The following is a 72,089-nucleotide window of genomic DNA, read 5'->3' on the forward strand; positions in this document are numbered from 1 at the left end:
TTGTGCCACATCTTTTGGTGGAGAAGGCGGCGGGCGGGTTTTACTTAGAATTATTCTATTTTAACCTTAAGGTCCCGCATGATTAAAGAAAAGTTATTTTGAAATAAGTAAATTTCCCTTGCAGGTATTTTTCTGAGAGGTATTTTGAGCTTGTGTACATGCGTGTGCATGGTGTGAATAAAGGATTTGTTTGGAAATGCGTTGCCAGGTGTACAGGGTGGACGGCATTTGATTTGGGCTTGTTGCAGGCCTGTCCGAAATAGGGTTCGATGCAGGTGGTTTCAGCTGTTCAGTCATCTTCAAGTGTGTGGGCGTCCTAGAAATACAATGGCATTGTGGGTGGTAATTGAGGTGTATGGAGTATGGGCAATTGGGAAAGAGGGGCCAAGGTTGCCTTGTAGATGTGTGAAAAGGAAAAGGGCAATCACTGGATGATTTTGTGCAGGTATTTACATGTTTGTGGAGTAAGTGGTGTATGACATTAAAGCAGGAAGTTCCTCCTATGTTTCTGAAGAAGAGCTTGTTTATTGATGGTCTGTTACCTCATTTAAAGGTCAGGTTTGAGTTGAAGAATCCCAGGTTATTTGATGATGCAGTTAGCATTGCTAGGGGAAAGGAAGGCAAGGTTTTGAAGCAGATGGAGATGGGTATTTATCCGTATGAAGGTATTGTGTTTGCAAGGGATATGCATGTGAATTTGGTTGAGGTGGATAAGAGTCCTATGCAAAGTTTGATTAGACAGGAGCCTCAAAGGCCGATACAGGTGCAAAGGGGAATGTTTTATGTGCCTTCTGATTTCTTTCCAAAGTCTTTTAAGCATGTGCAGGTGGATGAAAAGTAGGTGAAGGAACAAAGTGCAGATGAGGAGTTGCCTGTGGATTCTTCTTTGGATGGGAACGTCATGGGGCTGTACATGACGGTGATCTGGAAGATATGCATGTTGGCAAGCCGAATGAAGATTTAGGATCACAGGCTGAGTCTTTTGCAGGTGAAGAGTTGTTAAGGGACTCTCCTTTGGTAATGGTTGTCATGGCTACGAAAGGTAGCGATGTGGAAAGCTTGGTTGATGATCCTTCAAATGTTGAGAGTGATAGGTACATGAAAGTGAAGACTTGGATGATACTTTGGAATTTGCAGATGATGAGTGGGAAGATGAGCCGGACACAAAAAGTCCTGAAGATAATTCTAGCAGGGAGGAGGATGGGGTAGAGATTGCTAGTAAGATTGTTATTGAGAATGTTGGTGATGTGGATGTTCAAAACAGGGAGGACGACCTTGTTATCATTGATTTTCTTGGGCAATTGGATGATGATCCAGTACCTGTGATAGAAAAGGTGGATGTTCTGTCATGGGATGCTTCATGTGAAGAGGAGTCTTTGGACAGCAGTGACACCTGGGGGGTTGGCGATGCCGTAGAAGGCTATCAGCTAGAAGAGCGTGAAGATGAGAGTTCGATCGATAATGATGCGAAGCTCGATGCTGTCCTAGATGGTGTACTCCAAGACCTGGTATGCTTGGGGGAATTGGAAGCTAAGCAAGTGAGTGGGTGTTCTGGGAGTTTGAAGGTTGATGAAACTGTGGAGAAATTAGCTTGCGAGCTTGGAATTCCCTGTATGGATGCAGACATGGTTGTGAGTGTATCAAAGGCTTCTATGCATATGGCTCAGATGTTGAAGACAAAGGCCATGGTTGAAAAAGATGTTGAAAAGATTGAATTGGAGGATGATGTTGTGATGCCTGTCTTGGAGAGCACTGAGGCACCTTTGGATGCTCCGGTGGTGGAGAATGATGATATGCTTGTGTGTGAAAATGTAAAAGTTGAGACTTGGGCCTCTCAAATGTTGTTGAATTGGATGTTAGCTGTTATGATGCCGCAAGTGTTGAGAACTAAAATGTATATTGTAGGAGAAATGCTATATCAAGGTCTGTCTCGAGAGCAGGCACCTATGGATGAGGATGTATGGAGAGAGACTATGGACGCTTATGAAGAGATGGATGAAAGTGATTTTGAAGCACATGTGGTTGTGGTGTGCTTTGATGCCACTTTTTTGGAAGAATGTTATGAAGGTGGATGATGGATTGAAGCAGTTTCCTTTTGATCCAGGTGGCTGAGTTTTTTGACAGCGATTTGGAGTTTTGTACATAAGGTTGTACATATTTGGCGATGAGTGTAGATGCTTTTTGCTGCTGAGCATGAATGCTCTAGCGGGCTGGGGGGTTGGCAAAGTATGTCAGGCATTTTTCTGAGAGGTATTCTGAGCTTGTGTACATGCGTGTGCATGGTGTGAATAAAGGATTTGTTTGGGAATGCGTTGCCAGGTGTACAGGGTGGACGGCATTTGATTTGGGCTTGTTTTGCAGGCCTGTCCAAAACAGGGTTCGATGCAGGTGGTTTCAGCTGTTCGGTCGTCTTGAAGTGTGTGGGCGTCCTAGAAATACAATGGCATCGTTGGTGGTAATTGAGGTGTATGGAGTATGGGCAATTGGGAAAGAGGGGCCAAGGTTGCCTTGTAGATGTGTGAAAAGGAAAGTGATGTGGATGTAGCTTAGAGCATTTAGTGTGAAAGCATATGGTGGCCATCCATTAGGCTTTAGGCAAAATAAAAAAATAATAATAATATTTGAGTGGCAAAAAAAAAGCAAAGAGGACATGGACGTTTATGGAGTTGGCCAGCACATCTTCTAGAAGCTGGCAAAGAAGTAAAAGGCAGTCGCCTTGCGGATTACAGGGGAGTCATTCTGAGAAGAGCCGCCTGATGGAGAGCAGCAAAAAGGGGCCGTGCAGATGCAACCAGAAGCCCTGGAGAGCGGACAAAGCCGACGCAGTGGGTATACGAAGGCGACGGACTGGCGTGTGGAGCTGCTGGTGGCAAAAAGAAGCCGATGGGCTGGTGAAGTGCAGGTGCGAGAGGAGCCACCTTTGACTGATGTGTTCGTGGCCGAAGGAAGCAGTGGCGGACTGAGAGGAGAGCAGCCGACGTGATTGAGGGGGGGCCCTTGGTGGCTGCAGCACAGCTGCGAACAGAGAAGAGCTATAGAGAAAAAGCTGACAAGGAGTTGTGACGACGGGCTGGTGAAGAATAAAGAAAGCATGGTGATGCACAGCTATTTATGTTAAAGAGCTGCAGGTTCTGGAGCGCAGTTGTTGCAGGCTTATGAAAGAAGGTGCAGCCGTGTGTGGGGAGAAGGAGCCGCTAGGAGGTGCTGCAGTGGCTGGGTACGTCAGTTACAGAGGGCGCCGTCTGTGGTAGCAAAGGCAACTGTGGGTAGAACAAACGTTGGATGCACAGAAGAGAAGTGGGTAGCGCAGCTGACTGACACGGGGAGAGCTGCCAGAGGACAAGAGGCTTTTGTGTATGGCTGCTGGCGAGTACTAAGGGGCTAGGCGACGGTAGAGAGGACATGTAAGTGGGTGGCCTGGCGTAGAGCTACTGGGAGGCCTTGCAGGTGATGTGGAAGTTGTGGCTGAAGACGGTGGACAGCATGTGGCTGTGGACAAGTGATGGGCTGGTGTGGGCCACGTAGGTGAAGCCGACAGAGGACAGAGAGTGGGTGCCGAGTGAAGAGAAGAGAAGGACGGTGTTGCTGCTTGGTGGTGGGCCGGTAGCAGGGCAGATAAGCTGCTTGGGTTTGTTGCGAGGCTGATGACAGAGGATCAGCACAGAGAGTGAGAGAGAGATGATGGTATAGCTGCTGTGCTGACGACACATGCAGAAGTGATGGGTCGCAGAGAGATGAAGGTTAGCTGGTGGGGCGCCTTCTGAAGAGAGAGTGGCCGGGTTCATTTTGGTGTTATTGGCACAGCAGGCAGGCGAGTGGATCATGTGGTGATTGGGGATGTGGTGTATCCTCGGCAGTGAACAGGTCTGAGTAAGTGTTGTGGGATTGTGTGAGTAAGGCTTCTGTGTCGGGAGAAGCTTGTATATGTTTTAACTGGAAATATATTGCTGGGTCTTTGCTTTGTCTATGGTGCCCCTGTTTTGTGATGTTTGTTTGGCGTGGGTTGGGTGGTGAAGTGTGAGAAGTTTCCAGCCGGTGGCGGCTGGTGGTGCCCCCGTTCGTGTGTGTTATTCCAAGTTTGGGAGGTGGAAGAGCTTTAGAGGCAGGGTTTTCTTTCTTTTTTTCACCTCACAACGTCAATCACACCTTCTCCTGCAAATCAACACACACAGGATACCAACACACAACCATAGCCACATACATCACCAGTATCATCCATCTTTGAATTCACAACCAACACTTCATACAAGCTTTTTCCGACACAGAAGCTTTTACTCACACAACCATCTCACATGCACCTTCACATCAACACACAAGATGAATACTCCCAAGGCTGTCCCTGCTCATCTTGGTTAATCCCTCTCTCACCTCTTCTCAGAACTTCATCACCTTAGCCCTGAAGCTAGCCTCAGATACCAGCCCGCAACAACCAACAAAACACACACTTGAACAACGATCATCCTTCAGATTGAGCCATCACATGTACTCTTTTAGCTGCACCTCAAAGGGATAACCATCTAGCGCGCTACCAGCAAAGCAGCACCAAACACCCAAAAGCGACCACCAATGACAAAGCCTTAGCAAAGCAACCACTCTTCAAAAAGACTCTCTGCATACCAGAGGCGGCAACCAACAAAGTACTCACTCTCTCTGTCGCCTTCCACTAAGAACTGGCGGCTCTCTCCACAAGTTGACACCACCAACTCCTCTCTTCTTCACACCAGTCACAACGCCTTCTTCTCCTTCACTCTACTCTCTTTCACACCAGTCAACGCCTTCTTCTCCTTCACTCTACTCTCTCTCTTCACTACCAGCCATCGCCACCTTGTTTCTCTCTGCCGTCTTGACAGCATACCCGGCGACACCTTCAACAGTTAGTGCAACCCGAGGCTGCCCTCTCTACCTCGACTCCTCCTCCCACGTTGCCCACAGTCGGCCTCCTCTTTTACATCCCCCAGTCGCTGCCACCTCCCTCTTTCTTTTTTGTTGATGCCCTCTTACCCAAATGTCCCCGTCTCACTGCGATTGACGTCCCCTTTTTTCTTTTTTGCTTCTCTGCAACAACTGACCCCTCCGTTATCCCAGGTGGCCACCCTCCACAACGAGCTCTTCCCTTTCTTACTGTCTCGGCCTCTACCTTCTTCACTCTAGCCACCGTCCAATAGCAACCCTCCTCACTTTTTCCTCTTCTTTACTGCCCCGGTGGCTCCCCAACCAATCGGCAGCCCCACAGTCGACTCCTTTTTTTTTTGGAAGAATCTGCCACCTGCCCAATTTGGCATCTTCCCTTCTCGAATCCCCTGCACCACCTCTCTCCTTGCCATCCACACGTCCATCATCACCTTCCTTTTCTAGACCTTAAAGATCTAGCTCATGCACACATTACATTGGCATCCCAATAATTAATTGCCCACATGTTCTTGCACTCCTTCGAATTCAACCTACAAGTGTCCACTTATTTTTGGGACGTGCATGCATACAAAGCAACCAAACGATTGATACCATCTCCAACAGACCACGCTCCGGACAAGCTTGTACTAGCCCACTACCAAACCATCCACTCTGTACACCTGCCAGGGCATTCAGGCAAAGTCTTTTTGCATGCCATGCATCCCATATGTACACAAGTCCAAAACACCTTTCAAAATTTTGCCTGACAAATGGCAATGACACAAAATGCTCAATTGAGGAGGCTTCATTCATCTCTTTGAAAGGGAGAGGAGGGCTCCTTTTATAGGTGGAGAATCACCCTCTCTTCCATTGTTACAAATTACAACATAAGAATCTTTACCCTTCAGTGACATAAGGGTAGATGTCACCGTCAATTGTCCTCTTAGGCTGTCTTCTATTGATTATTAAATTGAAGACTTTTTGACTTTGAAAGTGTGATGAGATAATAGCCAAGTCTAAGTGGCATGTAGGTGGAGATCCCACTTACACATGGCAGAATTCTCCTCTTCCATGTAGGCAAGAATCTTTCCCAATTATGCACCTACACACACTCCTCCACATGCCTTCCACACTTGTAGCCTTATGGTGAATACTATATTACTAATACACTTAAAATCCATGTGAGTATAAAGGCCCACTTTTATTTTCCACATCACTAGCCTATCTACCATACCAAAGTATTTATCAAGCATACTTGTGGCATTTACAATGTGTGCACCCTAAATCAAGTAAAACCATTATATTTGAAGATAGAATGTTGTTATCAGGGTAGCCACCAAGCCATCGCATCACCATGCCGTTATTCCATTGTGGTGGACGCCGCAATCTTCTTGGGCAAGCTTCCACCTTATTACCATTGAGAAACTATCAAAATATGTACAAAATTGAAAATGAAAGATATCAATTTTTCATGTCACATCTTCCCCCCCAGCAGATCCTCCATGCTTATCTTGGAGGTCTGCTGGCCATGGTGCTTGAGGGTAAAATATCTTTAGCCGGTCATTGGCACGTCCAGGAACCTCCTAGCTAGTTGTATCCTCTAGAAGATAGGTGTTATTTTTGAACTTTTTCTTTATCCCTGAATGGGCCTTCCCAGCATCGAAGAAGCTTCTTATCTAGCTGTTTCTCCACACGCCATCATACCTCATGACTAAGCTTCCTTGCTTAAGTTCTGGCTTCTTCTTCTTCTTCCGGAGAGTGTCATGCCTTGCCTTGTGCCGTTGTTGTGGAGCCTCCAAATTTTGAAGTGCCTGAAGTTGCCTCTCATCCAAGGTCTCCAGTTGTACTAGGCGTTGGACATGTGTTTCTTCTTTATTATTCAAGCGTGCAAAAGATGTGCCAAGGCTTGTGATTTCCAATTCTATTGGCAAAATAGCCTCCATTCCATAAACTTACTGAGAAGGTGTGAAACCAAGAGAGAGTTTGTGAGTTGTCCTATAGGCCCATAGGACCTCTGGCAAATGCAGAACCCACTTTCTCTTCATAGTATCCACTAGCTTAGACAAAGATCCACAAAGCAGTCCATCAGTTTTTTCTACTAAACCATTACATTGGGGATAATAGGGAGTTGACATAGCATGCTTTATTTTTAATTTCTGCACTAAAGCTTCAATCACGTCATTCCTAAAAGACCTCCCCCCATCCGTAAGGATTTCTAATGGACACCCAAATCGGGCACATAGGTATTCCTCCGTGAGAAAGGAAGCCACACTGTTTTATTATTGACCATGGCCTTTGCTTCTGCCCACCTCGATGGCCACCAATATGTAATACTTCCCATGTGAGGAACGAGGAAGTGGCCCCACAAAATCTAATCCCCACCTTTCAAATGGACCATATGCTGGGATAGGGTTTAAGGGTCCGAGAACCAATTGCTTATGCCCATATGCTTGGCACACTTCACAGCTTCTCCACCACTCATAGACATCTTCGCTGAGTCGAGGCCAATAATAACCTGTGTTAAGGATCCTCTGAGTTGTGTTGGCTCAGGCAAAGTGACCTAAACATTCATGAAATAATTCCATAATCCTTTTAAATTCTTCCAGGCTCACTACCCTCCTAAGAATCTTATCCTTACCTTGCTTGTAAAAAAAGAACATCCCCTAGAATTGTGTAAGGATGAGCTTTCCTTGTAAGCCTTTGCTTCTGTTAAGGATTCAATCTAGGAGGGAAGTATCCTGTATCTAACGTCGCGGAGCTCAAGTGGAGCTCGGGCCAACCTATATCCATTAATGCAAGATTAGCTACTTTGAAAGAAGCCAAAGTTTTAGTAGCCAATTCATCAGCCTTTTAATTATCCTTCTTGTTATTATGCACAAATTTACAAAACTCAAAAGCTTCTTTTAACTCCATTACCCTTTTATACAATTCTTGGAGATGAGGACTCCTTACCTTATATTCTCTATTACCCTTTTATACAATTCTTGGAGATGAGGACTCCTTACCTTATATTCTCCTTTCATTTGTCGAATGACCAATTGCGAATCCCCTTTAACCTCTACCTCTTTAATTCCATCTTTTATGCAATCTTCTAATCCCTAAATTAATGCAGTGTACTCAACCACATTATTTGATATAGCCTTTGGAAATTCCCTACCCTTGGACCATACCTCTTTTCCTTCTCGATCAAATAAAACTATCCCCCTAGCCCCACATTGCCTGGAAGGACTAAAGGGTCCATCAAAATGCATAATGAAAGCAGTTGGTGGTGTCTCCAAATCTTCATATACTTCTTCCTTTGTTCCTGTTCCTTCTTCCTCTTCCTTCCTTGTAATCAAATCTGCAAGAGAGGCCCTAGTGGTATTTTCTGTAATAAAAGTGAAAGAGAATTCTTGAAGCTCACAAATCCACTTTGCAAACTTCCCTCCTATAGGATTGGGTTTGCGGACCAAGAATTGTAAAGAACGTTGAGATGTGAGAGGAAGAAAAAAGGGCGAGGTAACAAGTATGACCTGAACTTGTTTACTGCAAAAACAAGAGACAAACCACCTTTATCCATTTCACCATACCTCTCCTCGGCATCAGTGACTTGCATAATACACTGGTTGCATACGCCCTTGCTCTCCCTTTTGTAAGAGTATAGCACCCACTGAATGTGATGAGACACTTGCATTCATATAAAAGTCCTACCCCCACCTAGGAGGCTACACAATTATACTTTGACTCATGCATTCCTTAAGCAAACAAAAAGATTAAATTTGATCAGGCCCCCATTGGAAATAAACATTCTTCTTTGTCAACAGATTTATAGGATACATCTTCTCAGAGAACATGTCAATAAAGCGTTGGTAATACTTTGTTTTTCCCAAAATCCTCCTTACCTCCCTTACATTGGTAGGTGGTGGGAGGGCCACAACTGCTTGCACCTTCTCAGGATCCATCTCTATGCCTTCTTCTAAGATAACATGTCCCAAGAGAACCACCTTCCTTTGTGCTGCCAAGCGGCATTTTCCAGGATTAAGACACCCTTTGCAAGGCCAATCTCAACTTTTCCAAGTAATCCATGCGGCTTGAATAAATGCAAAAATCATCCAAAAAGACCCTTATAAACTTTCCCAAAGTAAGGTGCAAATACCTAACTCATGAAGCGTTGAAAAGTTGTTGGTGCATTGGTCAAGCCAAATGGCATCACCCTATAGACTTACACTCCCCAAGGGGTGATAAATGAGGTTTTCCTTTGATCTTCTTCACAAATCCGGATTTGAAAGTATCCAAAGTATCCATCACACACTGAATACCACTCATGACCTACAACTTGATCCAAAATCTCATCCTCCCCTGAAAGTGTAGAGGATAATAATCCCTCTTTGTGCATGCATTCAGAGTGCACACATGCCATTTTCCACCCTTTTTGGGAGTGACTACAACTGGGGAAATCCACTCTAAATTCTCTACTGGAAAAATAAATCCAGCTTCAAGTAAATTAGTTACCTCATTCTTAAGCACCTCCGCTTGTGCTTAAGATCAATCTTATGCTCTATTAGGGTAACTTAACATACTTGTGAGTAGTTGTTTGCAAAAAGGTTAGGAAATCCATCCAACATTTTTAACAATAGTTTGGTACCAAAACAGGACACTTAAGTGTCCTTTTTTGGGGGTTGCGAAAAAAATCAAACTCCTAATGTAGGCTTTAAAAACCAAAATGCTTCATTGGGCATGTAGAACATAACCCTATGCTTATGTAAAAAAATGCTAAACATATAAAATGCCTTTTTATTTGGAAGTACATAAGCAACAAAGTAGCATATGTCTTGAAAATGAACATTTTTCAGGATTTTTTCAAATATGCAAGCATCATTCTCTCAAAAAAAATCCAATGATATCAATAGCATTTTTTCCAAGATATTTTGATAGCATACATCAGTCCAAGGAGGTAGAAGTTCACCAAAAAAATCATTTTGCTTTCCTAGAATTTTTTCCAAAAAAGTTGCATAAAATCAGCAAAAGTAATGCGTATTATCAAAACTCAATCACGCCACTAAAAAATAATGTAGCCCTATCAATGAGAATGTTGATTATTGGTTTTCATGTTTGAGATGAGATAAATAAGCCATAATTTGATGTGTATGACACTAACTTAGCCTCCACTTAAGTAGGTTCTTACCGCCTAGTTCTAAAAAAATTGTAAAAAATAAAAATGTAAAATTTGATCATCTTTTATCAAAAACTAATCATAACTATGCTTGCACAAGTGGTCTACACCTATAGTTACAACAAATAATGCACTTACATAACTTTTTTCTTTGATGAAAATCAAAATTAGGCTCATAATTAGATATTTTATGTATTAAAAACAGGTTACGCAAAAGGCCATGTATGAGAAGAGGCCCAAAAAGTGGCTCTAAAGTTTTGGAAAATTCAAAACAAAGTAGTATTTACCCTATATAACATGGGTGCACCTCAAGTTTTACATTATTAGCTTGCATATGGAAGGAGAAAAATTCATGCTCCACCTGTATAAAAAAACGTCATTTCAATATTAACGAGTCAAAAATTTATCCAATAATTAACGTTTGATGATTCCAGGATTTAGTTTACATCATGGGCTTTCCATCAAGCCAAGTTTCATGATCAAACTATGTCCCTTCTAAAAGTTATGTCCAAATTACTACTATTTTGAAAACAGCAAAAATCATTCATTTTATCAGCATGTGTCTAAGAAAATTAAAATATTGCCTTGCAAAAGCTAAAAAAAGTGTAATTTCAAAAATCTCAAGGATTTTTTAGGTCTTGAGGAACATCTGTGGATGTTAAGCATTTCAAAACTCTTAATAGATTGCCCACAAAAATTCAAGAACTTTTCAGGACACTTTAGTGTCTCAGGATACTTAAGTGTCCAATTATAGAACTAGTGTTAATTAAGTAATTCTCCCTTTCAGCACCTACTATGGACTCATCAAGAAGAATTTCATTCTGTTGGTGAAGACTAGTGAGGTCCACATCTCCATTCTTGAACATGGTTGAAGAAGCTTCCCCTTCCAAGGCTCCATTGTCTTCAGCATCCCCTCGATCCCTTCCCACGTAAAGATCAAATGCAACTCCCTCCACCTCCCCTTTTGAGATGGAATCCTCGAAGCTACCACTTGTCTCCTCTTCATCGGATGACTCTGATTCTGAACTTTCGAAAATTGATAGTTCACCTCTTACCACTTTCTTGCGGCGACGACTCTTGATGTTGTAGTGGACCTTCTTATTCTCACCTTGTAGAATAAGATCACCTGTCTCCCACTTTTGAATTGCCTTCACTTGGCGAAGCCATGGCCTACCCAATATCAATGGGTAAGCCCTAGAATCAGGCTTTATAGGAATGACCTGGAAAGTTGTAGGCATAGAAATACCACATACATTCTCCACTCCCAAATTCCTGACAATTCCTAAGGTTTTCACCCTAGTATTATCAGCAAGTTTGATGCGATAGGGAGAGTTAGTAGAAGAGAACTTTAAATCGGCATCTTTTATTATTTTTTCACTCATGACATTGATTGACGCACCTCCATCAATGTATGCATTGGAAATTCTTTTTCCCTCAATGATGACATCAATCAATCACAGGCACATCATCTCCTACATCAATCAATCACAGGCACATCATCTCCTACATCAATATCAACCTTTTGATCCATAGGATTCCCATTATCCCTCTTCTTTTTTTCTTAGATTCCCTTGTGCTAGCCAGATTACCCCATTCCTTTCTAAGCTTTGGAGAGAGTGCCAAATATTGCCCAAATGTGATTTGTGCCGTTTTCTCCTAAGATCTGTTAAGAGGTCATAACTAAGAGATCCTTGTCCAAGAGGAAAGTCAAATTGTCCAATTTTTCTCCTAGACGACTTCTTCTTCTTATTATTTTTCTCCTCTTCTTCATATTTATCTTCTTGTTATTCTTCTTCTTGGCTCCTAGTTTTACGACCCCTTTTTGCCAGTAATGGCATCAATGTTTCCTCTTCTTCTTCTAACGATGTTTCCTCTAAAAGTGCTAAACTTTTATCCTCTCTTTTCCTCAATTTTGGGCACTCAGTGCGATAGTGCCCCTTCTCTTGACATTCATAGCATGTGTTCTATCCCTAGGTTTATCCTCAACTCGAGGAACCCTAGGTGGTCTTGCGTTGACTAAGTGTAACTTCAAATCAGCAAATTCTGCCATAAGTTGTGCAATTTTATGATCCAAGGATGGAGCTTGTACTACCTGAGATACTGAGGCTATCTCTACTCGTGGTGGGGTCGGCACACTCGGAGAAGATTAGAATGTGGACTCAATATGAAGAGTGGCCTCCTTCTTTAAAGCAATACGAAGAGCCTCTTTAAAATTAGTGGGATCTTTGCTAAGAACTTTTCCATGCAACCGGGAATCCAAAGCTATGATAAACTTGCTCATCTTAAGGTGCTCCATTGCTAAAGAACTCTTTGAATCTCCCAAAGAAGGTGAAAAAGAAGAAGCAACAACATGTAAAGCAGCTTGTTGATATTTGATGAACAAGGCTTCATACCTCACTGAAAAGGCAGAAACTGACTCTCCTTCCTTTTGGAAAATCTGATCCAATTGCAATAGTAAAGCATTTGGTGACTCCCATGTCCCAAATCTCTCCTTCATTGCTTTGGTCAACCTTTCCCAATCATTCTTGGACTCCTCTGGCAAAGCCTCGTGCCAAGTTAAGACCACACCCTCCAAGAAATCTGGAAGTGTTTCTGTCCTCTCCTTCATAGACCAACCCGTCAAGCGGCATGCTCGGTTAAACTCACGGACATAACTCCCCGGGTCTTCTCTTTTCGATGCTTGGAACACCGGAATGTTGACATCTTGCACCAAAAGATGAGTAGCAACAAGGGAAATTTACTTATTTCAAATTAACTTTTCTTTAATCATGTGGGACCTTGAGGTTAAAATAGATTAATTCTAAGTAAAACTTGCCCGCCGTCTCCACCAAAAGATGTGACACAAAGTTGGGGTTTTGACTTCGGTCACTTCTTAGAATTAAAACACACTTGTATGCACATTTACTCTCCTTCGCATAAAGCGTGTGCTGTCTCATCACCTCAAACACTTGTTTCACACGAGATAAGTGCTCTCCCTTGCTCTTGCTACTATAAATCAAGATATCGTCAAAGAACACTAACACAAAATTGAATAGGAAGAGAGCCAATATCCTATTCATCAAAGCTTGGAAAGTATTCAGGGCATGTATAAGGCCAAAGGGCATAACCATAAAGTGGAACAATCCCCTTTTGGTCCCAAATGCCATCTTTTCCTCATCATCCTCCTCCTTCATTCATATTTAATGGTAACCCAATATTAAATCAATCTTAGTGAAACACTTTGCACCTTTGAGCTCATCAAGAAGATCATCAATGCCAGAAATTGGGCACCTATTCTTGATAGCGACTTTGTTCAAGTCACGGTAATCAATGCACATATACGAAAGGACCCATCCTTCTTCTTCACCAATAGAACGGGTGATGCAAATGGAGATTGTGAGTGTTGGATAAGACCCATGGTAAGAAATTCTTGTACTTTCTTTGCCACTTCCTCTCTTTCCACCTTGGGCAAATAGTACGAAGGCTTGTTCACAAACTTTGCATTTGATTCAAGCATAATAGCATGGCCAATCTCCTTCTTGGGTGTGGTAAACTCTTTGGCATTTGAAAAATGTCCTCATACTCTTTGAGAAGAGTCACCATATCTTTGTCTATGTATTGTCCACCATCAATACTATCCATCCCCTCTTAAACAATATGCAACACATAAATAGTACCAAGAGTCTTAAGATCCTTCTTGAGCCGCTTTGGAGTGATTAAAGAGAGCCCTTTTGATGCATTTCTAGCCAATACCACTTAATGTCCACCATGTGAAAATCTCATAACACCTTGTTGAAGGTTCATGTGGAAATCACCAAGAGAAGCTAACCAAGCACACCCCATAATCACATCAATGGGACCCATGTCCAATACCACCAAATAACCTTTCCAAGTGTATGAAGAAGATAATGTCACTTGTGTAGAAGGGAAAAAATGTAGCTTTCTCATTTTTCCCATTTGCCACTTGCACTTGGGTAGCTCCATTGGAGATAACTTGAGAGACTTGATGGATTTAGAGTTAATGAATCTATGTGTACTCCCAGAATTTGCTAAAATGTGTGCAACTCTCCCATTAATGGTTCCCACTAATCTCAAAGTATTCGGCTCTTGCATATCCTGCCAAAAGCTCTTGAGAAATAGAACATACGCAAGCTACATTTTCTACACTTTTGGATGTATCATCACTCAAAATACTTGTATAACTTTTCCCACCAAGGTCAAATGGAAACTCATCCTTTTTATGGATGAAAGAGTGATCCTGCAAAGTATCATCATGTGCCTATTCAATGCTATCTTCATATTCCTCCACCTCATGAGATTTCTTTGAATCATCCTCTTCATCCATAAGAATCATAGTGGCCATCATCTTCTTTGACTTAACAAACATGCCCGGGTGACCACTTTTCTTTGCATTTGAAGCACAAACCCTTGCTCCTCAACTCTTAAATCTTAAGATCATCCATATTTTGTGTCCTCTTGAAGGGTTGAAAATTCTTCTTGACAAAACCATTGCCTTTATTAGCATCATCTTGAACTACACTTTTGGGTTGTCCACCTCCAAATGATGATGAAAACCTAGAGGTAAAAGTGGGTGTTGTGGAAGGAAAGCTTTTTCCAACATTTGAAGAAGTATTGGATGGTTTTTGAGAGGGTATAAGGAGCTAAGGTTTTCTGTACTTTGGCTCTCATAGATCTCCACCAACCTCATAGCCTCTTTGATGGTGCTAGGTCGTTGTCCCGATACATCCTCCTTGATGTAGGAATCTAGTCCATGCACGAACTTCTTCATCTTCATGTCCTCATTGAGTCCATCCACAAACATAGAGAGCTGTATAAATTTTTTAATGCACTCTCTAACCAATGTTCCCCTTTGTGAGAGTTCATACCATTCTTCATGGTATCAGTCAAGAACCAAAGGCGAAACAAATGCCATATTCATCTCTCTCTTCAATTCCTCCCAAGTATGTGGTGTAGTCCCTTCTTTGACCAAATGCCTCCACCATTGATGGCCATAATCTTCCAATTGTAAGGATGCAAGCTGCACTTTATTCCTCTCATTCTTCGGATATAGCTAAAAAAATGTCTCCATTTTGTTCATCCATTCCTCCAGTTGATCCTTCACCCTTGAATTTGAGGATTGAAACCTTATTCTTAACATCCTTGGAAGTGGTAGATGATGCATTCTCATAATGATGATTAAAGGGTTTGTACCTTTGCATTTGCACATATGATCCCAAGAATTGTGCAAAATCCTTGAATTTCCTCTTGAGAAAGTTAGGCATTTCCATCCATGCATCATGAGCTTCCCTTTGCCTTTCGGTGAATGACATATGTTCCCAATCATGCTCAACCACATCACCATCAACATATAACTCCTCTTCAAACATAGAAGATTGATTTCCCTTGGGAAGTGAAGATACTCTTTTAGGTTATCCAAGGGTTGGTTCCAAATGTGTAGACCAAGGTGTATGTTGCTTCCCATGTAGTTGAGAGGGACCAGCTTGGAAGGATGTAGACTTCATTTCCCTCCTGAGAGGTCTTCTAGCCTCCGCCATAAATCCACTTGATGCATTCTTTATAGAATTCTCATAGGCAATCCTTGTAAAAGCCTCTTACATAGTTTACTTGCCTTCCTTGTGACCACCATGACAAGCCTCTTGCATAGCTTGCTTGCCTTCCTTATGACCACCATGAGAAGCCTCATGCATAGGCTACTTGCTCCCGTGCATATCACCAATTCTACCATCAATAGCATCTTCATGGTGTTGCTCCAATTTGTCTTCAATAGCCCCAATCTTGGTAGTCATGAATTCAAACCTCATATTCAAGGTATGGTTGATGACATCCAACCTCTCCATAAGTGGCTTGAAATCGAGTCTTTCCACAAGTAATTGTAAGAGGGCATCGTTTGAAATGGCTTGTGCACCTTTTAAGATGTATGCTTATGAGTGCCTCCCATATTTTTTCCCTCTTCAATTTTCTTTGAAGCTTGCCCCATTGATGGAGAAGTGCTTTTATGTGTGCTTGTCACAATCAATTGCTCTTCCAACTCCACCATTGCATCAATTGAAGCTTGCCCCATTGATGTGGAGAATTGTTTTTATGAGTGCTTTTCACAATCAATTGCTCTTCCAACTCCACCATTCCATCAATGTTTCCATGCTCCACTAACTCCTCCCTTTTCATGTCTTTTGTGAACAATGATAGCTTTCGGGGACAACCTTTGAGAAAACTGCCGGCGGCGGTGACCATAATGGACTGTTTTGAGAAAACTGCCAAAAAGTGGAGCGAGAGTTATTCGATTTGAACAAACTAAGGCTCTTAGACTATGTAAAGGTAATGAGATGAAGAATAAGACTATGTGATTAGTTTAGGTTCAATCCGGGCCCTAATACTCCCTGTTTTGGATTTTTATGAAATAATCTTTTACCAAAAATGGGTCATAACTCCCTACTCAAGAGTCCAATTTGGGCATTCTTTAGCTTGTTAGGATCCTTTTGAGGAGTACTACACACCCATCAAGTTCAGTCCATAAGATCACTTTTGATTTACAAACTACCAAAACAGGACAGCCCCATGAAAAACAGGTATAACCGCTCACCAATAGCTCCAAATGGTATGCCGTTTGGCTTGTTTGGAAGGTGTCAGAATGGGGAATGAAGTGTAGGTGTCCAATTTGGATCAGTCCAAAAGCTCTTGGACTGAATTGCACTTTTGCAAAATCTACAGATTATGCCCAAATGTTAACCGCAAGCATCCCCTTTGCATACCCTTGCACAAATGCACTCTCGCATACGCAAAGCATCATGTCACATCCAATTAGCATCCTTTCAATGCATCTTGACTCACTATTGAAAAAAATTTGTCATAACTTTGTTGCATTTGGAAGCAAATCTCAATCAGTGCAAACCTAATCCAATGCAACCAAAAAAGATCAACTATGTGGATTTGAGGAAAATTGGTATAGAGCTTTTGATGTAAGTTAGTGTATAGCTTTTGCCGATCTCCTGGCCAAGCCTTCTCACCCTCTTACCAAAGTTTAAAATCCAATGTGGCAAGAGTTGAGGCCATGTCTTCACTTCATGTACATAATCCTCCAATGTACCACTTTTCCAAGGCACTCATGGCACATCAGATTCAAGACATTCTCCCCTTGGCCTCTCCACCAATTGCCAAGGGTATCCTCACCACATAACTAGCTTTCTAATAGTGCAAGAATCAATAGAAAGCATAGAAATAGATAAGAGCATAGGAGACATACCAATGGCATTTATAGAATATTGACAATCATTACAACTCATAGATCCAATAGCCTTTTTGCTTGTCCCAAATGATTCCAATTCAAGGCCCCTCACCGTGGGCTCAAGAGTACAAAGAAAGGCATCCACATTGAGCATAAGCATGAACCAATTCCATTACAATGCAATACCCTTTTTCAATATGCACTCAATCAGGCCAATTCCAATGGCCATAATGTGGCTTCCATGACTTTCTTGGCAAGTTGATTAACATGTAATCAAGGCTTAATTCATGAGATTAAGGTTTCTTCAAAGAAATTCTTAATTATGGATTCAAGCACTTAAGAAATCTACCAATTAATGCAAGAAAATGTGTAACAATTGATCAATGATTACCAAGAAGCCTCCACCTTGTGTGTTGATGAAGAAAAGTGTCTTCCTTGTGTAGATTTGTGAAGCATATTCTCTATTTTGGTCCTCTTTTCAAGAAAGCTCCAAGAACTCCAAAATCTCCATAAAAATCATCAAGAATGTCTTCTTTAAGGTCCCAATACTATTGCTAAGCTATGGGAGCCTTCAAACCATGCACCAAGTGTTGATTGGGAACAAAAAAGACTCTTTCTCATGCAAAAATCGCTGCCAGCTTCAATGAAACTTAGGAGATGCAAATCACACAGACTTTGCTCAAGACAAGGCTCTAATACTAGTATGTGGTGAGTATCATGGATCTTGAACCCTATGAAAGCTTGAGAATGCCATTTCTAGAGTTTCTTTACTCATGGGAAGAGCAAGAAAAATCAAGAATTCCAAGCAACTTCAATGAAACTTAGGAGATGCAAATCGCACAGACTTTGCTCAAGTCAAGGCTCTAATACTAGTATGTGGTGAGTATGATGGATCTTGAACCCTATGAAAGCTTGAGAATGCCATTTCTAATATTAAATAAATCTTTATATTAAATTTATACCAATATATTATAATATCATGTTATATATTTATATATAATATAAAAAATAAATTAATTAACTAAAGATATATATAGTAAATATATATATAATAATGATATAATTTAATATATAAATATCAAAATTAAAAAATCAAAAATAAACATATTACATATATAATAATAGAATATATTACTGATTTATAAATAAATAAACTTATAATACATATATAGTAATGTTATATTAATACTATTATATATAAACACATCCACATATTCACATACACATACACATTTACGTGTGGAGAAGGTGCGTGTGTGTGTGTGTGAGAGAGAGAGAGTGCGTGTGTGTGTGTGTGTGAGAGAGAGAAGTATTAACGTCAGTAGAATGCAACACAAGGGCATATGCGACCAACGGTGGGACTTGAACTCGGGTGGATCATGGCCTTTACAAGGGCCCTCGCACTAGCCAATCTACCCCACTTGTGGGTGGCAAAAATGTAGTGAGAATTTCTATGTGTACTCGAGTATATGCAAGACAAGTGTGAGAATGAAATGTGCATATATGAGAACAACAAGATAGAGCGAATGCATATGAGTGACAGATATGCATCTATGTGAGTCGCACACACAAGCACACTGCACACTTCCACAAATATACACGTGCACAGAAACACACAAGCGTATACACACACATACACACTCATGTGTACAAGCACAAATGCACTCATGCACACAAACGCACACTTCGCATATGCACATGTGTACAGGCAGAAACTGTATGCTGCAACAATGCACGGGTCATTTACTTGTCATCATGAACTAAGAGATTTGTGAATGAAAGAGTTGCTTTATCTACTGTCTTATAATGCAAAAACATTCAGGTAGACAGTTGGTTTCTGGTGGAAAAAAAACCTACTGCTTGCTTTAGGAATTAAGTTGACTTTGATTCCAAGGCTATTGGATTGTTGCATTTCAATGCTAGACGCAGAGTTTTCATCGTTGATTAATCTCCATAAAATATGTTAGCACAAGGCAAGCAAGTACTTTATCAGCAAGAGCATTACCAACATGCATGTGAGCTGTCTTAGGGATGCAGGCGGCAGATCTTAAAAATATAATAGCAGCTTGGTGGGTGGTTGAGGGGCAAAACACTAGCAAAAAAACAATGACAGGAATCATCCAAGTTATGAGGCAGACACACCCATGTACATGCACTCGTGTATGACGTACACACCAATGTGAGGGTCATCTTTTTTTCCAGCAGTTACAAAAACCAAAGGGACTGAAAGAAAACGAAAAAGAGATGGAGAGGTAACATAAAAGGCAGAAACAGATTAAGGTAGGAACAAAGGAGAAATCACATGGGGGGAGAAGTAACAGACGAAGGACGCTGAAGGGAGGACTTCCAAACAGAAAGGAATTAATTAACAACTTTGTGGAAGGGTTGGGAACAACTGGATGCACAGGTAGTTGTAGGAGAAAACAGGGGCTGGAAGAAAGAATGAAGGTTAAAGGCATGATCCCGACGGTGGATACTTCACTGCTAAAAAATAACCTGTAGCTTATTTTTTGATAAGGTATTTACAACAAATCGATGAAGAAAGCTTTATGCTCATAAAAGCTCCTCTGAAATGCAATCATGATCATGGCTTGACTCCATTTGAGTTTACTCACAAAGCTTCAAATCATCAGCTCTATTATGCATAGCACAGACAACATGCTGTGGCATCCCCACTGACACCATCAGCACCTAAAGAGACAGTGCAGTTAATGCATAAAAACCAAAGGGACTGAAAGATTAATATTTGAGTCAAAACCATGTACTGCTACCTATGACAGTTCTGTCATCCATCCACAAGTTATAACATCATAAAGCTTCAAATCATCTCCATGTTCCCCAACAAAATATGGCAGGCTTTGTATAAACTAAATCCAGCAAACTCCAGTAATCATGCCTAGTATCAACTACATGCTATTACATATGTGCAGAAGATGCCAACTTCAAAATGAGACATTGCACATTGCTTTACTGAACGAGGCAATGACCTGCTAAAGAGAACAATAGCCTAAATTATTCACCGCATATTACCTTAGGATAAGGTAAAGAAAGATGCACAGGCCTACAAAATCTATTATTCAAATTTCACACCAAGTCCCCTACTTGAGTATGGTATTCATTCCAAGTAACATGTTGTTCCCATCAGGAACATACATGACATTGGGAGTCCTAGACAGGGTTCCAGCAATTTCCCTTGAAGCTTCGATCCGCCGCAATTCAATCAAACCCGGACCAGCAAGGGCAGTGGCCTCTGAAATTAGCCTAGCCGACTCACTCTCACCCTCAGCTCTGACGACGGCCGCCCGCATTTCCTGCTCTGCCTTAGCCACCACAAACTTAGACCGCTCAGCCTCCTGCTGTGCAACTTGCTTCTGTTCAACAGCGCGCGAGAACTCTGCGCCATATGAAAGGTGGGTGATGGCCACATCATCAAGGAGGATGTCAAACTCTTTGGCGCGCTGGAGTAGGCTTTCACGGACAAGGGCTGACACATATGGGCGCTCCGTCAGAAGCTGGTCTGCATTGAACTGTGCAACTACAGCTTTAAGTACCTCGTTGCCAATGGAAGGCAGGACCTTCTCATTGTACTCTACGCCAAGTCGCTTGAAGATGTCAGGAAGCTTGTAGGAATCCGGCCGATACAGGACACGGAGGGTCAGATTCACCATCTGCAGGTCCTTCGTCCCTGTCACAGAGGAAACCGAGTGTGCATGTGTCCTGACATCAAAAATAACAGGCCTCTGCAGCCATGGTATCAGAACGTGGGTGCCTTCACCCACAGTTTTGTCTAAGACCCCGCGAAAGCGATCAAATATTACAGCCTGCTCTCCGCCATCGACAGTGTACAGAGAAGCGCTCAGCAGGCTGCCACCTAGAGCAAATGCAATCGCTGCTTGGGAGACCTTCTGCAGAAGCTTTGGAGCACTCATGTCCAAGAGTTCTGGCAAAAAAACCTGGAAGCAAAAAATTGCGGTAAAAACACAACCCTAAAAGATACTTCTGAAACCCTAACACCAATACTAGAAACCCTAATGAAATCCTGATAATTCTGAATGCCCCCGCCGAATCCCTCACCCTAAATCTACCTCAGCAAAAACGTAATCTAGCCTGAAAACTGTGCAAAACCTGTGAAACCTAACCCCAGCACTACATGAAACCAGAGAAAACCTAACCCCAGAACTTAGAAACAAAAAGAAACAGAACAGCTCCAGAAAAACCCTAACCAGAGAGCTCACCAAAATTAAAACACTCACAGATGCCTGCTCGTAACGTGCATGCCAAGAAGGCTTTTAAAAAGAATTGAACTTTGCAACTTTGAAAGCGTGGGGATGAAGAGAGCAACCCTAAAGTAAACGAGACCTTTCACACCAGCCTTTTCACACGCACGGCCGAGAGAGGCCGCCCACAGTCTCCTGTCACCGCTCTCGCATATATACCCAAATTATTGGGTCGTAGAGTACTCAACAAGGTCATGGGCCATCATGGCTCACTTGTGGTATTTGAACCAATTGTCTTCATGCCTAATTAATTCAAAGAACACAAGTCACGTTTCCCCTTGGTTTCTAACGTGGTTGTAACGGCTCCTCCATGTGGTTGTTAAAGGCTCCTCCATTTCTACAATTTCGTGGATTATTCAAATCCATGCTCGAGAATCCATGCCAAGCATCTAATGATGTCTCTCCATGTTGTCTTACACGTGTGGTTACTTTTGTGATGAGCATGGAAACATGTTCCATTTCAGCTCATTTTGTTACAACAAAATATCATAATTTTTTGACATGAATAGCGTGAATACCTTGACCAGTCATATGATGATACATGTCACCCACACCTTATTAATGGGTCAACCGCCCCATACCCCTCACTTAGTTTATATATTTTTCTATTTTTTAACCTTCTTCTATACTTTTCTTTTTCTTTTTCTCTTCCGTTTTTGCTCCTACATCATCACTTTCGACTCCGATAGTAGTTGGTCACCACCCCTAGCGATACCAAGGTAGCCGAGCAGTCTTGCTTCTTGTTTTCCCTCATGTATTCCATCATCTTATATGGTTAGATATGTTCTCTCAATGTCGCAAGGCTGAGACCATTAATATTGTCTCTCGCACAATCGTATGCTATAAACATGCCCAAGCTTTCACTCTACCAGTCTCTAACTCAAACCCCAATATGACTCTCTTGGTTCTATATAGCAAAAACCCTAAAATTGAGTTTTACTTGTTGTCTTGACCATTGTAGTCAAAAACTAGAGTTGTTTTTCATGCCAGAATAACCTACTCTAATCAAGAGGGAAATACATGAATTTACTCATTCACACCTTCCTGAGTATAGCTCCTGCATAGATTTGAGATAATCTTGATTTTTTAATTTTTGAGTTCAATTTTACAGTCCTTTTCAACGTGAATTTTCTCAAAATATATTGCCAAACCATCTTGATTTAAGCCTTTCTTTAATCAACCTACATATAAACCCTAGTTTTTTTCATCATTTGCCTAGATCTAGGGAATCTTGGCAGTTTGAAAAAAAACTGTCAGTTGCTGTGCAAAATCTTGGTGCAGTTTTCAAGAAAGTGCGCAAAATATGACTCTATGCAGAATTGTTGGTGCAGAGTGTTGCAGTTTGTAGATTCAAGAAGAGTTTGCAGAGACAGAGTTGTGCAGAGTACAATTTACAAAGATTATGATACAGTTTCCAAAGATAAGTGTGCTTGATCAAGGTGTATGTGTAGACTATTAATTACAAAAATCTTGAACTATTTACAATAGTTTGGTTGATTATTGATCTAGGTTGATTAAGAGCAAGTGTTTCTTATTAATCTTGGTGGAAATAATCATAATCTTGTGAGATTTTGAAGTAAATACACCAAGAAAAGTGCATTGAGAACACTATTTGCAAGCACACACAGTGGACAGCAATGTCTTTGATGTAGTTTCATTACTGAAAAGTTCTATTATAGATCTATGCATCAATGTTATGCAAAGGTTTGATGAATACAAGAGTTTCAAACAGATCTTGGAAAGCACAATGGCTCACAACAGTCTTAAACAAACTGCAATAGACTAAGCTACTAACTAGGTTTCAAAAGCTTGATTAACTAATTGTAGCAGTTGATTCAAGGTCTTGAGGATTGTTGAGAATTGCCTTTCTACTCTATGATTTTCTCTAGTATTCTTTGCAAGCCATGGAGAAAGATTGAAGAAGCCTACAACAAGCACGAGAACATTCAGCTAATCTTTGCTCCAAGAAAGATTGCAGAGTTTTGCAATAGCTTTTTAGAGCCTGTTAAGGTTTTAGCAGTTGCAACATAACACACTTTGAGTTTTCAACAAGGTTGACCGCTTTTGTAAGAGCAGTTTAGAGCATGATAGGCTTCTAGCAGAGGCAGCATCACTTTGCAAGCTTCTATGACATCTTTTCACAGGATGTTAGGATTTTCAACGAAGAAGAAAGGAACACTGAAGAGAGCACCCTCACCTATACAAAGGATCGTCTTATATTTAGTTGCAATGTTGAGCTATTTGGTGGATTTTGTTGGCCTGAGCAGTGATCTACTTGGCCAACAACATCCTTTTTAATAGTTTGTAGCAGCGACGTATCAATCTAAAAGAATTGGACAACAAGGCTTTGGCATTTTAACTAGTTTTGGGCTTTATGCTGGCAACAATCTACTACAATCCTCAAAATAAATACGTAAATTTTTGCTTTCGAGAACGAAATGATTGTATGACCATCGGAAAGTTACCAGGGAAGTATATTAAGGCTATTCAGGGCAGTAGGTAGAAGCAATATGCTAACCAAACAAGGTCAAGTCAGATATTTAAAGAAGGGGATATGATATTTCTCCAAGTGGGACCCAAGAGAAGTTCTCTATCCTTGGGAAAATATAGAAAATTCTCTTTTATATACTATGGAACTTATCTGATTCCTAAAAAATAGGGGATCAAGATTATGAACTTCTGTTGCCTCCTTATTTGAACATTCACAATGTATTTCAAGTCAACTTGCTTAAAAAGTATGTGCCACGCCCTAGACATATCTAAGGTGTAATGAGCAAGACATTTCCCCAGCCCAAGGTAAGTTAGAACTAGAACTCGAGGTAATTGTAGGAGAAACTTCTCAAGAATAGAACCTAAATGAAACAATAAGCTTAGTGCGTAGCTCTTTGTGATCTTATCACTCATTGGTCTCTTGTGTTGAGTATTCTCACTCTCCAATTGTGTAGTATTCTTTCTTGGTTTAGTTCTGTCTCTAACTAACAAAACCAAGATCTAGATACCCCTTTTTTAGACTTTGCTGGTCAGCCATGCTTACTCATGCTTTTGGCAACTTGGCATGACTACTACAGGGTTTCAACCACTCTTGTTTCTTCACACACTCATCAGTGGTTCTTCACGCATGCGTTCTTCACACAGGTGATGGTGCTTAGGGCTATTGACTCTTCACACATTGCTGATAGGTCTTCACACAGTTGGCAAGCTGTTGCTTCTCTTCACACAGCCACATTGGGTTGTTTCTTGGTACATCGCTCCATGTTGATGTCACATGGCTCATTTGTCACTTGTAGGAGCTTCGCATAGAAGCGCATTATTTATAGAGGCCCTCGCTCCCTTGCACTTGTTAGAGCTCCACAAAGAAGCGTTCACAAACAAGTGAGTGTTTCATAGAGATCGCCACCTTAGAGTTTCACAAATGAGGGTAGATTTTGATGTCATGTACATTTGTCACTTTCAAGAACTTCACAAATAAGCACACTACTACCCTAAAGTTGTTTGAGCTTAAAAAAGAAGTTTTCACAAAGAAGCAAGTGTTTCATAGAGATCGCCACCTTGGAGTTTCACAAAGAAGGGTAGATTTTGCAGATCATAGCAAAGACCACCACCTTGATAATTTTGGAGCTTCAAAAAGAAGTATTCACAAAGAAGCATGTGTTTCATAGAGATCGCCACCTTGGAGTTTCACAAAGAAGGGTAGATTTTGCAGATCACAACAGAGACCACCACCTTGATAAGTTTGGAGCTTCACACAAAAGCATAGATTTTATAGAGGTCTCTCTTGATGAAGTTGGATATTCACAAAGAAGCAAGGAAGGTTGGAGCTTCATAGAGAAGCACTCATTCTAGATAGAGGTCTCTCTTGATGAAGTTGGAGCTTCACAAAAGGAAGGACATAAATAGTAGTAAGAGTATAATCACTCTCTCTTCCACTCTCTCTAACAGAGATGCTCACATAGAGTCTCTCTCTCTCTCTCTCTCTCTCTCTCTCTCTCTCTCTCTCTCTCTCTCGCTTGCTTGTACTAACATAAAATTTAAAGAAGAGAACCATTAAATGAAATAGCCCACAAAGTTTCTTTCGCTTTCAACTCACTTAACCACTCAACAAAATAACCCACAAAGGTGCTTTCTCTCTCAACTTACTTAACAATGCCATGTTGGTGTATGAACTAGGAGAAAACTAATCATCAAACTCACAAAGAAATCCACTAAGAAAAAGGCTACCTCCCCATAAAACTACTCCTAGGATGTAGCTCCCTTAGAAAGTGGCTCTGATATTATATTGGAGTTTGGTAGCTTGGCACAAAGCTTAAAGAAAACTAAACTTAGTTAGCAAGGAAAGCACAAAGCTTAAATTCAAATAGAACTAATCTTATTACCAACAAACAAGTACTTAACTAATATCCACCCAATGAGACCAAGCATTATGGAGGCATTATGTAAGCTTATCTCAAGCATCGTTAGCTTGACCTTGTTACTAAAAACAATTATTTAACTAATATCCTGACACGAGACCCTTTTTGTACTTCTTGAAGGAATAATTAAAAACTCATAAAATATATCAAAAATTAAAATAAAGACTTGAATTAAATTGAAATCAAATCACATAGCATAACATAAGGCAAGAGTGAAAGAATAACATCACCATCAAGACAAGATTGGGTGCAATCTCCCCCCCATGTCGTGTAGCTCCACTTCCCACCACAACATGAGTATTTAGAGAATTTTATTTCATAAAATAGCCCAAGGAGCTAAGAATATATGAGCGTACAAATTGGGATTCCTTTTCCCACTTTTGGGATATTACTTTACACATTTTTAACCATATGAAGTCTCCTAAGGTTTGTACATATAAAAACCTTTGCCCAAATAAAATTGTTAGTGGGCCTTGTTACATAAAATGACTTTGTGCATATATACACCTATATATTAATCTTGTGTCCACTTGCACATTCCATTAAGTTGAATCCTACATAAAATAAATTAAACATATTTTTGTACGATTATTAATTCATCAAAAATATACCTGTAAACAGTCCTCTCGTTGAGGAAGCAATTGTCCTCAATTGTATAAGAAAAATGCCAAGAGAACAAGATTTTTGATGTCATAACTTGCAAAGTAAACTCAAAGGTCCGAACATGGCTCAGAGGCACAAAGGCATGGCTCAGAGGTTCTTATGGACATGGGATACCAATCAAGAAAAACTCGTGAGACACCAAAATTGGTGATCGTCACACTGATTATCAAATAAAAAATAACATGTACAAAAAGTTTAATACAAAAGAAAAATGATCATCATCTTCACACCTCTCTAAATGCATCAGCCATACGACACCTCAATCGGTACCCTCGTATAGTGTGACACCTCAATCGATACCCTCGCACTTCTCGTTGCTATACTCAGACAGTATCTGCATTAGTCAAACAATTAATTGAACACGTCAATTAATCCCGTCGTCGTCTTGAGATATAGACAATCCATAAATAATCAAATAACATCCATACACATGTTTTCTAGGCATAAGTACCTCGGGAATCACCCCTCCATACGAACCAACTGAAGCAAATAGTGAAGGCGACCACACACATGTTTGCTGTAGGTGTAAGTACCCCGAGAATCACCCCTCCATACGAGCCAACTGAAACAACAGTGGAGGCACAAAAGCATGCCATATATGGGTGTCCCCGATATATAGTGGCATAAACACATGAGAGGATGACTTCATGATTGGTGTGGAAGACTAGATTTACACAAAATGCATATGCAATGAACCAATCAAATGAATGTATATAAGACGAGTTTAAGTGTCCCATACCACATAGGCACATTGTACATACACAAATAGGATGGTAGAAAGATAGAAGACATAAATGTGTCTGGAGTAAGTATATGAAACCAATCTGATGTCCCATACCACCAAATTAATTTCATACATCACTTCCTTCAAAATAGAAGTTTGAGGCGGAGTGGCCAGTTCCCTCTGAAACTTAAATTCTGACACAATTTTTCTCTATTTAGAAATTTCATTTAAGTTATTGAACTTGAACTAATCCTAATGTTGACTGTAAGGTTCATTAATTAGATTATTAGGTTGGAAAGAGATTATAGAAATACTTATGAAAAATTTGTATAAAAGAAAGTGAATATATGTATATACATACCTCTATCGTTGGTGTCATTAAAATTATCTGTTAAAAGAATTTTGACACTCAAGGATACGTGAGATTATAAACCAAAAGTAGATGAAATTGATTAAGTAAACAAGTCTAGATGATGAAAGGTTAATTTACTTTTGAAGTTGAAATAAACTTCAATAATAAACACGAAACTCAAGTGTAGAGAGTCGTACCTTTTTATATATTCAACTGTAATGATACTTTAGATTGAGAAAAATGAGAAAAAAAACCCGAACGAATTGAAATATAATTATTATTCCATATGTAACTCTACGATTATATTTAATTATGAATTCATAAGAAATAAAATCTTAAAGTTTTATCAATGAATATTTAAGCATGATCACTATTATAAGAACAGGGATGAGAAACTTACTTGGAAGGTGTTTGAGTCACTGTATGAAAGATAAAATTTACTTAGAAATATTAGAAGAATTATTTACTTAGCTATGAAGGATAGGAACTTACTTGCAAGTGTCGAACAACCTTGCTACAAAATACATCATTAAAAGGTCACAAATATTACAAGTATATGTGATGTTTCAATTATGGAAAATAGAGGAACTTACTTGTGTTGGACTGTAAAAAGTTGAAAGAAAACAAATTGATGAGTAAAAATTTTCATTTTATACAAGTAATCAAATTACAGAAGGTGAATACTTAGCTGGTAAATCATCAAAAATTTTACATATACTAATCTGTAAGCTAGTTTCAATTCATAACTTCAATTGTTAACCTCTAAAATTTAGAGGGTGTAGTTATTAGTTAGCTTTCACATGTAATTCATAAAAGTTGGGAGCTTGTATGTCGAAGAGAAGTTGTTGTCCTCCAAGTTGACTTGTGATAATTAACAATCCCTAATAAAATCTATAAAAAGCAAACCTTGACAAAACTTTTAAAGGTCTAATGTTGGTTGTAGTCCGTGAAATCCTAAATTTAACCTCCAAAAAAGCAATGGTAGAAGAATTTAAAAAGTATTTGTTTATCTTGGTTGATTACAAAAGACCTTAATTATAGCAATCAATATATAAAAGCTTTGCTATATAGGCTTATATTATAAGTTTTATAATATGAGGCTTTATTACATGGCTTTAATAATCAAAGCTTAAACCTTTGTGTGGCAAATGATGGTGGTCAGTACATAGTGGCGAGATGGGTGATGGCCAATTTGAAACTAAAGGGAGAAAAAGGGGCACTCAAGATAGCAATATATATTTAAAAGCCTTGAAATAATAATAATAATAACAATAAATAAAATAAAGCTTGGCAAGGCTATAATGTGAATCGGCCATCGCATAGCATAAAGCGGACTGCAATTCTAAAATGGCCCGACGCCGAAAGGTGGAGAGAGAGAGAGAGACATATATATATATATATATATATATGGTTTGTTATATATAAGCTTATCAAGCTTTATTATTAAAAGCTTAATAAAGCTTTTAATCAAGTAAGCTTTATTAATAAAAGCTTACAAAGCTTTTGGAAAACATAAGCCTTGAAAACTTAAAGCAATAAGCTTTTAAAAGCTTTTGGAAATGAGTACTTAAAGGTTTCAGCTCGATAATATATATTTATATATGCATATACATAAAATATATCAAAAATTAAAACAAATACTTGAATTAAATTGAAATCAAATCACATAGCATAACATAAGGCAAGATTGAAATAATAACATCACCATCAAGACAAGACTGGGTGCAATCTCCCCCCCATGTCGTGTAGCTCCACTTCCACGACATGAGTATTTAGAGAATTTTATTTCATAAAAATAGCCCAAGCAGCTAAGAATAGATGAGCGTACAAATTGGGCTTCCTTTTTCCACTTTTGGGGTATTGCTTTACACATTTTTAACCATATGAAGTCTCCTAAGGTTTGTACATATAAAAACCTTTGCCCAAATAAAATTGTTAGTGGGCCTTATTACATAAAATGACTTTGTGCACATATACACCTATATATTAATCTTGTGCCCACTTGCACATTCCATTAAGTTGAATCCTGCGAAAAATAAATTAAACATATTTTTGTACGATTATTAATTCATAAAAAAATATGATAAAATATATACCTGTAACATATCCACCTAATGAGACCAAGCATTATGTAAGCTTATCTCAAGCATAGTTAACTTGACCTTGAATTTCTACTTAATCACTAAGATTAACATAAGCTTGAGAATGATAAACAACACTCACTATAACTAATGCAAGAGCTCATATTCTACAAAGGATCACTAAGCGTGTAGTATTACCACAACTGGTACAAAGCCCAATGGCTATCTAGTACAATGAGTGTTCTCACCAAGAGTTAGATGGTGGTTATATAGGAGGAGGAGAGGGCCGCCTAGATGATGATCAATTAAGCTTCACCCCACAAGTTCTCTTATCTCCTCATCCATGCAAATTGACCCTAGGTTATATGCATAAACCAAGGCTAGCTATTCCTTGATCTATACTAACCTAAGGCTGAAACCATTTCCACTAACTTTCTCTTTATAACACATGATGGATATCAATATTATTCCCAACACTTACCTCAACGTCAACGATGGATCTTCGCTCTAGTGATTCTACAACTGGACTACACCTACGTAGTCCAACCAAGTTGTGGTATACTTATCTTGCTAGCTTACCTAATTAGCATGTTCATATTATGGATTACTTGTACAAAGTACTCTAGTACTTATGTTGGTTTTCAATTATCTTTTATAGACCTCTTTAGAGAGCAACAAGTGGAAGAAGATTTTAGCCTTCCATTTCCGTGTGTCTTCTCCATCGTTGTGTTCAGAGTGTGTGTGTGCTTGCAAGAGCTTAAGCTCTCTGTCCTCCCCCAATCTTTTCATGGTATCAAAGCCTAGTTTAGGCTAAGGAGATGAGCGATAAGAAAAGGAAGCTACAAAGGTAAAGGAAATGATACACACGTAAGAGTATCATTATTGTTTTCCCTTTCTCGTTTTCTGGTATGACACCCCCTGGGTAGCTTTGGGAGCTACATATCTTTGTTTAAGGAGTTGTCTTCGTAGATCTGGAGGTACCTGTGTTATGCGTAGTACTTTATACTATAAATTTAGGGTCATATTTACATTTCAAGCTTGTTTCAGTCTCTGTTTGGCCACTGTAAAAGGTGTTTTTAGACAATTTTTGGAAGTTCTCGTTTAAAAATATATTTTGCTAAATATTTTGAGTCCCTATTGTTGTAAACTCACTCTTGTAAATTGGATCTTCTATATACAAACCTTGCAATACATCATCAATCATAACTCGTACATACGTGACCATGCATTTGAACGAACTCATGTGGTCCAAATGTTGGCACCCACGTCGATGACATGATACAACACGCATGAGTAGAATCAGGATAATAAACTTGAACCTCTTTAAACTTACGAGAAGTCTCTAGAGGGAGTACTTGAATAGTGTGCATTTGCTTTTCTTTACTTTGATCATGCTGATTTTTCTCATTTTTTCCATGTAGTGAAAACATAAATTTTCTTTTTTAGCTCTTTTAAAATCTTCATGCTTCGAATTTTTTTGTAGTCTTTTAGTCTTCTTGGATTGGTCATTCTTTTGGTTAGGTCCCTTTCTTTTATTTTGACCTTGATGCTTGGAACCCTCAGACACACTAGATGTCCGTTGTGCATTATGCGCACGCTTTTTCTTTTCGACTATGTTGTCAAAGCAAACTTAATTGCTTCTTCTAAAGTTTTCGGCTCATTTTGTTTAACTTGATTCTTATAGTCTGAATTTAATCTGCAAATAAATTCATGAATTTTTTGAAAGTCATCCATACCTTTCAACTTGAGAATGATTTCTCGATAATTGCAGATAAAAGACTCTCATTTAAAGTTATTCTATGGAAAAAAACATGTTTCTTTGGTTAATACTTCACTATGGACTCTAGACAAGCCAAAAGGCACTTCACATGGATTCACGTGGATTCACATGGACATTGGAGATGGTATAGAGTCTCCCTATACGCATACCTTTATTGAACTAAAAGGAAATTGGCTTGGATAGTTCACATGGACATTGGAGATGGAATATATACACCTTTATTGAACCTATGTAAACATTTATTTCTTGATCTTTACCCACATAAATTGCTCGACTCTCAAAGTACGCATGTTTGTTGACTCAACACGCTCATTCAGCATATACACATGCCTTGACCTCTAGTTATGCACATACCACATACCATACACATACCTTGACTCAAGATATGCATGTTACTTAAGTCCCATTGAGGAATTTCAAAATTGGGTGAGACTGAGATTAAAAATTCTAGAACTTGTACACTTTCCTAATTTCACCACAAACTCTTCCTTTGAAAATCATCACGGAGGCTAGTTTGAAATAACTTCTTGTTCAATGATAGTGCAACCAACTTGCAACTCACTACCCTCAGTGGGAACTTGTTTGAGTTATCCCATTCTTAAATTTTTAGGAGACGAGTGATAGTGAATCAACCCATAGGTCGATTCTCTCATCCACATCTTCTAATCAAATTTTTGGGCTAAGCTTAAAAGCTTATTTGCATGAGGTTTTTTTGAAAGAGAAGGACAATACACGATCCGTATCGGATGGCAAGAGTGGTATACCTCCATGAGACCCACATGAGGACTAGGTTCCATAGACAATCAAGCATAGAAGGAGACCCATGTGGCTCAGGTAGATGAAAAGAATTCATGTAGAAACCTCTATTGGAGGACATTGCTCAACCATGATATTTCATGTAGGAACCTCTATTGGAGAGCATCACTCGACACCATCTACACCTATGGGATCTACCCATATGATCGAGACCCACGAAGTGCCCAATACCACCACTTACCACCATAGGAGAACCCATAGTATCAACACGGCCTATAAGCCATAAAGATTCACTTATTGAAGTCCATCACATGGGATATTATCCTCCATATGCCTCCAAATGTAGAGTGGATTCCCACCTCATTATTATCCCACCTAATGGAATATTATCCACCTCTCCCACCATATACACCTCCACCCTTTTGACTGGAGAGAGACTCGCAAGGTCCCATGAAGAGACTCACAAAGGTCAACCCCATCTATACCCATGAAGAAAGATGGTTTGGTGTGCCATATGCTTCATGAACCATATGAGTTTAGAATGCTCTCAATTGACAAGCCTTGTATTATGTGTATTGTCAAACAATGGGATATCATGAGAGCTAATTTCTATAGTCACGGCAACTTGTAAGGCCAACACCAAGCCTTTCCACCACCATCATCTAGTTCTTGAATGGAAATACATCCAATCAAGGATAAATAAAGCCCCAACAAGGGATACTCCACAGGTTAACATGGGTTTTCTCACATGTCATATCATAAGAAGGTGCCTTGCCATCTTACCCACATTTAATGGAAGCCTATTTTTTGTAAGACGGAATGTACTTTATTAAGTAGTCTTACCGTGTACTTAATGCCAAATAGGAAAGTCATAAACTTCATGTATATATTTTCTTAAGACTAAAATAGTGTCCATGGACCATTTTTAAGTTTTGCACGGCCCAATGTGAACACTATAGGCATTTATAAGTCAATGTTGACTTAATACACATTAATTTCCTTACAATAGAATACTTGTGATCTCTCCCTCTTCCCTACTCTCCTGCTTGTGTTTTGTTGGATCCTTGCATAGCTTGATGGTTACTTGCATGGATAGGTTTGAGTGTAAGGTTTTCTCTCTCATGAGCTTCTCCTCTATGAGTGAGAACCACCATGTAGGCCACCTTCTCCTCACTTGCATCAAGCTGATTGAAGCTCTACCTTCACTCCCATAGCCATGGAATCTCTCTACAAGCACCATGCAAGACTAGGAGTCCAAACATGACCATCATCATTGCTATTGCCATCGCCATCAACATTGCAATCATGCTAATAACTTCCTTACACTTAGTGTCAGTAGGAGTTGGACATTACTGCCTTTTTCTGTTCATTGTGGAGTTAGCCCTTTCTTAATGTATATGATTGATGACTTCTCTAAACATTTGTGTTGGTCTAGTCTCAATCCTCTCTCTTGCTTGCTCGACATGCATGTTTGTGGCCATCTCACGTCCTTGCCAATCAATAGGGAAAAATGAGAGATAAGGGGAATCACAAGAATGCTCACTAAACAGACTCGCCAAAATGATATATCATCTCATACGCGCATTTGCATGGTTTTGCAAACGGTAGCCCTACATTTTCATGTTGAGAAAATATAGGTAGGGTAAAATTCAAACTTCACGTGACTATTTAATTAGCCCTCTGCCTGCTCAAGCCTTAGTTTTTAACTAGCACCTCACTTTTTGCAATCCGATATTTCTTACGGTCTCAAGAGTCGTACAAATAATGTCTTCACTTTTTTATTACATCAATCACAACATATCTCAAGCATAGGCTATTTATGATTCAATTAGCTTTCTACTCTCAAACGCCATTGACCCACTATCTTGAAATATAGCTATGTCAATACCATAATCATGGGCATCCATTTCAACCACAAATGGGTTATTACATTCCACAATTTGGAGCATAGAAACTATAATAGATTCGTGTTTCAACTCTTTGAAACATTTGTCCAACTCCACAGTTCATTGTACTTGCCTTTCTCCACACCTTTAGAGAGATTTGAAAGAGGCAATGTAATGTTTACATAAATCCAAATAAAGCTATGAAGAAAATTTACAAACCCAAGAAAGTGATGCTTTTAAAAAATTGGCCACACTTTTTTTATTTTCTCATAGCCAATCTGATCACAATTAACCAAGATACAAAAGCTCATATTTAAAAAAATCACATTTACCTTATTTTTTGCAAACAAGACTTCTTTTTTTGAGAAATTCTATTACGTCCACCATGTTCCTTCAGGTTCTTACTAGGATGTCATCTAAGAAGACTCTCACAAGCAATTCCCAAATATGGACGAGAGATATCGTTTATCATCTATTGGAAAGTGGTTGGTGCATTAGTGAGCCCAAATGGTAATACCAATCTAATAGTGTTCGTATCTAGCTCCAAAGCCATGATTCTCAAATTAAACTTTAAGAAGTCACTCACCAAAATCATTGAATAAAGGTCATTCATCCTGGGTAAAAGATATTTATTGTTTAGGTGTGAACTTATTAAGACCCTCGTTATTCTCTCTCTTGTCCTTCTTGTCACCTTGCCTTAGACTTCAACTAGGAAAAAAGGTGACTCCACATCAGAATCATACATTTGAATGGTGCAACAATTTGTTTATCTAATCTTAGCTACTATTTATTGTATGTGGGGTCCACATAGGCTCTCTTTCTCCTCCATAAGACATTCATCCCTTACTAATACTAATGGCAATCTCAAATTTGGAAACCCCCTAGGTGTGTGGGAGTTTGTAGCCAAAAGAGACTGAACAAACCTCATATGATCCATATGGCAGCACCAAAGTGTAGGCAAGTGGGACTTGAATCAATAAGCCCCTACAGAGTGGATCACATATGATTCATACGATGGCACCAAGGAACGGGACTTCAAATATGATCGGGAGCCTGATGCATAAACTGCTACACCACCACTTCATAATACAAGGGGTTAAATGCTGGTCCTTCAATTGACCAATTATATCATACTAAACAATTTAAGGTGAGTCCTAGCATCTAAATAACCTAAGCCTCAATGAAGGGAACTTGAATATGATGGTGTGATGGATTATGCAACAATTTTTTTTTTGTTGTTTGCTTGTTTTGATATTTATCCTTTTTCTCTCTCAAAAATTTGGAATAAAAAATGTAGGAATGAATGCTCCATGAACTCTCTTAAACTCAAGAGGTGATATTATCTTCCCAATCTCTCACTTTCTTGAGGTTTGTGGCCTGCCTTTCTTTCAACTTGCTAACGCTCTCTTCTGCATGACCATCATCATTGTTTTCAAGCTTGCATGGAGGTTCGCTGCTGGCCGCCTTCACAAGGGAGTGCTCCATGGATCGCTTCTCACTCTGCTCTGCCAAGCATAGTATGGAGTGGCTGCACACCTCCGCCGCCTTCTCTGGGACAGCTGGCTTAAACCTCTGCAGCTCTGCATATCCCCTCAATACATACAACATGTAGTCATACACATGCTTCATGCTCACCTTGTCGGCACTGAACTCTTGCCCTTTTCTCCCCAAAGTCTTGGCCTGATACACAACAAAAATAAAAAGCGTGTGAGAGCTCAGCATGGCAAACCCAACCGTGAGTGCCCACATATAACTAGCATTGCATTTGAGCACCCAAAAGATATCATAAACCTAACAACTATCATCCCCTAATATCATGTCTCAATCCAAAGAGAGATTATAATCCTAATCATCATCATCAGCATTGTGTTAAGTCCTTGTGATCATTGCAAACATACACCCAAAAGGGTGCTTGGGTGAGGCTACAGTCTAAACAAATGATGTGCACCTTACAGGGATCGATTTTACGTACCTCCTCCAGATGAGCATTCCCCCAATCGACCGCAAACTTGATGGAGTTGCACATCTTGTCGGGTTCCGATCTCACAGGCCAGTAGTTAACGAGAGGCATTAGACCCCTTGAGAAGAAATCATGGTACCTTGGGGCGATGGACAGCATTGGAGAGCCACATGCCAGGATATATTTCAGGCTAACAGACCATCCGGATCCCTCGACATAGATCTTGTACCTGCTCTTGATAATAATTCAAGCATATGAGTTTTGCTTCAATCAGAGGACTTCGAACTCTTCTAGATCTGTGCTTGGGCTCTCTTAAAAGAAAGGTAAAAACCATGGCTGGGTTTGTAATGCAGTCGTCACCTGTAGTTGCATTGATTTGAAAGCTTCGAGCGATTGAACCCACTTGCCCCCTCGGCAATCCAGTCCTGCAGAAGGGAATACACCATGAGTTGTCTGCAATAATATCAGCCTTTCCTCATAGGAATTCCTTCTATACCAAGACTGTTGCATACTTTGCATAGATATGCCCTATTCCAATTCCCAACACTAGGAAGGCAGATCAGGCTGGACTTTGTCCAAAAACGTTGGGTGCAACAGGGAGCTCATGAGCGCATGTGTGCATGAGTGTAAGTTCCTCTCTCTCTCTCTCTCTCTCTCTCTCTCTCTCTCTCTCTCACACACACACACACACACACACACACACACACACACACACACACATGCAAGGTGGTGGGTGAGGTGCATGGCCACCCTTTCCTATGAAGGGAGATCCCCATTTCTATGACTAAGGAAGGAAGTTGCCTAAGTGAAAAAGGCACCCCACCTATTGGAGCCGCCACTCTACCACAAAATGCCATCACTCTGCTGCCAATGCACCGTACCCTCAGCCTGGCATGCTGCCCCTCTTCTGCTGCTCTGCTCTGCCATGTGCAGCTCTGCTCTGTGCACTGCCCTTTTCCGCTGGTGCCACCCTGTTGTGCTCCAATCCCACTGCCCCACTTGTGCAGCAGCGCTCAATCCCCACTGCCTCATCACAGCTCTGCCCAGCTCTGCAATAACAGCAACAAGGTCTGCCAGCTCTGCCCCGCCCAGATCCTCCTCTGCACCATCTGTATGGATATTCCTCGCTGCCCTGCTAAACCCCTTCAGAATGCAACCTGCTTCTGCAAGAGCAGCACCGTGAACTCCCCATATTATCTGACATATCTCGAAGTTCCTTTTTTTGGGACTGATAATGTCTTCACTGGCATGGCTCTCATCATAGCTTATGGCATCGAGCAAGGGCTGAAGCCTTTTACAGCTTGGGTTAACGGTGGAATTAGCATTCCATGGAGTCTTCTCACACATCCAGTCACTAGGAGAAGAAGATATGGTACCCTCAAAGCTTGTTTCATGGTGATTGTGGTTTTGTGCTGTAGCTATTTAAGTTTTGATCTTGTTAACAGTTCAGTAGTTCTGAGATCCGCACTCCAGATTTACACAAGTCTCTTCTATTTATGTGTGGGTTGATTAGATATATGTTTGTCTAATCAAAGGTTATTCATGATGTAAAAGGTAAAGGTGAAGAGCATCAACTGGAAAGTAAACAAATACATGCATGTTTATGTGCATGCGCATGCCAGTTTTCAAGGTGCAACTGCATGTGCACGAGCGCACACATGCATATACATGTGTGATTGAAACTGCATGCACACACATACATACATGTGTGATGCACATGCGTACATATATGCATGCGCACATGTATGTTCATCGCACATGCTACATACATGCATGTACATGCGGATGCAGGTTTTTCATGGTGCAATTGCACCATTTTCGTCACTAAGAGAATGCAAACTGGACTTGATGAGATTACTTGTGAAGCATCTGAAACTTATATTACCTGTCGAAAGATTTCTGCATTCCAAGCAGATGAATTGCAACTCAAAAGATTCGTCCTTACACCTGCCATGTATGGATTGCCTTTCCAATGGGCACTTGGCCTCCTATCTTCCCAGAATGTGGTGTTCGAGCCCTTTAAAATGCTAGCAAGTTCCTCGTTCCAGTCCCCCAAACCAATCTCTGGCCTAATAAAAACAAAATTAAGAGCTTATCAGTCCCCCACCGCATACAAAGCAGGCTATAAGAGACATCCTATCAAGCAAGGCTTATCAAACTCAAGAGCTTATCATGCCCACTCAAGCGAATGCGTACAGATGAATTTCTATGACAAGTTTCTTGTTAAAGACCAACCTCTAATAAAGATCAAGCTCGAGAAAATCCAACTCTCCCCATTTCAGTGATTAAAGTTTTCAATGCCCCAAGCTCCTGTCCAAGAGAATCCCAATGCACGGAGAGATGCAATGGCTTAAATCATTAAAGGCAATGATCAAACATGCACACACAAGTGCAAACATGCACACACATACATATATACCTGGATTGTAAAAGGGAATGATAAAAAGATGCACACATGCTCACAAACACAGGCACATGCACTCTCGCACACATGCATGCACGCACATGCATGCACGCACATGGATACACACACACACACGTGCATGCACATACAAGTGACATGCATGCTTATTTTAACCCGAAAACAGGAAGGAAGGAGAGTGTTTACCATCCCCAAAAGGACCAATCCGGAAATGGGATATCAAAGAAATCCGGGGTGCTGCAGTATCTCACCACGGGGGGTGGCAACTTCTTGCTGAAGTCTTGCTTGGAAACCTGAGGTAGATCCTCACAGTTAAACATCAAATCTACATCCGGTACCAAATTGGGGTAGAATTGCAGAAGCTGCAGTATACCCCAAACTGTGAACAGGGCCCTTGTCTGATAGCAAGGATGGTAAGGCTCCAAAAATAGCCTGTTTTTCACGATTATCACTCTGAAAGAGGCAAATTTTTGAGCTCTCTTGAGAAGCTTCCTTGTGATCCCCTTTGCCTTCCATGGGCCTAAATCCTCTTGTATCCATTTGAAATAGCTTGGGCACATGGTGGTGTCGTTCGAATTGAGATTCGGCCGGAGATTTGAATCCGGTTTCTTAGAACAGGTTGTGTATGCACACTGGAAAACCAGAGGAGCCCTTGTGAGCTTCTCCCAGAAGTTTTTGGTGCTGGGTCTCAAGTTGCCCCCCACTCTGTATGCAAGGATGTCTGATTGGAGCTGCAGATTCAAGCAAACATTAATCCACGGGTTTATATATTAATCGGCATAGCCAAACCATCTAAATGAATGCATTAATACATCATTTTGTGCAGTAGCTATCCTAATTACCCTGATCAATCTGATACAATGCCCTTTGCCATGCTGTGGGCAGTTCAATTGAGAAAATTTGTCCACTAATTAATTATTTTACGTGCTCTGAATATGATTTACCCTTGTACGGCAATCATTAATTAATCGTAAATTGGCTTAGTATGGTCTATAATTAGCCATAAAGCTTGTAATAACTCAAAATCCATAGGATTGTGGTAAGCTCTGATTATTTTCTTAAAGCACTGATTATCCAGATTTGTGAGCAATATTAGCCAATAAGGTTAGGATGGGGTTGCGAACCTTTTGGGTTGTGAAGTAGAGGGTAGTGGAGAGGGCGACGGCCAGCAAAAACAAGGCCGCAACGTTGATACGATGGAGGTTATTGAGCTTCACCCACGCCATAGCTCCCCCGCACCCACAAGAAAAGAAGCTCTGCAACTCTTTGCCATTAAAGCTTTAAAATAGTTAAGGCCCCATGACAACGAGAAGTGCAAATACACCCCTCTCTCTCTCTCTCTCTCCCTCCGGAGAGAGAAAGAGGGAGGGGGAGAGAGAGAGAGAGGTGTTGTTAGAGAGAGAGAGGGGTTGTTGGCGATGAGAGAGAGAGCCGCTTAACGTCGACTTTATTGACTTTATTGATCTAGAGAGATCAATCGACAGAGAGACTTGAACCGAGGTAGCTCCATGTCATCTCAAGGACAATTGACGGAGAGAGAGAGAGGGGTTGGGGGAAGAGAGAAAGAGGGAGGGGAGGGGGAGAGAGAGAGAGAGAGAGGGGAAAAGAGAGAGAGAGAGAGAGAGAGAGAGGGAACTTGACTAAGTCCTCATAAAAGTTAAGCAAAAGAGACAAGCCAGTAGACCCTTTTTAAAAAGATGTATTTCTTCCACAAAACAAAAATATGTTTACCATATCATATGCCCATGGTCAAGGAGACAAAATTTCCTAAAATAAAGAGTACATATTTTTTTGAGACCAATATTATATATATATATTATTGCAATAAAGAAACTTTATATCTTTCCAACCTCACCAGAGTCACCCAACAAGAGCAAATTTCACAACCTCTATTAAGCAAAGTGTATATTTTTCTCGAGAAAAATGAAGTGTATATTTATTTAGGTTGATGTTCTGGAAATAAACATATAGATCACAGTATGAGCTAGTGCACATGGAAAGTCACGTCTTCACATGCCATTTATATGAGTGTTCATCAAAGACATTTAAAACTTTTATAGAGTTATCCTTAAAAGATAGTTTTTTAAATCTTAAAAATATAACTAAAATACCTTGAAGCTTTTATTTTATTTTTAAATAAAGAAAATAAAATGAGCATCATACAAGTACTTTGTAAATAATTTGCACATTTAGTGTGAACATTGAAATTCCATACCTAACCATAAAGGGTTCAAGCATGAAGGTTGCCATACCCTTTCAAGGTGTCTTTATCCCTCCAAGGAAGGGCATTAAAAGAATTGAGTCTAACAAAAATTCTAAAACTTAAAGAGTGTGCAAGAAAGGGGAAAAAAAGGGTCCTCCAAAGTGTATTCATACTTGGAAATGGTTGATATTAGGTAAAAATAAAGCTAATTTGTTTTTGCATATTTTGTTTCATTCAATGCCTTTGCCATATTTTGTTTTTGCATATTTTGTTTCATTCAATGCCTTTGCCATATAAGAATGACAATGCTTATTTCTTAGAGTCTAAATGACTTGCATTAATAAGTGGTTAAGGTCCAAACGTGTACATTTGTTGTGCCATGGGAAGGTTTACTTACCCTAAGGACTTTAAAGGTTGTAGAAAATATTAATGATAGTTCTTACTTACCCTAAGGACTTTAAAGGTTGTAGAAAATATTAATGATAGTTCTTACTTACCCTAAGGACTTTCAACAATTTTGAAAGTGTCAAGGGAAAAATTGTGTTCAAACTACATCAACAAACACATATCACATGCACTACTAAGAATATTAGATGACAAAATATTGGCCTTTTCAACATCATTATATTTAAAAAGGTATGAGTTTTGTCCCACAATTTCAGTGGTATGAGTGTATATATCCTAGGTCCCTTGGAAGGGCAGTGCACATAAAAGTTAAGCCTTCACATGCCATTGATAATTATAAAGTTTTCTTAGTGTCACACATCTAGCACATAGGAATCCTCACAATTATGAGGTTTTCTTAGTGTCACACATCGAGCACAGAGGAATCCTCACAATTACAGACCTTGACCATTACATCTTCATCACCTGCAGAGATGTCTTTTGATGCTGTTGCTTTTGTTGTCTATGCTCTATAGTCAGTACTTCTTGGTATGCATTGTCTGGCATATGCATTTTGGGGGGGGGGGATTTTACTTGCCCACATGCAATTGGTGATGCCTCATGGTAACTTATGTTGCTGACCCTTATGCTTGTCTATGCTAGATGCTTTCTCTTATGTGATGTCTACTGGATATGCCTTTTACGTTGTTTTATCTTGCAGCGGGATTGTTTTCTTTTTTAAACTTGCCATGCTAGGGAAAAGTCTTGACACACAAGTAATTTTTAGTGTAAATAACCTCAAATTAAATTTTTTGTAAAATATGCCTATTGTGATGTTTACTGGGAGTGCCTTCTACACACTTGGCTAGTGTTGGCTTGCCCTCATGGTTTTAACATGTCACATGTATATTATTGATTTGTGGGATTATGCATCTTTACACTTGCCATACATGCCATTGATCATGGCATCGTTGGGAGTTTACCCATCCTCTCATAGCATTGGGGCTTATGCCCCCGCCCCATGCTCCCACTTTTTCTCCCAATTTTCAGCTTTCCCCATTGCTGAATTTTTACTTTTATCAGTCCTATCATTGGTGATTTTTCCTCATCGGACCCTCCATTGATGAGTTTCTCATTTGCAGCTTATATTGCATGTCTCACAGGCACTTCTGGATCCTGTTACCTTTACACATGCGTATACTGCTACATCTTCTTATGCTTAGCACTGGTGCAGTTACAGAGCTATGATTTGCTCTCTTGTTGTCATTGATGTGGATCACATGCAGTTCAGTTTGGCATTTGGATGCTTGCCTTTAGGGGGGGTATTATGCGATGCCTCTTGATTTTATGCAGTTGATGTCCACATGATATTTGACATGCATTTCAGGTGATGTGTTTATGTACTACTATGCTCTACCATTTGCACTATGACATTGGGGTTTCTCATTTTCCCCGTCATATAGTGCTTGCTTTTCCCATTGACACTGGAGTTCATCTTTGCCATCGTGATCTCTCTTGATCACTCTTACTGTGGAGTATAGTGCAGGGCAGCATTCACAACTTTATCACCTTGCTACTCATTCACTTGAGGGGGGTTTGTTGGTCATGTCCACTCGGCCACTCTTGGCTAGTTTAGATGTGAACTCAGCTTAGTCACGGGTATTTTTCCCTGTGGTTGGACACAGTTTTTTCCCGTGTGAACTCAGCTTAGTCACGGGTATTGGTTGGACACAGTTTTTTCCCGTGTGAACACACTCTTGTGTGTTGGGTACTTAGCCCTAGGATTTTTAGTACTCATTTTTACTTTCATTTTATTATTATTGAGTACATCTTTTCCAGCACTCTCACGTTTCTCTGTGCTTGAGCTTGTGTCTATGTGTGTGTGTGTGTGTAGGCTAGCTGCCCTCCTACCCAAAAAATCAATGCATGTTAAGGGGCTCCGAGAATGTGGCCGGCAATCAAGTGGGTGTAGTGGGGTGCATGGATGATGTACATCGCACATGCAGGGAGTCTGATGGGGGTTTTATTTGGTGAGCATTTTCGAGCGAGTGCTTTTTGGGAATCGGGCGAGCGGATTCCAAAAAGATGCCCCCTGACAAAGAGGGCCGAATTAAGTTGGAGAGAGCAAGATGATATAATTATTTTACATATCCTTCAATTGAGGTTATTGGTTTGAACTAAGAATAAAACCAAGTTTTTTCACGTACATCTTCCAATTATAGAAATTCCAAACCCCCCTCCATGAAGAGAGAGGGGCGAAGTAAGTTAGAGAGAGCAACATGAGATATTTCCTTTCCAACTAACGAATGCCTTCTTAAACTAAGACTTCCTGTAAGATTTTAGGGCATCTATGATACTTACTCTAGAGTCTTCTGTGGCTCTTTCATGCATGCCAGCTACTGTGTGCAAGTGAGCCCGCCTCCAACTTCACGTACAATTTGAGCATATACTTGGTCAATTGGAACCAGTACACATGACAATGGATCCACATGAAGAAGGCTCTGTCGAATGGCAGAATCTACGCATCCCTCATAGCAAACTCGCCACTATGTCAAGCAGCCTACATTTCCTGCATTGTAAACAAGCATTAGGTTTCTAATAACTTTAAAAAAATTGTAATGCATCAAGAGAGCTGAAGATCTTACTCTTCATTTGAAACATGTGCTCAAGAAATCTTGGCCACCTTCGGCATAGTGAATTTGCTAGCCTTTTCACCCCACCCTTAGTACGAGATCACTTTTTTAAAGAACTCTTTCCCACAATCGGGGTTAGCAATTTGTGTCAGCTCATGTCCCCTTTTAGTGATGAGTGCCTCCGTCTCCTTTAGGGCATCTGTAAGATTCCTCCCTCCAGCTTTTGAGGTGTACAGGTGTAAGAACCTCCCCTTCTGATCTTGTAATTATTCCCCTCTCTGAAATAGAAGAAAGATCCTGTTTTATCATGTTTTGGCCTAGAGAGAGAAAATGTCTAAAGGGAGGTAGTCCAGAATTGCGATATTTTTGGATAAAAAAGTCCTCCTAGTGTATAAAATGGTTTCCCTTGAAATAGAAATTCAAAAAGAACTTTCCAATGTGCAATTGGAATTAATTGAAAATGTGTATAAAGGACCTTAGCCTAAGGGTCTAGATTTTCAAAAAATTTTGGATTATGGTCCAATTAAGGTTCCTATGGACCAATTGGATTAGTCCAAGTGTGGGGAGGAGATAAATCCAATGAATAAAATAAAATATCCAAAAATGAGTAAATGCCCACATAAGATGAAGAGTTGACTTAGTACAAGGTTTATTAGTAAAAAACTGAGATATTTTGGTATAATGATACATTTTTTACACCTTGGTAAGGAGAAGGGGGGACTTCAAGGAGGCACATATTTCACACATGTGGTGGAGTTTTTAACTCAAAAAAATTGTGATATTTTTATCTCTCCTAGATCAAACCAAATCAAAAGGGAGACAAACTAGGTCTAAATCTTGTCCAAATTCAGCCAAACTGAACCTGGAAAATTCTAGAACCTAGTTGGACTTGGTTAGAGGCCTTTCTCACCTATAAATAGATCCTTAGTCTTTTGTAAAAAAATATATAAACTATACCATGCCAGTATTATACTAAAATAATGATATTTTTTATTATCCCTTAAAAATCCTCTACTTTTAGAGAGAGTGGAGCCTCTCTCTCTTCTCAACCATCCTTGGAGCTTTCCTTTCAACTCACAAACCAATTGATTGGTTGGGGGATTCTTCTATGATAGAGAAGCAAGCAAAACCAAGAGGTAAAGTGTGATTTTATGGGTTTTTCTATACTATTCTCAATGTTTTCACTTCTCAACCCCTCTCAAGCTTGAGAAGTTTCTTAATTAAGTGTTTATAATGCAAATCAAGCTTTTTTTAAGTGTTGTAATGAATAATTAAGAAAAGTTTACATTTATGCTTAAATTAGAATGCTTTTATGTTTATCTCTCTCTCCCCCAAAGAATGGTCATTCCTATGACCAATTCTCTATTCAATTCATGCTTCTCATGGAGAAATTCTTAATTCAAAAATCAAACTCTAGGCTTGTGAAGCTAGAGGTTAAGAAAATGGTTTTTTTACTTATATGCTTGAAAATTATGATAATATTATGAGATAAATCCATAAATTAGATTTAAGGTTAAAAGATAGTTATACTATCATAATTACATTACTATGTCTTATTCTTTTCAAGAATATTGAAATTTGCCAGTAATAGTAGCGGAGCTATAGCAAAAATTTTAAGAAATTGATACATAATTCATTCTTATGCATAACGTGAAAATAGGACTTCCTACCATATTCTAGGATTGAATATCCTAGGCTAAAAGAATGATTTTTGTCACATTCAATGGAAAACTAATTTTTAAGATTTATGCATAATTAAATAATTAAAAAAGAGAAAATTATGGTAATTATTTTTAAATGATAAAAGAGAAATTCCTATGACATTTGGAATTCAATCATTTGAATAGGAAAAGTGAAATTCTTAGCATATTGGAATTAATGGATATTTTATTTAAATTCAAAGATGAATTTTAGATAAATTTATTTTATGCATGAGAAATATTTAAATGATAAAAGAGAAATTCCTATGACATTTGGAATTCAGTCATTTAAATGGAAAAAGTGAAATTCTTGGCATATTGAATTAATAGATATTTTATTAAAGAAAAGATGAATTTTAGATAGATTTATTTTACGATAAAAGAGGAATTCCCATGACATTGGAATGCAAATCATTAAATGCAAAAAGAGAAATTCCCATGATATTTAAGGTCCAAGAAATTAAATAGAAAAAAGAAAATTTTTTAGTATAATTCAATTTATGATTATTTATTAAAAGTGAAAATATGGGTAGAATTGATTTTGGTAAATCCCATGAATTCTTTTATTCAAAAGAGGAATATTGAATATAATTCATTTGAGAAATTGAGAAAGAATATGGAAATAGTCATCGACAAAAAGAACTTTTATTATCTAGGCCAAGCAATTGGTAAAAATTTAGAAAAAGTCCCATTATCGGTATCAAGGTAGAAAAAGCTACTAAATAGGAACAGGATGTAAATGGATGTGATAAGATGTAAATGGGATGTGATAAGATGTGAATGGATGTGATAAGATGTAAATGGGAGATGCGATAGGATGTGAATGGATGTGATAGGATGTAAATGGGATGAGATAGGATGTGAATGGATCTAAATGGGATGCGATAAGATGTGAATGGGATGTGATAGGATGTGGTGTGATGAAAATGAATGAGGATGAGATGTGAAGTAAATGGATGTGGATGTGAATGATGAGATGAGAATGAGATGAGAGGATATGCGAAAGGATGAGATGTGAAGTAAATGGATGTGGATGAGAATGATGAGATGAGAATGAGATGAGAGGATATGTGAAAGGATGAGATGGGAAGTAAATGGATGTGGATGTGTATGTGAAAGAATATGATGTAAATGGATGTGGATGTGTATGTGAAAGAATGTGGATGTGAATGTGAAAGAATGTGATGTAATGCAGATATGGACGTGATGTGATGTAATGTAAAGGGATGTGGATGTGAAAGTGATGCGGATGTGGATGAGATGTGATGAGATAAAAAGAGATGTGGATGTGAATGTGCTGTGGACGTGGATTAGATGTGATGTAATGTAAAGAGATGTGGATGCGAATGTGATGTGATGTAAAGAGATGAGATGTGATGTGAATATATGTGGATGTGAAGTGATAGATATGAATGTATGGATAGATGTGGATAGTCATGCATGTGAATGATTGGATGGATGTGGATGAATGAGATGGGATGTGTATGAATGAGATATGATGTGGATGTGATGTAATGTGGATAGAATGTATGTGATGGAATGGGGATACAATGAATGTGATGAATGTGAATGGATGTGATGTGATGTGGGTCAGATAAGTATGAATAGGTGAGATGTGATGTGAAATGGATGTGATGTGATATGATGTAAATTGGGATAGATGTGAATGGATGATGTGATGTGAATGAATGAGATGTGATGTGATGTGAATCGCGATATGACTGAATGAGATATGATGTGAAATGGATGTAATGTGATATGATGTAAATTGGGATAGATGTGAATGGATGATATGTGACGTGAATGGATGAGATGTGATGTGATGTGAATCGAGATGTGAATGAATGAGATGTGATGTGAAATGGATGTGATGTGATGTGATGTAAATGGGGATAGATGTGAATGGATGATATGTGATGTGATGTGAATCAGGATGTGAATGAATGAGATGTGATGTGAAATGGATGTGATGTGATGTGATATAAATGGGGATAGATGTGAATGGATGATATGTGATGTGAATGGATGTGATGTGAATTGGGATAGATGTGAATGAATGAGATGTGATGTGAATGGCTGAGATGTGATGGGATGTGAATCGGGATAGATGTGAATGAATGGGATGTGAGGTGAAATGGATATGATGTGATGTGGATCAGGGTAGATATGAATGGATGAGATGTGAATGAATGTGATGTGATGAGATGTGGATATGGGTAGATGCGAGTGGATGAGATGTGATGAGCATAAATGTGGAAAAATTTGATGAGATGGAAAATGATGTGATTGGATGAGAATGGATGAATGACGATGGGAATACAAATGATTGGACTTGGATTAAGTAATGTGGATTGATGTGGAACAAGGTGGAAAGACGAGAGTTCGTTATAGAAATTGTATTTATGATCTGTTTTTAAATGATTGTTTTATGTCAAGAATGCTGGGGAAGAATTTTGACCGTCTTGTGAATGAGATCGTGGAGACCTAAGTGATAAAGTTGCAACAGCTGACGGAGAGTCAATGGAGGACGTCTCGCGTAGCAAGGTCGGTCGAGGTCTTCACCATTTAAATGGTGAGCTTCTGGTATGGTGGATGAGGAACCAAGGAAGCGACCTATGAGTGAAGCGCTAGGTGACCTGTGAAAGAACCTAGAGGGTGCTGACCATATGGTGCTCGGGCTCTCGGTCGTCGAAGATACCCACGCGTGCGTCGAGGAAGATATTGGAACAAGGAGTAAGAGTTGTTTTCTGAATTCGAGCATGGATTTGGTTGATTGACCTTGCTGGTCCTCAAACGGATGAGTCCATGGCTCTTTTATATGGATCTGTTGGTTGATATAACTGATCTTTAACGGAGATTCCATTTGGATTTTTAGAAGTGAATACATTGTCGGTTACTATGAGCTAGGAACTATCGAAAAGGCCCCTGAGTGGACAGGTGGTGAGCGTTCTGGTTACCAATGATGCCATAGGTACACTGATGAAGGAATGATTGAAAATTAGAATTCAACCGGATATTTTGGAGGATTATGATCAGTGATTCTATGGTTTCATTAAAAGATTGTTTTAAAGATAGCTGAATCTGTGAAATAGGCAATTTCATATTGGGTGTGTAAGTGGTGTGACTAGCTTGAAGTTTGCATGAAAATTTGGCTAGGGGGCATGGGAACTGTTTTCCCTGGTACCCGGGACAAAACCTAACCAAATTCCTAAATGGATCCCATCACTACAGTGGTTGGGCGGTTGGCTAACCCATGGGACTAGATGGGGTTAGGCTGGACTGATGGATCCCTAAAATGAGACTCAATTCTGTTATGGTACGATAGATGAAGTAAATCCCGGATAGTAATTGTTCTATGGAAAAGAATCAACGCTGTGCCTCTCGATGAGGAAAAAAGTGTTGTTCTCTGTGATTCAAGTGTAAGTTTCTTCCTTGATCTGACCAAGTGACTTACAGGCTCAGTTGGATCAGTTTGGTCAGTGATGACCTTGACTACGTTAGAGTAAAAATATCCTGGAGGAATCGCCCGTGCTTTCTGGGCGAGGGAAGTTTTTTCGAGTTCGGTTTTGGAAGAACCGAGGGATTAGTCTCTTGTCTGGATATCCATGGGCAAGGCCTTGAGTGAGAGGCTCTACCCTACTCAAGAAGTGCTACTTCCGCTACTAGCACCCCCGAATTTGTTGCGCGGAGCGGGTAGGGATCTTTTAGCATCCCTATAGTTCTTGCCGAACAATTATGCATCCATCATGTATTCTCTACTCCCTCGCTCAGGCAAGCCACTGATCTTGACCTAGAATGTGGCATCAAAGTCTGCGATGCGTTTATATTTATTTAAGAAACATACTTCAAAATGAAAACATTAAGAAATATATTTCGAAATAAAAATGTACTGCAATGCACACACACCTTGAAAAATAATTATGACAAGAGTTCCATGGGAAGCTTGGGTCCCCAATGAGTAAGTGCTTTCTGGGCCCATGTATGATCAGCATCACTAAACTTTGACAATAAGGATTGTGGATCAGCAAGACCCACACGCTACATCATAAATATATCATGTGCCATTGTGTTTGACACATGAATGGTGGTGACCCTAAAAAATTTGCATGCATTATAAACAAGGCAAAAGATGACATACACAATGTTTATTCATTTCATATACACATTGTACAATGCACTTACTTGTTGATCATGCACATCAGCAACAAGAACTCCGCCTCCTCTTCCTCAGGGAATTGGACCACTCTGCAATTCACCTTGGGAATCCTCTCTTTTTTTACTCGATTGGTATTCACCCATTCTTACCAAGGTTTGGGTCGATGGTTGCCATCCCAAACAATGAACATCTTGCCAACCATGTGTTTCCATCCTTTGGTCTCCTCTAATATCATGTCAAATTCACCTGACAATGATAGATCGTGGCCGAATGCACTTCGACGCGATCGAATGGAATGGGGGCTTTGCCTGGGAATCCCTATGAGACAATGAATATCGCCATTGTTGATTGGTACTTGCTTTACTTGATGCTTCTAAATCAACCCCTCGACAGAATCCTCGTTCGTGTGGATTGATGGGTTTGCAAGGAGGCGACACTCTAAGAAGGTGGTTTTGGTTGTCGACCAAGTGGTCCTCCACCCAATTCGTAGAGATGTGTCAATCAACCACTTGGCCAAAACTCTCTTTCACATACTCTTCTTCTACAATCATGGCACTACTAGTGGCCACACGATTATCAACAATGGGCCGTTGAAGAACCAACTTCTATAGTCAACTGCAATTGTGAGGTGTTTGTCACCTCGCGATGTGGCCACTTGTGATATGCCTACATCTTGTGAGAGAATGATCTCATCTTGCGATCCGATGAACCCTTTTGATTGCAAACAAGTCTGTGGAGGAGGCATTTTGTCTTGAGTGAATACGCATCCATATTACCATGAATAGTTCTTAAATTATACTTTTGTCATTAAACATGTGATGCAATTATCTTAAATTAGTATGTAAACTTCATTAATTTTTTATTCCAATTACATGTGATGCTATTGGAATTTTTATGCTATCCATATGAAGTTTACCTAGAGAAGTTTGATGATTGAGAACTCTTCCTTTGGCATTCAGGGCAAAGTGATGAGGATTGTTATCGCTTGAGGGCATTCCAACCGTTGAGACTGCTTCCAGCCATTGAGGCGCGCTTGTTGAGAGAGAAAGGACAACTCTTTGTGGTGGGGGAGAGAGAGCTCAACTCTTTGTGGGAGGGATTGAGAGAGAAAGACGGCGGCTATTTGAGGGGTTGAGAGAGAAAGACGGCGGCTATTTGAGGGGTTGAGAGAGAGAGAGAGAGAGAGGGAGGACGGCTGTTGAGTGATTGAGCGAGAGAAGAGGGCAAGAGAGAGAGAGAGAGAGAGAGAGAGAGAGAGAGAGAGAGAGAGAGAGAGAGAGAGAGAGAGAAGGGCGAGCGAGAGAGGAGAGAGAGAGAGGAAGGAGAGCGAGGGAAGGGGGGGAGAGAATGGCAAGTAAGAGAGGAGCAAGAGAGGAGGGCGAGCGAGAGAGGAGCAAGAGAGCAAGGAGAGAGAGAAGGGCAAGCGGGCGAGTGGGCGAGCGAGGAGGGTGAGAGATGAGGGATTTTGAGGCTCTTGAGGGCTCTTTTGTGAGCCCTCAACAGTTGCTGTGCAACGGCCAACCACGTCGCCACACATGGCCTTATGGCCCACGTTGCGTGGCCGCAGCTAGCCTGTGTGGCCTTTGCCGTGTGCCACACACACAGCAAACACCACAGGCCTCGTGACCTTTGCCATGCACATGACAAAGGCCACGCAATCGCCACGTGTAATGCCTGAGCGCAGGCATTACATGTGGTGGGGCCACATGGACTGGCCAGGTGTAATGCCCAAGCACGGGCATTACACTTGGCAAGGCCACGTGGACTAAACAGTCCATGTGGACTGTTTAGTCCATGTGGTGTGGCCACATGGTTCGCCATGTAGACGCATGCATCTATGTGGCGATGCCACGTGGACTAAATAGTCCACATGGAGTGTTTATTCCATGTGGTAGTGCCACATGGACTAAATGTGTAATGCCCGACCTCGGGCATTATACGTATAGCGATGCCATGTGCACTTAACAGTCCATGTGGCGTGCCCCCATGGACTTGCTAGTTCACATGGCGAGCTATTGGCTCGCCACGTGGACTAGACAAATCACATGGCACGCTACGGTGCGCCACATGGCCTACAAAGCACATGTTGTACCATCTAGTTGGTGCCATGTGTGCCAAGCGTGGCGCCCACGTGGACTGGGCCACCATGTAGTCCACGTAGGCACACCAAGTGTAGTGCACCATGCACATGGTGCACTACACTTGGTGTGCCTACGTGGACTGGGCCACCATGTAGTCCACGTAGGCACACCAAGTGTAGTGCACCATGCACATGGTGCCACATGTGAGGCCCACGATTGTGGGCATCACACGTGAGACAGCCATGCGTGGTGTGGCCACACCACGCATGGCTATTTGATGCCTTCAACGCCCACTCTCGTGCCCTCCTCTCGCGCCCCCTCCACCTCCTCTCGCGCCCTCCTCTTGCGCCCCCTCCACCTCCTCTCGCACCCTCCTCTCGGCCCCCTCTGGCCTCCTCTCGTTCCCTCCTCAAGTGCCTAGTCCACCTCCTCTCATTCCCTCCTCAAGCGCCTAGTCCACCTCCTCTCACCTCCTCCTTAAGCGCCCCCTCCACCCTGAACCTCTATCAAGCATTCCCTCCTCAATGTGCCCCCTCCTCAAACGCCTACTCATCCCACGCCTTCCTCAAGCACCTCCTCAGCTCCTCCCAAGCGCTCACTTCTGTGTTTATTTATGCATCATGACGACGCCATAGTTAGAGGAGCTTACCATGGAGTGTATTATCTTGCAACAAGGATACATGGCATTTGATGAGATGTACAAAAATGACTCAATCGATCTCGACTTGTACCAAGCTAGAGAGATTTTGGGGAGTTTATGACTGGAATTGAAGCAAATAATAAAAGGAAAGAAGAACAACTTAGCAATGATAGACTCTGTTTGAGCTCATAATATCAAGTGCAATTGCTTATTGGAGGATATACAGAGTCAGTAAAGATGAGAATGAGCAATTAATTAGGAATACGGCCCAATGGTTACCCGTCATAGAAACTTATAAGTGTGTTTCCTACTAAGTATTGAGGTTTGTAATAATGTTGGCATTACTTCATAATGCAACTTCTTTGATGTAGAAATAATGTTGGCACTACTTCATAATGCCAACTTCTTTGATGTAGTAATAATGTTTACACTACTTCATAGTGCCAACTTCTTTAATGTATTTGTCAAGTTTTTTAGATGGTTATTTTTTTAAATGTTCATCTTGTAAACCATGATAAAGGAGAGTACAAAGAGAAATAGGGGAGAGTTGACTGGATGCTAATTTTGGGAAAAAAAAATTAAAAAAAATTATTTATTTATTTTTTAGATTTTTTTTAAAAATAATAAAAAAATATTATTAAATTAATAACGGTCTAATTAAAAACGGCCAACTTTTTTAAGGGTCTTAATCACCATTTAGTATTTGTGTACCTGTCCATTGTTGAAACTGAGTTCTTTCTTAGAAGATGGGTATGTGATTGTGCAACTCATTTGTAAAGAGGAGAAAAAATGAAGTACACAAGAATAAAAAAGATCTGGTGAGTGCAAAGTTTTTACATGAGCAAGTAGCTCCGCACTCATTTTGTGGATTGCAAACCCTAGTAAGTATTGGGACCCAAGACCTGCACATCCCTCTTAAGGCAACCTCTAATCATTAGGGGGAGGAGTTCTACATACTTGAGGACTCTCTATGAGCCAACTACTCGGCAACAGTTGATTCTTCATTGAAGTCAAACCTAGAACTAATAGCCATCTTAGACAGCCCACCCAGATGTCTTCCAACTCTGAATAATGTGATAGATTTATGCAGTCCCTTTCAAGATAACAAGGATACCGATGCATCAGGCTCAATGTTGCAAGAGGATGTCAAGGTAAAAGCATTTTTAGAATACCTTTTCAGCATGAAGAAGGGAAACACATTAACAAAGATTTTGTTGTTTAAATGTCAAAGATGTTATCAAGGCCATGGTGGAGATTCCTAGACAATACAATGGTGATATTGCATTTGAGTTCCCACCGACCATGGGAACACGCCCAGGAATGGACTCCATGGAGCATAAGTATGATCCCCACTAGTTGTCAAAGCCGCAAACCTCTAACATTGCCTTCCCTAGAGTATGTCGGCGAAGTCATTGTCTAGGTAGTTTGAAGTGTGTTAATGAACACGTTTAAAGAACCACATGGTATCAAAAATATCACATTTTACTAGAAGCATGCTAAAGGCACCAACCACTCGAGAGGAGTGCAGCAATGCGCCCAGGAAGCTCCTTTGCCATTACTACTCAGTTCCAGCGATGTGCATTGCTACATGCAATTGCTAGATCTATTATGTGATGTCCTCTAACGAGACGATGAGCAGATTAATGATACACATCGGCACCCATCAACATAATGTACATGGTGCAGGCACATCAAAGGCACTGACTAATAGGACCAAGCAAATGGTGTCCAAGGTGCTATAGGGGTAGATCACAACATGGGGAAGCACTAGTCCAAGAAGGTGGTTCCTCACATTTCATTGTGGAACAAGAGTTCATTAACATTGCAAAGGAGATGGGACCACTAGTGGAAGACAGCTGGTAGGTTAATCTAGTTGGGAAATTTGGTAGGTGTTAAATAGTTATTAAAATCTAGATAAGATGCATTGTAATATTTGAACAATTTATTTTTTAGGTTTCGAAGGTCAGTTACACTGCGGCAAGGTCCTTCAAAGGAGATTTTTGGCTTGGATGCACTTCTGAAGCTGAAGTGAGAGTGCACTAACGACTTCTTCCACGGAAGCACATTCCCAGGTCAAGGGTCCTCAGGTGAGAAGTGCTATGTTTTCAAGATTTCCACGATTGGACCCACTTCAGGGTTGGATTTGGTGAATTGAATACGACAGATTGGCTCTGGCAACCTGCCACATGCGTGGATACAGTTCGACCACACTCGACGAATATCGAATTAGGTAACCACGGCTTGTCATGTATATGATCCAAGGTAGAAAATTACCAATGTAGAGTATTTAGGTGGTTAGAGCAAGCTAATTGTATACCCTCTTAAATGACTATCATTTTCATGTAGCATGCACGATCTTCTCGCCATTGCGACATGTGAAATAAAAGAGGAGGATATGGAGACCCAATATCTATTCTGGGAATGCATTAATGAAGTGATGGCCAACCATGGTTGTGAGAGGGCAGATTTATATGGTTTCATGGCAGACGAGGCTCACTGGAATGCAGTTCGACGTGTTTAATGCAGTTCAATGGTGGAAAAAACAATGTCTTGAGACAGATAAGGAGAGGTCTTGCCTATTTTATTGGCAACAAAGCATGGTTGTCCACACAACAAAGTATGTGTGTGTTACGTCTCAAGGAGAGCACAAAGCAATGTGTGAAAAGTGGCACATGGCTCCTACCAGTGAAGCTACATCAGTGGAGGCTCAATTAATACGTCAATGGTGGCGCAGTGGTCATGTGATGGACATGAATTTTCCAGCAATGGACTCTTGGTTGAGCTGGTGGGAAGTGCGCATAGCACATTGGGGTTCAGTTCATGAGACAACAATAGAGAGAAGTAATGATGGTCCAAAAACCCTAAGAACAAACCTAGCAGAAAGCAAGCATGGAAGTTGGCTGGCAAGGGAAAGATATAGATGTAAGATTTCTCTTTACGATGCATGTATTACCGATATGGCGAATGCAATTTTGCAAAGCACAAAGGCATCCTCTTACACTCAAGAAAAGAACATATGGAGAGGCCCAAGCTTGGAGAAACTAAAAGAATGGTGATCTACAAGCCTTGCCCAAGTGGTCCGAGCAATTAATCAGCCAACTAAAGGAACACCCATGTAGAGGGCGCCTACCCCTCTCGCTAGTGACAAAGAAAGTGCACGCCATAAGAGACCATCAAGGGTGGTAATTGATATTAATGATGAGGCCATGCATCGAGCAGAGTACAACACACATAAAAGAGACTGCAAGTATTGTGGGAGGCCACGGAAGATCAATTTCAAAGAACATGATACAAGCAAAACTCCAGAAAGAACTGTAAAAGTCACAGAGGGAAACATCATTGAGTGTAAGGTGAATGAAGCAATGTGGGAAATCCGAAGGACATGCATTGGCAGCAAGGTCACATGCAGCGGAATACCTCGTGGGGGTGAGAAGTGTGGGAAACACATAGTCAAATCTGCTAAGGGTGTGCATTCACCTTCCTTTGAAGGCTATCTCAAGCACCCTAATGGTCTCATTAGATAATGGATATGGTTCTACCCTGACAACGTGCTTCATTGCTATATTATGGATAACAACATAAACCCAAAGCCCAGTCCACCACCCAAGATATGGTTAGTTGCTATAGGAACAAACCCTCGAGAACAAACCTCACAAATGAGGAGGTATATTCATTGTCGAAAGGTGGATACCAGGTGGAGAGCAAGAATGCAGAAGGTGTTGTGCCCACCCCATCGCGTAGCAGTGGGGCTTCAAGGTTCTTTACAACTGCAACTTTAAAAGATCCGCCATATGGGTCCACTACTAACATAGAAGCTAGTGGGTCATGATAGAATTCGTGGTGCTTATACTAGATAAAAAAGATGTGGAGGAGAGAGATCCAAAATACAAGAATGACTCTTGCTTATTAAGTTGCTCAAAAAATACAACTAAGCTTCATGCTCATAAAATGCCTTCTAGCTCCACCTTTAAATAGGTGAGCTAGTGGACCTTAGGTCCATTCACACACACACCCTTCTCCTCCCCTTTTACATAACCTTAGTCTTTTAATACCCCCCCTTAATACCAACTATGAAAAAAATTGGAATAGGTGGTATTAGACATAGGTTGCCTTTATAACATTAGGTGTACAAGGTTAGGAATATAGGTGTGGTTACATTGAGATTTAAAACAATTTCTCAGTGGAGTTAGAGGCTGATACAAAGTTAGTCTCTAACTCTTTGTTAGGACATTTAGAAGTGATATGTCTCGTTTGTTTACACTTGTTACATTTCATTTTGTTGGGATATTTGATCCAACAATTATTTGCCAAATGACCCACCTTTTTGCAATGGACATGCCTTACTTTGATCACTTGATGTGACAAAGCTTGTTCGATATTCGATGAAGTTGTTGCACTTGAAGATTCAGCTCCTCCCTTTGGCCTCTTTTCTTCATCAAGACAAGATTGAATGACTCCTTCAAGGGTGGGATTAGGTATGTTCTTCAGGGTGGTGACTAAGGTGGGGTACACTTTCTTGACTACTTTTAGCAAAACAACCACTGCATCATCTTCATCCATTCTCGCATTCACTGATGCAAGTTGAGCCATAAGGCCCTTAAAGTGAAAGATAAAAGCTCCAATGCCATCTCCCTCTTTGAATTCCAAGCTGAAAAATTCAATTTTAAGTGAGATCTTGGAATTCTTACCCACACGAGCTCCATAGAGCTTGTCAAGCTCATCCCAGTTCTCCTTTGCAGTTGGAAGCTGGTCCACATTGTGAATGAGAGCCTCATCAAGATGGAGCATAATGATGGCTTGTGCCCTCTCATCATCTTCAATATCTTCAGCCTTAGTTTGATCAATAACCTTAGTGCCGGAGATGAATGGCCAAAAACCTTTGGACATCATCTTGCACTTGACAAGAACTTGCCAAATGTGGAAGCCCTCTCCTGAGAACTTCTTAATTTGGGTATTTTCCTTTGACATTGGGTATTGAAGGGAGATTACAAGAGGGAGATTACAAGAGAGTAATGGGCTGATTTATGAAGAAGAAAACCAGAAAGTTTGTGATGTTTTGGCTTAAGTAGAAAGAGAAAGGCTAATGAGAGTGCAACAACCCTTAATCAAGCCAAGGATATTGCATTTTAAAAAAAAAGGAGATTAAGAAGGTGAAGCTTATGGTTTAGCACTTAGGGTTTGTACCCAACCACTAATTCTAATGGAGATTAGCTTTATTAGTGTCAAATAACACTTTGTTTGGTGATTAAGATCACCATTAGTGTTTAGAAACACGATTAGTGCTTAAGAGCACATTTTTGGCATCAATCTGCACTTGTATTGGTGATTAGATTCACCATTAGTGTTTAAGAACGCACTTAGTGTTTAAGAACACACTTAGTGTTTAGAAACACTTTGGAATGGCTCTCCTTTGCTGGATTAGTAGCCTCATTAGTGTTAATCAACACTATTAGTGTTTATGAACACTATTAACAAACTTGAGCAAGCTTTCATGGAGAAAAAAATAGTAGGCGCCTGGTTTTTCGACTCCCACGATCGATTCAGCCTACCATTAGGGCTGAGATTTGAGATCCTAAGCCCTTAGGTCATGGGCTTCACAGCAGCAGTGCACAGAAGAAACGGCGTCGGCCTGCTCAGAGCTTAATGCCGCGGCCTCCTGAGAGTAAACCTAGCAATTGATGGTACAAAGCTGAGCGCCCAGGAGTCTTCTTCAACTTCCTAGTTGAAAGCACGCCGAGATTCATCCTCCTCAAGCTGCTGGAAGGCCTCCACTAGCTGGGGGTAGATGAGCTGCACTCTAAAAACCACTTTTTTGACCTATTCTACACCTTGCAAGTTGCCTAGCTCTAGATACCATGATAGAATTCGTGGTGCTTATACTAGATCAAAAAGATGTGGAGGAGAGAGATCCAAAATACAAGAATGACTCTTGCTTATTAAGTTGCTCAAAAAATACAACTAAGCTTCATGCTCAGAAAATGCCTTCTAGCTCCACCTTTAAATAGGTGAGCTACTCCTCCCCTTTTACATAACCTTAGTCTTTTAATAGGTCAAGCATGTAAAATGTCATTAGAGTCAAGTACCGCACGTCAATATCAGAGGAAGCAACCAAGAAAATAAAGGCCGCTTTGAAAATGAAAGCTATAGTGGTAGAAGAAGTGCAGAGAGTGGAGCACAAGTATGAAGTTTTCAAGATCGAATCGCACGGGGATGATGCACAACGTGGGAAAATATGATGTGCATGTGAATGACGAATCGTCTTGTACATGTCCATACTTTATAGATAGAGACGCCAAGAAGAAGCCATACCTTGCATGCAAGCACTTGTACTTCATTTATTTACGTGTGCTAGGCTTAAGCCAAAGCAAGAATATATTCATCCACCAACCTATCCTATCTGACCTTGAGCTTTACAATGCCTTGTCTCGTAGGAGAACATACCCTAATTTAGACATTTGAATGCAAGGATAATCAATTGAGCTTCGATATTTTGGGATAACCTTTGTGGATGTCACTTCATTGTAGAGGGTTCTATTTTGCAATGTCTATCTCCTTCAAATACATACTCGCTCTTTCCCAAACAAGTTAAAAATATACATTTTTTTTTGTGGTGCCGAAGTTCGAGGAAATAAACCTTTATTAATAACATTAAAAAAATAAATATAGTTTTTTATTTTGAGTGTTGAACCTCTCCCACTACTATAAATATAGAGGCAAGCTCCAAAGCAATTTGTTATACACCATTGCCAACCACCAAGCCTTGTTTAGTAGAGTAAAACAACCTAAACCCTCCTTCTTTTTGTTTGTGATAGCCTCATCAAATGTTAGCATTGAAGTTGCTACTGCGCATATCTAGAGGGAGGCCACCGATGTGGAGATCAAGAAGAAGACCATAGATGGAGCACAAGTATGGAAAGGTCTCACATCCTTTCCACTTCCTACCTGAAAATGATGAAAAAAATTCTCAAGTTAAGGACAAAGTGGTGGGCTTAATTGCAATTTGGCGAGTCCATGATTTTATTGATGAATCATTTAAGCGTGTCTTGCTAGAGGAAGTACAGAAGGGTACGAACACCACTTGCTTACTTTGTGTCTACACCCCGGAGAACAAGCGAGGCCCATAGTAGTAAAGATGTTGGTTTTTGCATTTCTGTATGTGGAAGGTGTATGTGAATGAACTTGGTTTTATTTTTAGTTTGAACCAATAACCCCAATGTGTGCTACCTTGGATCCTGACTAGCAACCGCACCTACCATGCACAGAACAACACTTCTTGTACAGGTATAAAGTACCACAACTCTTATTTTTTTTTTGCCTTGCATGGTGGAGAAGTTGTCCTGCTTCTTGTATTGGTTTCTTAGATCTCTTTAATGGTTGTGTATTAGGTGGTGGAGAAGTAGTGTACGTGATCGGGTCTACATTCCCGAGCACCCTTTAGACGCATGGGTGTTGTTTGAGGTGGAGGAGACAGGATTGTACCCCGAAGATTGTACCCCGAAGAGTGGATCGCCGAGCTTCGGGGCAAGGACACATGGATACTTTGTCCATGATGGTTAGGCTACCTAGAGGGGGAATTTCCTCCGTCAGAGGAGGCAGAGCAGTTTCAGAGTACGTTTCCTTGTGCTGAGTATTTAATTTGTACAAGGTATGAAGCCTATTTTTTGGGAGTTTACAGTTCTAATGTTGGTTGAATGCAGTGGTGGACAGAAAGGGCAAGAAGCCTGCCACCAAGCAAGACTTGACCCCCGAGAAGAAAAAGGGTTAGAAATCCACAACTCCATCGTCCCAAAAAAGGTCACGGCTAGACTAGGAAGGGGATGACTTAGATAAGGAATCTGAGGATAGCCATTCCAAGGATGATGAGCATAAAGATGAGTGGCAGACCCATGCACATGGCAAAGAGCAGGTGTGACCCCTTCGCATATGGCAAGACCCAAGAGCAAGGATCTAAGAGCTCAAAAGATGATGAGGCGGACCTCTTGGGATCTAGTAAGTAAACTTAACATGTTAAAGCATTCATTAGATCATTTATTCATCAACGCCTCATAACATGTATTTGGTGTTGTGTAAATGTAGACTACCGTCCCATTGTGATGAACCCCCTGCACTTAGTTTTGAGCTTGAACATTGATCATTTATTCATCAACGCCTCATAACATGTATTTGGTGTTGTGTAAATGTAGACTACCGTCCCATTGTGATGAACCCCTTGCACTTAGTTTTGAGCTTGAACATTGATTATCTCCGTCTCGCGCTTATGGGAAAGCAAAAACATAGGTACGATCTCTCAGGTGTGTGAGTAACTCTCTCCATTCATCATCATTATAGCGTTTGCACTCCCCTTACATACTTTGTTGTTCTAAGAATCTTGCTGTATTGCAATGATTCATGGGATCTCTGACAAGGTGGGGAAGCATGGACGCCTTTGATAGCCTTGGAGGCGTGCGCTTGGTGTGGGTTGATTTTCCTACAGATACGTGTCTCCACAAGGGTGCTTTAGAGGTTCGTCGATGGAATGTTTTTCGAGAGATACTTGTGGAGTCGGCTTTTGTGCCTGCTGTAGAGTGTCTACATGCCAATGGCACTATGGTGTGTGTTGGAGCAGGAGAGCAAGCTAACTCTAGGTGTGCAGAAAGGAAAGATAGCAAAGACTGTGTTGAAGAAGACTGTGGGGGCTGGGTTCAGCAGAAGCTGACTTGCGAGATGACTTCATGAAACCGGACAAGGCTGCGCTATTGGAGAAGACTTTGAGGGCTACGTTCAGCAGAACCTGACTTGCAAACGACTTCATGTAACCGGAGAAGACTGCGCTGTTGGAGAAGACTGTGCTGTTGGAAAACTGCAGACTTGCGAGATGACTTCCTCTATGGAGGCACCATGTGGATTGTGGGGGCTACAATCAGAACCTTCTTCTCATAGAGGCCTCTCCCGATGAGAATGTAACGATAGGTATTGCTTAGCTAGGTGGCATCTTCTTATGGAAAACCAAAGATGGTGGCAATGGATGTGGCGCTTCACCCATGCTCAGCACAACAGAAGGTATGGATGAGGCTATGGGAGATGGACAATGAAAAGGAGGAAGACCAACTTCCATTTGTGGGTCGGCCTTCACCCCCAAGGGTTGCCCATGGAGAAGCATGGCTCTGATACCATGTTGGAGCAGGAGAGCAAGCTAACTCTAGGTGCAGAAAGGAAAGATTTCAAACATAATAAAATGAAAATGAAAGAAAATGAAAGCAATGAACAAGTACCTACATGTAGACCAAGATAGCTTGATTTTATTGATGTTACACACAAGAAAGTACATCACTCTTATAGAGTGAACACACACACTCAAGTACCATATTCTTATGGGATAACTCCCAAAGTGGCACATGGCACTCTCACACACAAAGACTTATAAACTAGTTCCTAGTACACACTAGAACACACTCTTTGACTAAGATTTCTCTACCATGCCCCCTCAGCAAAGAGTGTGAGACCCAATATGCAAGTAGTAAACCGATCCCCCCTCCACCGCAATACTGCAAAGGGCTAGTCCAACTGACCAACACCTCCTGTGTGTTAGTGACTACTCAGTCAGCTTGCGACCGGTGGTGAGAACCATGACTCCTCACCCCCCTCTTACTTTGAACCAGGTGTCAATACTTCATATTAAAGTAAAAACAATATACATTTTTGGGGGACAATCAAAGGTAGAGGACCCTTATTGACCATCACACATCACACTGCTTATTTCATTCATTTTATGCATAATGCAAGGGGTAGAGGACCCATACACACATACAAGAAATCAGAAACAATAATCTTTGTCATCCTCATCGAGGGTGACATGGGCAGAAAGTGCATGATCTTCGTGAAGCTCGTCTGGTGGCTCATCAGCACAACAAGATTAGCATGGTGTGTTGTTCTTGTTCTTTTTCCTTCTTCTTGAAGCAATTGGCTTCAATATGACCTTTCTGCTTACAGTATCTGCATATAATGTTCTTGTTGGTTTTCCATCTGTTGGCGGAGATAAGCGACTCTTCAGTGCTTGAGGTCATGAATGTAGAAGTGGTTTCCTTGTTCTGACGGCGGTCTTTCTCAATGAGAAGAGCAACCAAGTCATCATATGTAGTAGCGGCCAAGCGTAATACTTCAATGGTATGCTCAAAGGCAAGAAATGCCTTGGAAATTTTTGATTAGTAGTAACTGCCATCTTGTCCTCATCATCTGGAGAACACTTCAAACTTGATTATTGTTGAACAAGAGAATTAAATTTTGAGAGATGATCACTTAGCTCTTCATTGTCTTGCATTTTCAACTCATAAAACTTTAATTTCAAAAAAACTTTGGAATTAGTGACCTTGTTACCAAAGATGCTCTCCAATCGATGCCAGATCTCCTTAGCTGTGGATGTAAAGTCGACGTGATGAATGAGAGAGTCCTCCAGGCAGAGACCAATAAGGGCAATGGCTTTTGCATTTTGTTGCTTCTAAATTTTTCTTTGTGGGGCTGATCAAGTGCATCAAATGTGTCATTCTCAACAACTTCCCAGACTCCTTTACGCATAAATAGCAGCTGCATCTTGGTTTGCCATGTGGGAAAGCCTTCCCCCTTGAACAAACAATGTACTAGAAGATAACGAATTCATGACTCAAAAAATTGAACTGAAAACTTTAGCTTAAAAGCTTGAAGGTGCAACAGTTGGGTAGGGAGTTTTTAGCTTCATGTAAAATCCCCCTATTTGTGGTGAAGTGTGAAGCCAAAGAAATAAGAAGGAATGAGAACCTTATCCCAAAATGAATGGAAGAGCTATGCCTCATTCTGTGCTGTGATGGAGAAGACTATGTTGGGCTGTGATGAGATTGAGGTCAGTAGCTGAGAGTGTTGGGCTGTGATAAGATTGACGTGAGTAGCTGAGAGTGTTGGGTTGCGATGGAGAAGACTGTGTTGAAGAAGACTGTGGGGGCTGTGTTCAACAAAAGCTGACTTGCATGACTTCATGCAACCGGAGAAGGCTGCACTATTGGAGAAGACTGTGGGGGCTGCATTCAATAGAAGTTGACGTGCGAAGGACTTCATGTAACCGGAGAAGACTGCGCTGTTGGAGAAGACTATGCTGTTAGTAGAGAACCGCAAACTTGCGAGACGACTTCCTCTGTGGAGGCACCATGTGGACTATGGGGGCTGCGTTCAGAACCTTCTTCTCACAAAGGCTTCCACCGATGAGAATGTAGCGATAGGTATTGCTTAGCTGGACGGCATCTTCTTACGGAAGACCAAAGATGGTGGCGATGGATGTGGCGCTTCACCTACACTGAGCAGTAAGAGCGGAAGCTATGGATGAAGCTATGGGAGATGGAAGCTATGGATGAAGCTATGGGAGATGGACAACCAAAAGGAGAAAGACCAACTTCCATTTGTGGGTCGGCCTTCAGCCCCAAGGGTTTCCCATGGAGAAGCGTGGCTCTGATACCATGTTGGAGCAGGAGAGCAAGCTAACTCTAGGTGCAGAAAGGAAAGATAGCAAATATAATGAAATGGAAATGAAAGCAATGAACAAGTATTTACATGTAGACCAAGATAGCTTGATTTGATTGATGTTACACACAAGAAAGTACATCACTCTTATAGAGTGAACACACACACTCAAGTACCATATGCTTATGGGATAACTCCCAAAGTGACACATGGCACTCTCTCACACAAAGACTTATAAACTAGTTCCTAGTACACATTAGAACACACTCTTTGACTATGATTTCTCCAACAATGTGCACTCTACATGTGGAGCACCTGGGGATTGCTGTGCGCGGGAGGTAGGAAATTCACATTGTGATGAACTTTGTTATTGCACATCCCGCGATGATATCTCTATGTCATGTTAGAAGATGGCCAAGAAGAGGTGCGTACATGATTCTTTGGTTTTTGTGAAAGTCAAGCTCAATGATTTCCCTCCCTAAAGTACTTACTAGTGTGTGCAAGGAGTTCTTTGCTTTGTTCATCCCTATCTACATGCACCCCATTGAGAGTACGTCCACTCATTCAAAGTATCACATGTGGGGAGGCAAGGTAACTGCAGGTTTTGAGGTTGGTGATGATATCTTCTTGGAGTTAAAAGCAGAGGAGGAAACCTCCCCATACCAATTAGATGTAGACGGGGATCCCAATCCGATATACTGTTGAGCGTTAGCGAGCCTTTTGTAAGGTAATCATGTGCATGATTTAAGTAGTGAAATCATTATATACTCAATGTCTTAGACATTGTCGTCCATTTGTACATATGGTAATTGTGGGCTTCTACTATGGCAGGTGGTTACTCGGGACGGTCACTGATCACAGGGATGCAGTCCTAGATTTCTTTGCTGCTGTACTAGGTCCATGGCTAGAGCATGCAGGACATTGCAATGACATTACATTAGCCTGGAGAGAGACAAGGTGTGCCTTAGTTCACGTCTGCGACCACTTGTCACTGTGCACAATGATTTGGGTAACCAGTTTTTTAGGGGTGAGGTCAGTGAGATTGTTTGACGAGAACAATAGATCGACGTGGGGGCATCATATCCTGCAACCCTCCCGGTACCCATGAGCCCCAACACAGTCTAGTGCTTCGTCATGGCCACCTGGTGTTCCAATGGAGCCTCAATATCTACATGTCTTGCCACATACATCCCCTATAGCTTCATTTTTGCAGCTCCCTCATGGGCACCACAGCTTGATTTTGCAAGGCCAATTTTTCCACCCACACTTGCACCAATTGGTAGAGTTCCCTATTTCAGTAGCTTGTAATGTTTGAAATATATTGGTTTTAGACTTATTGTTGTTCACTTATATTATGACAATGGCTTTGTTTTTTGCTTCTTTCATGGCATAGATTTTTGAGAGAGATGATGCAATTGGAGTGAGATCTCAACAACACGAGAGAGAGAGAGAGAGAGAGAGAGAGAGAGAGAGAGAGAGAGAGAGAGAGATATATAGATAATGAGTGAAAGAGAGAAAGAGTGTATGATCGAGACATTGAAATAATAACAATTGTGCTTAAAGTAGTTTTTCTTATGCTTAAAATAAGAATTCTAGTGCGAAAAAGTAATTTTTTATTCCTTTTAAAATTATAAAAACAGTAGAGATTGCCATGTCCTTCTAGACACTCTTCTCCCACACCACTCTCCCCTTATATCTTCATACTGTAACAATAGAGTTCTTGTGAGCTCTATGGTTATGGCTTCATCTATTAATCCCTCTAATACTACTACGTTTGCAACCATCTTAAGTAAAGCTCTTCAATCTTTCATGCAACTCAAAGAAAAGGAACCTAGATCGGATGTTGTTTTGGAGGCATTGACAACAATGTCTGAAGTAAATGAGCTCTACAAGAAGCTGAAAACATGCCAAGCGGTAGACCTTGCAAACAAGAACATGCTAGAGGTGAAAGTAGCCTCAGCCATTGGGATATGGAGAGATTTTGGCATCATTGAAGAGGCAAAGGAGGATCCTCTAAGAGTTGAAGTTTCCACCTTCATTCACAAGTTAGGGTAGATGGAAAAGGCGAAGATGATAGTTGAAGACCAAAATGCTTTCATATGGTATCTTTGTAAAGAAGTATAAATGATCGTGTCATGTCGTAGGTGTTTGTCATGTAATGCTGTGGCCTTGTAAGTTTGTTAGGGAATATAAAATGGAAGTTTAAGATCATAATATGGTGACTTTTCAAGTTGCAGTGGTAGTTGTAACTTGATATGCATTGATAGTTGTAAATGAGTTGCAATGTGTATAGTGCTCTTGTATCCATCCACTCCTCTCCTCTACTATCACCATGAGTTGTAATGTGCGAGACTATAGAGAGACAATAGAGGGAAGGAAGTGTAGAGAGAGAAATCCCTTGCCTAAACACCAAAAAATGCTCGCTCAAAAATACTTGCCAAAAAAATATACCCGAGTTTGATGGAATGGCGGATTGGATGCAGGGTATGGAGAACAGAGGGGAGCAAGACGCCCAAAGTTGGGGTGACTGGGGTGCTGAAGACTTGGATGAGATGAAGGGGGTGCGCGAGGAAGTTGAGGAGACATAGGAGAAGAAGAGACTGTAGACAGATTGGGTAACAACTAGATTACATCCCTCGCTAGTATAGCCGTCGGCCCCCCAGGTATGTATCAAGGTCTTTGAAGACCTGGTGAAGAAGCCAGTTAATCTGTTCTCCTTCTACAATATTATTCTATTTTTTCTAGTAGGCCCCCTTCCAAAGTTGAACTGACAAATGGCTTGATGATGTTCTGCATGAAAAGGTGGTGCTGCAGACCTTTTACGTGAATACCATACTAGAGAGTTTGGGAAAATCCCAATTCCCATTTTGCAAGATTGAAAAATGGGGCCACAGTAAACTCTTTGAAGATTTTGTCAAAACCCCCTCATCCCTTTGGTTGCCACTTCCATGGATCTCATCCCAAAGAGCATCTAAGTACTCCTTGCAAAAGCAACCTAGTTTTCCTCAGTGCGCTCGCATATGTCTGCAATAGTTTGTAATCATTTAGAGCTTGGCTATCTAGATGGAGTGTTTGACCAAGAAAGGTGTTTTGCAGCTTGAACATTCATTAACTTAGGTGGGGTACACAAAGCTACTTTGGAATTGGAAGCATCATTCGCGAGACGGCCACTAAGGCATTGGAGCCATTGTTATCATTCTGGATCTCCATTTACTGAAATCTAAAATGAATATCTTAAGGCTCTACAAACATATCTTTATATCTTTGTCAACATTAACCCTAACTATATACCAGTACTATATATATGTAGATACCTTGTTGATAGAAAAATTAAACAATGATAACTCTTAGCAATACATATAATTATCTCTGTAAACGTCTAGTATTGTCAAAACCATAAAGAAAGTTCTTCACTTTTTAAGAACATTTCTCTACTATTCTAAGGCTACTATAGTTTGTATATTCTCTAAGGCCTATATATTATCTCTCTAGAACTCTCTCTACAATCTTTGCTATTCTAAGGCTACTATAGTTTGTATATTCTTTAAGCCTACTATAGTTTATATATTCTCTAAGGCCCATATATTCTCTCTCTACAACTCTCTCTACAATCTCAAAGGAAGTGGTCTAACAAAACAAAGGTTTATAGCTTAGACAACCATGCATATCAATATTATAAATTGCACTTATGTGTATACACTAAAGTATTAGATGTGGCAAAGATCGTAATTACATAAACATTTGCCATAAAAATCATCAATATTAAAACACTCGTAAAGAAAGAAAGAGATATAGAAAGTATTTTAATGTGCACTCTTCTCCCTCCCTCACAATGTAAAAGCCATCTACTAATCCTAATGTCTCTTTGATTAAGAGGAGCATGAGATTGTCATATAGCTTATAGGGGTATAGGAATATATAAATATAGCATGGATTGGGATCATCCCATCCATCAAATCCAAGAACATCTCATTTTGGGCTAGGTTGGTATCCAAAAAAACCCAATTGTGGCATCTCCTCAAAGAAGATCGTATCTGACAATTTATTATTGTCATAGGTCAACTTTAAAATGTCTAATGCCATGTTCTACATAAAAAATAATTAAAATATACATTAATAACAATCATGAAAATAATGAGTCAGACAAACATAATATTTTGTTAAACCATTCAAATACCAAAAGCAACCTTCTAGCACCAATCGGCACAAAAGAAGAACACAATCATATTTATTTTCGAATGAACTTTCAAATACTTGCCGTACTTGATCTCTATCACTAGGATTATAGTTGTTATGGCTCACCCAAATCCCCCTTGAAACACATCCAACAAGAGATTACTTGGTGAACTGCAACTATTGTGAGGATCTTTCTAATGGCCGAGCTCGTAACCCTTGAGGTCTCCAAGCACTACAACTCCTTGAGAAGCAATTGCACTACATCTCTCACAAGCTTTGTCACACCGCTGCATTGCACTACATGTACTCATCCCTCCTCTCACCTCACTTCACTCACTAGCATGCATTAGAGAGAGAGATTAGCAAGAGGATTAGCAAGAGCAAGACTCTATTGCATAATGGGAGAGTCCTTGGTATTATGAGAGATATTCACTTATATACATGGCCATAAGTGTTCACACACTTAAACTATGGCTAGCTAAGAACTTTAGACTCATAAGAGGTCTAATGCTATTATAATGACTTATCTCATAATGTATCCATGAAGTACATCATTTGGGACTTCATCCTAACTTACTACCACACGCTCTTGACGCAAAAATCACCATAAGTATTACATAGGACCATTATGAGAACTCGTCTAAGTTATAGATTTGGACACCATTGCTTCATATCTTGAATGTATGACCTTTTGGTGTATTTACCTTGACACTCGTTGATATAAGATAATGGTAGTACTCTTGTTAACCCTGAGAATGGGTTAACATTCGTGTGCTCGTGATCGTGATCGTGTTGAAGACCTTTGTGTGGGGAGAATTGACAAGATTTATCAATGGCTTTGATGTTGAGTGATGTTCAATGGTCTTTGTTCCTCCGAAAGGAATAAGAAAGGCTAGTTAGTAAATAAAAAGGTTAGAAATTAGCAAAAATTCCTAATGGGGTGGGTGGGTGGGGGCATTTTCAAGTGATTTCATTTTTATATTTTTGTGAGATTTTTTTGGGGATATTTTTTGCTCACGTTGTTTTTTAGCAATCATAAGTAGAGTTACATGGGATTTGTGTTAGTTGGAAAACTGAGAGCTGTTAATAATTGGGGAGAAGAGAAGGAGGATCTGGAGAAACGTAGATAAAATCATCAGAACGAGATTGTGATTCTCAGTTTCTCATTTGATTCATTGAAGCGACATTCATCATTTCAATAAATTGGCCATCGATGAAGTCCCTTTTTGTGGCAGGATTCTTGTCAAATGTGTTTGAGTAGGACCTATTCCTGCATGCTTCTTCCCATGTGCTTTTTATGCTTTTATGTATATTCAAGTGTTCTTATGAAACAAATATACATGAAGTACAAGAATTGAGTCACAGAGACTCTTATTCTCTCAAGGGATTCACTCTTAGAGAACTTATGATATCACGTGAGTGTATAAGAGGGGTTTTTTTTTTGAAATAAGGCATAAGCTTATAAGGTAGGAGAAGGGCCATGTATTTAGGTGAATACTAAATCTTAAATTTAAGTTGGGGGTGATTTTACAGTGATGATTTCCTAATGCTTAACATCGATTTCTTCGTAGCATGCATGAAGTACTTATGTCCGCTCAATAAGGTTCAAAGTAGCATACTTTAATCTAAGGAGAGGGGATGTCTAAATTCTAAAGAAAAAACATAGATATAAAGAAGGGGGGTGACATAGTCTTTTTTAAAGGTATCGTTATAAGCTTAAATAGGGGGTGCTATCATTTTATGAGCATCATATAAAGGGGATTTTCTTGAGGTTCAAGCACGTAGGTGACACCCCCCTTAATTTTGAGTGAATCTCTCGGGATCTTATTAAGTTTCTCTTGTTGAAGTAGCAACTCATAAAAGAATTACATCAACTTATGAGTCATAGATAGATATCTTCACGAAGGATTAGATATCATTGTGTTGTGAAGCTTCTAGCTTTGTTTTTGCAATTTGAAGAAGGAAAATTCTAGGCGATGGGTTATACCATTGACCAGGCTTTCACCCACCATGGCCCCCCATCCAAAGATGTACCTGGGAAGTTGTCAATGTGGTGAGGCTTTGGTGTAAATGTCCTCCAGTGCATGATTATGGATATGTACTCATAGAGCAGCTACTAAATTAACATAGCCAAAAGAATAGTAAGCCATAAGCTTAAGAAAAATGTATTGGCTATTGAAGATTGTTGGGAGTTGCTTGGGATATTCTACCATTTTTAGGTAGGATATATGTGTGACTCCCTTGTGTTTGTGTGTTCTTTTCTTTTTCTTTTTCTTTTTTGGTTACCACTTTGCGAGCAACAGGTTCTTGTGGCTACTCTTCTTTTTGAGAGAATAGGTTCTTATGTTTGTTGCGTAACTTCTGCACTTATGCTTCTCATCCCCAGAGGGGTGAAAAGAGCATTGTGATTTTGTCTTTGATGCGCTCATAAGTCTTTGTTGTTGTAGAGGTGGGAATTGAATCTTGAATTTTTGGCTCAAGTGTTGTCGAGGTGGTAGGTACAGCTTCTGGTTGGTTGCCATTGAGTTTGAATGAACACGCAAGCTCTTGTGTAGGTGCTGAATGCACGAGAGGGGTTGAGTGGTTTGTTTGGTGTTTCTTGGGCCTCCATTGTTATCAAACTTTAGGTGAAGTTGTTAGGGTTGAAGTCATGTCTTCACTTTGTTTTATTTTAGCAACCATATGAAGGCATAACCATCATAATACCTTCGTTCCTGAAGCACGTGTATAGGCACCCATCTTTGATGAACATTATAAATTGGTGGCTAATGCTTTTAGTGCTGAGGTTTCTTTCTTTGTGCACGAGTAGGGGACTTTTTGATGCGCTTGGGAATCCAAGATTTGGTATTTCCTTGGTAGTACCCTTGTGCTTGTAGTAATCTTTTTGGTACCCACACTTGTTGAGATGTTGGAGTTCTTTGAGGAACTCACATAGGCTTTTGTAGACGGTGTTGTCGAGTATTTTTATTTTTCCTTGGCCTCTGAGTGCCGCATTGAGAAAGAGGATTTGATAATTGAGGCACCCAAATTGAATTGGTACTTCATAGTTAGACTACAAGTAGCTGATTCTCCACCCACATTTTGATACCATTAAGATAACTTGATTTTGGTGCGGTTTTGAGACTCATGGGCACTGTTGTTGTTGATGAGGCTTGAGTCTCGTGTAGAGTGGCTGTTGATGATGAGGCTTTTGAGCATGCATCCGCCTCCTTTAGTGAGGTTGGGCGAGATGAAGAAGCGTTGGCTCTAGAGATTTTCCCTTGAGTTCCTTGTTGAGATAGATGGTTGCTCTTGGGGAACTTCTTCGATAATAGATGTGGATTGCGAGGTTGTGGCATTGGACTTTGTTTGTGAGGATGAAGTTGAGGGGGTAGATGCTTTATCGGAGTCGGTCATTGATGTAGATGGTAGGTCATCATGTGTGTAGAGGGGATTCCGTGGAAGAGGCTTGTAACTTTTTGCATTCAGCATCATAGAAATCCATTAGGGTTGGATCCTCTTGTTGGTAGTATGGTATTGTTAACTTTGTGTCATTGACCATCATGATGACCCTATCACTAGCAAAGCACAATGGTGCTTGGGCAGCAATAGTCCATTTATGCCCCAATATCAAATCTGCTTCCAACACACACTCAACCATAAAAACTTGCAAGTAAGGGGGTTAGTTTCAATCTATATTGCATGTTCAAAGTACCCCAAACATGGCATGCTCAAGTCTCGTGTAAATGGAATTCTTTCAGGAGGAGGATAAGCCCATGAGTGTTGGTTGACCTAGCAAATCCCATAACTCGAGGGTCATGAGATTGTGCTGTCACTATGGATAAATTTGTGCTTGGATTGTGGTGATTTTATTGTAAAGTTCTAATCCAACCATAATTCTTGGGATATTGTCAGTAAGATATGTTGGAAGTTTTAGCTCCTCTAAGGTCTCTTTCTCCCGTAATAATAGCAATTGCACAATGCCAAATCTGGGGTAACATGTGGAATCTAAATTCCACATTTTCAATGTTTGTTTAAGTAGCATAGCTAAAGTAACTTGGAAATTCAAATTTTTTTCCATTGGCATCTCTTGCAAGACC

The 72,089-nt window shown here is 40.4% G+C and overlaps 1 protein-coding gene and 1 pseudogene across 3 annotated transcripts; both read right to left on the bottom strand.

Moving 5' to 3' along the window:
* Window positions 1–20,015: 20,015 nt before the first annotated feature.
* LOC147608471 (prohibitin-3, mitochondrial pseudogene) lies at window positions 20,016–21,618 on the bottom strand (annotated as a pseudogene). 2 transcript variants are annotated; one of them, XR_015264456.1, is made up of 2 exons: window positions 21,518–21,618; window positions 20,016–21,217 (listed from the first exon to the last, which is right to left on the bottom strand). The product of XR_015264456.1 is annotated as a prohibitin-3, mitochondrial pseudogene, transcript variant X2 (transcript). The 2 variants fall into 2 exon arrangements; XR_015264455.1 differs by having other exon boundaries at window positions 21,500–21,618.
* Window positions 21,619–34,807: 13,189 nt separating this feature from the next.
* Window positions 34,808–39,919, bottom strand: LOC147608472 (uncharacterized). Its single transcript, XM_086789126.1, has 6 exons — window positions 39,699–39,919; window positions 38,761–39,305; window positions 38,038–38,221; window positions 36,513–36,577; window positions 36,165–36,381; window positions 34,808–35,872 (listed from the first exon to the last, which is right to left on the bottom strand). The coding sequence occupies exons 1-6, from the start codon at window positions 39,798–39,800 to the stop codon at window positions 35,519–35,521; spliced, it is 1,467 nt and encodes a 488-aa protein (XP_086645252.1). The 5' UTR covers window positions 39,801–39,919; the 3' UTR covers window positions 34,808–35,518.
* Window positions 39,920–72,089: the final 32,170 nt, after the last annotated feature.

Source organism: Cibotium barometz, chromosome 53 (genome assembly GCF_041138505.1).
Source record: "Cibotium barometz isolate CiBa-2024 chromosome 53, ASM4113850v1, whole genome shotgun sequence".
In the NCBI taxonomy this organism is placed as follows: domain Eukaryota; kingdom Viridiplantae; phylum Streptophyta; class Polypodiopsida; order Cyatheales; family Cibotiaceae; genus Cibotium; species Cibotium barometz.

Bases quoted from the DNA above. Each gene is read 5' to 3' on its own strand.
- LOC147608472 (XM_086789126.1), bottom strand. From the start codon at position 39,800: ATGGCGTGGGTGAAGCTCAATAACCTCCATCGTATCAACGTTGCGGCC. The intron at 38,222-38,760 runs GTAAACACTCTC...TGTTTTTATTAG, and splicing joins GATTGGTCCTTTTGGGGATG to GCCAGAGATTGGTTTGGGGG. The intron at 36,578-38,037 runs GTAATATAAGTT...TCCCTTCTGCAG, and splicing joins ATGCAGAAATCTTTCGACAG to GACTGGATTGCCGAGGGGGC.